The sequence below is a fragment of the Daucus carota genome, chromosome 4, assembly GCF_001625215.2.
Source record: "Daucus carota subsp. sativus chromosome 4, DH1 v3.0, whole genome shotgun sequence".
NCBI lineage: Eukaryota > Viridiplantae > Streptophyta > Magnoliopsida > Apiales > Apiaceae > Daucus > Daucus carota.
This window is the reverse complement of record NC_030384.2, coordinates 35,499,787-35,571,875: the sequence shown is the minus strand read 5'-3', so window position 1 is coordinate 35,571,875 and position 72,089 is coordinate 35,499,787. Positions and strand designations below refer to the sequence as shown.

Here is a 72,089-nt window from a genome sequence, read left to right as displayed (position 1 = left end):
AACTATTCACGTACCAATTCTGATCATATATCTTCTGTTCTGGGATGGGAGGATATGCTGGCTAGTGATTTTAATAGGCCAGTCTCAAATCTCAATGGGATCAGATGCATGTGCCGGGAGAGCAAGGCAGACTGAAAATATAGTACTACACTTTTTCGCTCTATTTTCTTTTCTGTTCGGGAACCAGGATTTCATTTGAAATTCTGGATTTGATCAAATGAGTTGTGTGAGAATTTAGATTTGGATTTCATTTGAAATCCACACATTCAATGTTAGTGAGTATAAATCTAAGAATTCGAAATGACAACTCAAATCCTGTCATTTGAAATGAAATGCATGTTTCTAAACCGCACTTATAGAATTTCAATTTCTGTTTACGTATCATAACTGTAATAGGCATAAAACTTGTCTTAGCTTATGTGTTAATGGGAGCTAAAATCTTCTTCCAAACTTTTTATGGAGCAAACATATTCATGCCAAACATTTATGGTAAAGCTTCATGCAGTTCCTTTTATTTTTGTGAGCAGAAAAAGGGAGAAACTTCATCGCTGGCAAAGAAATGGAAGATAGGGGTAAAAACAAGTAATTTGCAGTCGCGAGGATGCTTGCAAATAGATCATTACTTTGGAAGAACATGTCAATAATAACCGCAGTCATTTACTGATAGACTTTATTGTTTTTTCTGTTCTATGTGGTGAATTCTGATGGTGGTGATGATTTCTGAATTCTGTAATTGACATGGAAGGTACAAGGAGCTCAAAACTTATGCGACACTTGCACAAGAGATTCTTGTAGGCCGTTTGCTGTTCCTGGTTACATGGTGAGGCAGCTCTTTGGTTGCTAATATTGCACCACATTTTCACCTTGTGTAGTTATCTCAGTTCTACTGATTGAAACATTTGGTGGTGTTATAATTTGGGAAAGCGATTGTATGCAATACGAGCTCGCTGTTGTTTGATTAGGCCAGATGGTTTCTTGGTTGTTGTTGTTGCTTCTTTGGGCGAGGATGTTATGGGCCTATTTGTTTCAAGGAAGTAGAAGCAGCTTCTGACTTCTGTTTTTTTTCACTAGTTTTTGTAAATAAGTAAAATTATTTTTAAGAAGCTGAGAATACTAGTTTTTCTCTCACAGCTTCTACTTCTTTTCCAAACACGTTATTAACTTATTTACTTCTTACTTTTAACCCACTTCTTTACTTGAAGTAAGAAGTCACTTTTTTTAAGTTTGCCAAAATGGCTTTTTTAAATTTTAATAGAACAGAGGTGACAAGTCACAACTCCACGGGAAATAGCATCCTACAGTCCTGCTATATATAGCAGCATCTAACCTAGTGAGGAAGGAAAAACTAATCATATCTGGCATAATTAGAAAAAGGTACTTTATTTTAAGTCACCAAATATTTTGAGGAGAATAAGATTGCCGTGAAGGTATGTTATTTAAACTATTCTATACAAATAAAAATCGAGCATCAAAATACCTTTTTAGAGTAGTCTTTGTATTCCTAAATTATTCAAACTAATCTAAATAAATATGCCACTGTGCTTTAAAATGACATTTACTTATTTTTATTATATGAATATAAATTATAATAATTAAAATGACAAGCAAACTCATATTCGAATAAGCGAATTCATTTTTAACCTTATATGTAGGGATGGACGCGGGGCACTTCGGATGGGGAGTACTATCCCTGCCCTTGATCCCCGAATTTAATACCCATCCCCAACCACGCCCCGAACCTCGAACGGGGATTCTTTTCCTCCCCCATCCCCGTCCCGAACTGGGAATGGGGATCCCCGCGGAGATTCGGTGAATTTTATTTTTTAAATAAAAAAAATAATTTTATAATATATAAAATGCTTTTTAATAAAAAAACTGCTAACTCCTAATATACTAATAAAATGATATTATCTCCTATTTTCAACATCAAATCATATTAAAATTGATTAATAATATAAATAAAAGACAATTTTAAAATTTTAAAATATATTATATTACAATATAAATATAATCGACCAATAAAAATAAAGATTATTTTTTAATTATAATAAAATTATAAAAGATATATATTTTTAATAATTTATATAGTATAATATATATAAATATATTATTATTTTTATAAATATACAATCGGGGTCGGGGATCGGGGCGGGGAGACACGAATCCCCGACCTCGCCCCGATCCCCGAATTTTTTACATAACTTTCCCCGTTCCCCGCCCCCGAAAAAATCCCCAAATCACCGACCCGAACGAGACGGAGATCGGATCGGGGTCGAGCGGGGCGAGATGAATGCCCATCCCTACTTATATGTCATTGTGCAAATCAGTGATTATGATGATTTTGTTCTTGATTTTGAATTTGATGTTATTACAATTTTAAGTGATTGTTGAATTCAGGTATTGATATCTGGTAAGGAGGATCCAGATGCTGCGTTATTGCCCGCTATGGTGGCCGTGATGCGGCTATCTAAGCAGGTAATTGGATTACCCGAGGGTGATGAAGATGATATGAAATCATCAGGAGCCGTTGCTGTGAATTGCTGTGTGCGTTTATTGGTGCCCACATTCATAAGGAGCCGTTGTTGTGAATTGCTGTGTGCGTTTATTGCTGTGTGCGTTGCTGTGAATTGCTGTGTGCTGAAATCATCAGGAGCCGTTGCTGTGAAGATGATATGATATGAAGATTAGTCGTATTCTCATTTTTTAAATTGTCTCCGGACTAAGTATCCATAAGTCTAACTCCAGGAGTTTATTCGTTCCCACATGCCCATATCCATAATTACTTTGTTAGTGAAGTACAATTGATCATTATACTATGAGTCATCTAACTAAAGTTTTTTGGATAGCTGAAGTCCCAACCTATGTCATCGATCCAGATGAAAAGGTTGTGGAATTGGAAGGAGAGGCCATCAATGTTCTTAAAGCTCTTAATATGTTGTTGGACACTTGAGAAATTTTTTGGTGGATCACAGTGTTCTTCCTTTATTTGAGAAGAATGTAAGTTTACCTTTGTACACTTGTATAGCTTTATAATGTGTTTATGCTTTGAATTACATTTTGCTACTTGACTTGTGAAAACACTAAATTGTGCCTCTATATAAACTTATTCAACAGACTGATATTGCTGACAAGATGATGCTGAACCCGACTACTCAAGCAGGATCTGATGGTAGTGAATACTCTGATCTTTCGGTAAAGCACGATGCACTTTTTGCTGATCTCGAAAGGAATCAGGACCCTGTATCCTATTTGTCTGGGTGGCCATATAATGGACAAGCGGCCGGACCTCCAAGAATATCTTCTTTGGAGGTTGGACCTATCAATCCTCAGGTTTGTTATACCGCATTTGTCCATTTACCATCTATGAGGGGCCCTATCAGGGATTTGGTCTATTGGGGCTGTAGGGGCTGCGCTTTAGAAAAAAACTTTGATCGAAGAAAAATATATTCAACACTAATGTCTTTATGTTTAATGAAGTTCATTAACTCAAGAACCATTGCGCTTCAGTTTCCCCTACTTACAGTATTCTCTCTTTAGAGATTACTGAATAAGGGAGGATTAAGTGGTACCAGGAAGCGCGAGATAGATGCTTTAGCCTTTTCTCTTTTTGTTTCTTTGTAATAAATTGAAATTTTAAACTTGAGTTAACCTGTTTAGTTTTAAATTTTGAACCTGTTCAATTGTGCAATGATGGCTGGCAAAAACTGTGGTGCTGATTAATCTTGATAAATTCCTAGCAGAACTTTGCCATTCTTTCGGTCTGCTTCACGGCAAACCAAAACAAAGGAATAGGTTATCTCCTATTTTCCAACTGGTACCAAACAAAGGAATCCCCTCGAATTCTACCATTGATAAATCGATAAACATCTTTACACATGCAGAATCCATCTATCTTACAATATCTCCAGTGACCCCCTTGATCGGTAATTTCCACTGTTGATCCATGGTCTCTCCATACCCTCTTTCTCTTTGTTCTGCAAACCCCGACCACCTACGAGGCATTTACAGAAGATCTCTCAAATGCTGAAGGCTACAACCTTTACTCCTCCTTATCTCTATCCCTCTCTACTGCCACCTCACCACATTAATTAAGGATTTAATTACCCTTTATTACCCTAGTACATATGTCACTTTAGTAGAGGGTTTGTATTGAGGCATTGCATATTGATTGCATCAAAAAGAGAATACACAAGCTAAACTATTAGGATGTTTACACACAGTCAAGACCAAAAATTAGTTTGTCTGAAAGTGGAACCAAATCACCCGAGCATCCATTAGCCATTACTAATAGATATCCTGGGAAATCAATTTACTGATTCGAGGGTCTCTTTTTTTAGTTTTAAAAGCCCTTCAGATTTTTATCAAAGACTAAACTATTACATTGTTGAATCTGTTTACAGTTAGTGTTGATTTATATTGTCTGGGAGATTTCCAGTCTGTGCTCTGTTCTCATATGTGTTTCGGACATTCTGGAATATCATCTGTATATTACCCTGAAGTGTGGTGTTTCTGACTGTGACATGTTTCCTCATAAATAGGTAGCACAAACAACGCAAGTTCCTCTCATGTATGCCCATGGCATTATTGGAGTAGATGGATCAAATATCGCATACATCCGGCGGTATAGTGGTGCTATTGTGACTGTGCAAGAAATCCCAGGTTTACCAGATGAAATAACCATTCAGATTAAGGGGACAACATCAGAGGTTGAGGTTGCTCAGCAACTTATTCAGGTAAGAGGATCATTTCCTAGATGGCTTTATATTTTTTGACATGCTATCAAATTATATTTAGTTTTCCTATGGACCATTTAAGTCATAGAATTTCAGCTAAAATGTGTTTTATTTATGTTATCGGTGTTAACTATGTCCAAAATCATATATATATATATTATATATGACTGGTTCTCTTTTGAGCGCGACCCTATATATGTATATTATTACATTCTTTTAGGTTTTACTAGGTCCCGGTCATGTGATCTTAGTTGACCATAATATACTCAATATCCTGGTTGTCATCAAATTAAATAATTAAAATTATTGTTATTTGCAAATTGCATCCCTACATTTGGGGTCAAAATCACTTTATATTTTTTCATGAAAATCCTGTCCTGTGCTTGCTTTCTCATACTACAGTTAGATCAATGAATTAGACAAGACAATACACAGTTTTCTTGTATTATGATTTCTCCAAGTACATGCTAATGCTAGAACCCATACATGGTATAACTAGGAAGGGAAATAAGTGTTTATAAGATCCTGGCTAATATTTCTTTTTCATTCTGTAGGAATGTGTTAGCAAGCAGGACGAAGATCTCCTCAGGAGCTAACGCAATCAGAACTAGGGGACATGGTAGCTCCAGGATGTAAATGCTGGGATAAGATTTCCTTTTACATATGTTGTTTATATTTACATTTCCTGTTTTCTTTTTGCCCCCTTAGAGTCCTTGCTGGTTGTTCTGTTGTACAATTTAAGTAGATTGTTGGTTTAAGTTTGAGACAGATGATTTATACAATTAAGCTTTTCAAATCTTATTTCTACATTATCTATAAATTAAGCAGGATCTCGAGGAGGCAACATGGCATGCTTAGAGATATTCCTAATTTTTGAGATATATAGGACTTGATTTAAATAGCGTTACAATGAAATCTTATCAAATTTGTGCCCTTCTAAATTGCTAGCTGATGGGCAGTAAGTGTCCTCAACTATATATATGCCTAGCAAAACTTCAAGAGCGGGGTGAAGGGATGAGAAATGAGGGCAGGAAGAGTGGGAGGCTGGGGTTTCAAGAGATTAGGGTTTAGATAGGGGAAGTTGGTAGAAGAGGTATTAGAATCCTATTATATTCTATTAACATATTTAATTAATAATTTTAAATTAATTGTTGTAGCCGTGGATATTTGGGTAAGTTCCATTTTTTAAAGAACTTCAAATTTAAGGACTTATTTTTTTAATATTTAATTAAAAAGGATATTTGGGTAAGTTTTTTTCAAAATTTAAGAACATTTTTAAAAAACAAATACTCCCTCTTTCCCCCTAGTTGTATACGCGGGGGAGCGGCACACACTTTAATGCTTCTTTAAAATATAGTTCTATAGCTTATTTTTTTAATTTTTTTTATGTATAAAAATTTAACTATCAAATTTTTATTCACTACAACAAAACAGGGTATTTACGACAGAAAGTAAGCCTAGCATCCGTCTGAAGTTCCGAATTTACGACGGAATACTTCCGTCGTTTTTGCTCAATTAGTAAGTTCGGAAAAATGTCACAATTTGATACATGCGTCGGAAGTATTATTAAGCGTCGTAAGTTGTACTTGATGGGACCCACAATTTCACTAAAATAATAGTTAAACTTACGGCGCGCATTAAATCCGTCGTAAGTTCTGAATATTCAAGGAAAAAAACCTTAAAAATAAGTAATAGAATCATATTTTATAGAAGCATTGAAGTGCGTGTCAAATAAGGAACGTAATATAAAACAACGCTAAAGAGATTTTTCTTTGATATGATTACTGAAACGGTCGAATTTATATTTTCGCGCGACCAAAAACTGTCGAAAATATAAATTCTACGAGGAACGATCGAAAGATACTGAAATCATTTAAAAGTTTTCAAATTCGAAAGTGCAGCAAATTTCCCGTCCCGAATTATTTTTGACCAGAAATTATTTTCGACTAAAATCATGGTCGGAAAAACTGGAGTGCATGGTTGGTCAAAAATAAATTTATTTTTGACCGTTTCTGGTCTCTTTTACTATTTTCAATCGAATTTATTTTCGGACGTTTATGGTCGAAAATAGCTTCCCGGTCAAAAAATCGATCGAAATCAGCCGCTTTTCTTGTGGTGTACTCATAATAGTCTAAAGTGACTGTAGAGCAGAATTAAATTTACACAAAATAGTTTTACAAAAGAATCATATTTAAAAAAAAATATTTAGTTCGAGCGTTAAGGAGAGGTGTGTTCAACTCTAATTAACACTAATCTATGGATTTTAATGGATTGTATTTTATTTAGATTTCAAGCATTTTCTTGATAAAATATGATAGAACTGATTTAGAGTGTTTGGGATTCAAGTACAATGTTTCAAAATCTCACAGGATGATCTCTTGAAATATAGTAGGACTTCGAAAACCATAAAATACACAATATAGACCTACAAGATTCATTATTTTAAGATAGGAAAATGCTAGGTACTCCGAAATTTCTTCCAAAATTTTCTTCACAAATCCTAGTTGGCAATATCTGATTGGTTACACTCAAACTAATAATAATCGGATCGGAGCTCCTATATACACATAAACCACCTAATTAAAATCATCCATGTGTCTGCCACGTTATTTGTGAAAATTTTTTGAGATGAAAATTTTTTGAGATAGAATTTGGGGTAGATAATATATCACTCTTTATGATATCCAAAAAATTCATTGATATCATCATATTTAAATAGATTTTAAATAATTTTAATTATATATCATAGATTTGCAAATATAATTTAAAATCCTTATTAAATATCAATAGATTTTACTCCCTCCATCACCCTCAATTGTTTACATTGTGGGACGGGGGCTCGGCACGCATTCTAATGCTATCATAAAATATAGTTTGATAAATTATTTTGAACTTTTTTGTTCTGAATAAAAATTTACTTTCTAAACTTTTATACAAAAAAGATAAATTTTAAAAAAAAGTTATAAAAACTATGTTTTGTATGCGTCTTAAAATACGTGTCGAGCCATTAAAAAATTTGTAAAGAAATGAGAGGCACAGAAGGAGTATAGAGGGAGAATAAGATAAATTAAAATCTAAATTAAATAACCAAAGATTTTGATACGTTTTTTAAAATCTAAATTGAATAACCAAAGATTTTGATACGTTTTTTAAAATCTGAATTGAATAACCAAAGATTTTGATACGTTTTTTTAAATCTAAATTGAATATACCGAAACTACATAAATGAAAAGAAAATCTTTAAAATCCCAATTGAATATGCCCTGATTCTCCGACTAGATACAGAAATTTCGCCAAAAACCTCAAAAAATTCATTTAAAAGAATAGCGGTCAATATCAAGGAATACCTAAATGCCGCAATTGCCCCTGGACCAATTGCCCAGTTATAAATAACCCCTCACTCTCAACACGCAGCAGCAGCCATCTTGGGGCAAGCATTTTTTACATCGCCGTTTTCTTTTCGCTATCTTACCAACCCACCACCTTTCTTAATCTCTCCCAATCAGTGGCCTCCTCCCACCCCACCGTCACCACCACCGAACCACTCACCGAGCCAGAGCTTGTTACATCTCCACTTACACCCACCGAATCCCCAGCGGCCCAGCCTGAGCAGCCCAAGTGGCCTGGTTGGCCCGGATACATCGTGTACAGAATAATCGTGCCTGCGACGAAAGTTGGCTGCATCATTGGTAGAAAGGGAGAGGCCGTCAAGAAGCTCTGCGCAGAGACTCGTGCTCGTGTCAATGTTCTTCATGGCCCTGTGATCACTTCTGCTCATCGCATCGTGAGTATCTAATTTCTTAGATCTAGGGTTTTAGTTTCTTTTTGATTTATCTTGTTGTTTATTTTTGTTTATAAGCTTGTGATCTGATGAGAACATGTGATTTGTGTTGTTGAAACTGGTGATATATATGGTGCAAATTACTGATTTCTTAAATCTAGGGTTTTGAGATCTAGGGTTTTATTTTGTTGTCGATTTACTTGTTAGTTTATTTTTGTTTATAAGCATGTGATCTGATGAGAACCTGTGATTTGTGTTGTTGAAACTGGTGATATGGTGCAAATTACTGATTTCTTAGATCTAGGGTTTTGAGATCTAGGATTTTAGTTTCTTTTCGATTTATCTTGTTTATTTTTGCTTATAAGCTTGTGATCTGATGATGAGAACGTGTGATCTGTGTTGTTGAAACTGGTGATGTGGTGCAAATTAGTGATTACAATGATAGGGTTTTTATCATAAGGTGCTTCTCGTTTAATTGAAGTGATTGTTGAATTCAGGTGCTGGTTTCTAGTAAAGAAGAAGTAGATGCTGTGTTGTCACCGGCTATGGTTGCGGTTATGAGACTATCAAGACGAATAAATGAATTACCCGAGGGTGATGAAGATGACATTGAAACATCTCCTGTGTCTTGCTGTGTCCGTTTATTGGTTCCTTCTGGACAAGCATATAGTCTCATTGGTCGACAAGGGTTGACAGTCAAGTCGATGAAGGAGGCTAGTGGCGCCGCAATACAGGTTTTCTCAAGAGGTATATGTTTTGTTTGGAAATTATGTAGAGTATTCAATTCCCTTTAATTGCATAATGTATTATAAGTGATGTGTTGGATTTTATCTTTGGTGATCTTCTAATTAGGTATATGATTTTGGGAGAGATAATCGATATTGTTTTAGTTGGCGAAGATATCTTGAATTGCCATATATTGTGTTGCATAACTATTTATTTGCCTGAGATGTTTAATTTATTGTCTGATTACTTTGATACTTCTGTTTCCTCCGTCCATCATTTATATTAGTAGATGTAGATCCGTGTCTGACCTTTCGCGCCAATTTCTAAGGGCTTCCCTTTAGATTTGCTCACTCTTGCTATATTTGACTGCCATTAATTGGAACCAAAAACTTTAGGCAATGATATATTAATGGTCTGCTCATTTTTTAAGTTGTCTCCGGACTAAGTATCCATAAGCCTAACTCCAGGAATCAATTTGTTTCCACATGCCCATATCCATTATAACTTTGTTCCTGAAGTACAGTTCATCATTTTGCTATGAGTCATCTAACACTAAAGTTCGTGTATAGATGAAGTTCCAGCATGTAATATCGATTCAGATGGCTGGCCCGGATGCAACGTGTACAGATTGATCGTGCCGCTGATGAAAGTGGGCTCCATCATTGGAAAGAAAGGAGAGACCGTCAAGAAGCTGTGTGTTGAGACTGGTGCTCGTGTCAATGTTCTTCCTGGGCTTGTCACTTGTCCTCATCGCGTAGTGAGTGCTTCGTTAATTTTTTTCATCTAGGGTTTTCAGTTTGTTCTTGTTTATCTTTATGTGAACCGGTGATTTTGTTGTAGTTGAAACTTGTGATTTTGTGCAAATCAGTGATTATGATGATTTTGTTCTTGATTTTGATTTTGATGTTATTATAATTTTAAGTGATTGTTGAATTCAGGTGGTGATATCTGGTAAGGAGGATCCAGATGCTGCGTTATCGCCCGCTATGGTGGCCGTGATGCGGCTATCTAAGCAGGTAATTGGATTACCCGAGGGTGATGAAGATGATATCAAATCATCAGGAGCCGCTGCTGTGAATTGCTGTGTGCGTTTATTGGTGCCTTCGGGACAAGCCTTTAGCCTGATTGGCAGGCAAGGGGCGAGAATCAGGCCGATGCAGGAGGCGAGTGGCTCTGCAATTCGGGTACTTTCAAGTGGTATGTTTTGTTTTGGCGATTATGTGGGTAGTATTATGCATTTATGTGATGTTTGATATTCTTGGTGATTGACTAATACATGTTTATACCATGGAAATTTCGAGTCATGCTTAGCTTTTCGTAAGAAAGATCTTTTTCCTCAATTGATATTATGAAATGCAGCCTCACTAAGTTGAAGACAGAGTCGATTTTTTAGCAGGTTAATTAATGGGGTTAGATTGTGTTGCCTGATTATGTATTCGCCTAAGATGTTTCTATTGTCTTATCACTTTGATATGTCTGCTTCCTCCCTTTTAGGAGCTTGTTTGTGCATTCTGAGATGACTACTTACAAAGTTAGAGTTGTTAAATGTGGATGACATGCATGTGATAATTTGTTATAGGGATTCAAAATATTAGATCAGTCGTATTCTCATTTTTTAAATTGTCTCCGGACTAAGTATCCATAAGTCTAACTCCAGGAGTTTATTCGTTCCCACATGCCCATATCCATAATTACTTTGTTAGTGAAGTACAATTGATCATTATACTATGAGTCATCTAACTAAAGTTTTTTGGATAGCTGAAGTCCCAACCTATGTCATCGATCCAGATGAAAAGGTTGTGGAATTGGAAGGAGAGGCCATCAATGTTCTTAAAGCTCTTAAATATGTTGTTGGACACTTGAGAAATTTTTTGGTGGATCACAGTGTTCTTCCTTTATTTGAGAAGAATGTAAGTTTACCTTTGTACACTTGTATAGCTTTATAATGTGTTTATGCTTTGAATTACATTTTGCTACTTGACTTGTGAAAACACTAAATTGTGCCTCTATATAAACTTATTCAACAGACAGATAATGCTGACAAGATGATGCTGAACCCGACTACTCAAGCAGGATCTGATGGTAGTGAATACTCTGATCATTTCCTAGATGGCTTTATATTTTTTGACATGCTATCAAATTATATTTAGTTTTCCTATGGACCATTTAAGTCATAGAATTTCAGCTAAAATGTTTTTTATTTATGTTATCGGTGTTAACTATGTCCAAAATCATATATATATTATATATGATTGGTTCTCTTTTGAGCGCGACCCTATATATGTATATTATTACATTCTTTCAGGTTTTACTAGGTCCGGGTCATGTGATCTTAGTTGACCGTAATATACTCAATATCCTGGTTGTCATCAAATTAAATAATTAAAATTATTGTTATTTGCAAACTGCATCCCTACATTTGGGGTCAAAATCACTTTATATTTTTTCATGAAAATTCTGTCCTGTGCTTGCTTTCTCAGACTACAGTTAGATCAATGAATTAGACATGACAATACACAGTTTTCTTGTATTATGATTTCTCCAAGTACATGCTAATGCTAGAACCCATACATTGTATAACTAGGAAGGGAGATAAGTGTTTATAAGATCCTGGCTAATATTTCTTATTCATTCTGTAGGAATGTGTTAGCAAGCAGGACGAAGATCTCCTCAGGAGCTAACGTAATCAGAACTAGGGGACATGGTAGCTCCAGGATGTAAATGCTGGGATAAGATTTCCTTTTACATATGTTGTTTATATTTACATTTCCTGTTTTCTTTTTGCCCCCTTAGAGTCCTTGCTGGTTGTTCTGTTGTACAATTTAAGTAGATTGTTGGTTTAAGTTTGAGACAGATGATCTATACAATTAAGCTTTTCAAATCTTCTTTCTACATTATCTATAAATTAAGCAGGATCTCGAGGAGGCAACATGGCATGCTTAGAGATATTCCTAATTTTTGAGATATATAGGACTTGATTTAAATAGCGTTACAATGAAATCTTATCAAATTTGTGCCCTTCTAAATTGCTAGCTGATGGGCAGTAAGTGTCCTCAACTATATATATACCTAGCAAAACTTCAAGAGCGGGGTGAACGGATGAGAAATGAGGGCAGGAAGAGTGGGAGGCTGGAGTTTCAAGAGATTAGGGTTTAGAGATAGGGGAAGTTGGTAGAAGAGGTATTAGCATCCTATTATATTCTATTAACATATTTAATTAATAATTTTAAATTAATTGTTGTAGCAGTGGATATTTGGGTAAGTTCATTTTTTTAAAGAACTTCAAATTTAAGGACTTATTTTTTTTAATATTTAATTAAAAAGGATATTTGGGTAAGTTTTTTTCAAAATTTAAGAACATTTTTAAAAAACAAATACTCCCTCTTTCCCCCTAGTTGTATACGCGGGGGAGCCGCACACACTTTAATGCTCCTTTAAAATATAGTTCTATAGCTTATTTTTAATTTCTTTTATGTATAAAAATTTAACTATCAAACTTTTATTCACTACAACAAAACAGGGTATTTACGACGGAAAGTAAGCCTAGCATCCGTCTGAAGTTCTGAATTTACGACGAAATACTTCCGTCGTTTTTGCTCAATTAGTAAGTTCGGAAAAATGTCACAATTTGATACATGCGTCGGAAGTATTATTAAGCGTCGTAAGTTGTACTTGATGGGACCCACAATTTCACTAAAATAATAGTTAAACTTACGACGCGCATTAAATCCGTCGTAAGTTCCGAATATTCAAGGGAAAAAACCTTAAAAATAAGTAATAGAATCATATTTTATAGAAGCATTGAAGTGCGTGTCAAATAAGGAACGTAATATAAAACAACGCTAAAGAGATTTTTCTTTGATATGATTACCGAAACGGTCGAATTTATATTTTCGCGCGACCAAAAACTGTCGAAAATATATATTCTATGTGGAACGATCGAAAGATACTGAAATCATTTAAAAGTTTTCCAATTCGAAAGTGCAGCAAATTTCCCGTCCCGAATTATTTTTGACCAGAAATAATTTTCGACTAAAATCATGGTCGGAAAAACTGGAGTGCATGATTGGTCAAAAATAAATTTATTTTTGACCGTTTCTGGTCGCTTTTACTATTTTCAATCGAATTTATTTTCGGACGTTTATGGTCGAAAATAGCTTCCGGTCAAAAAAGCGATCGAAATCAGCCGCTTTTCTTGTGGTGTACTCATAATAGTCTAAAGTGACTGTAGAGCAGAATTAAATTTACACAAAATAGTTTTACAAAAGAATCATATTTAAAAAAAAATATTTAGTTCGAGCGTTAAGGAGAGGTGTGTTCAACTCTAATAACACTAATCTATGGATTTTAATGGATTGTATTTTATTTAGATTTCAAGCATTTTCTTGATAAAATATGATATAACTGATTTAGAGTGTTTGGGATTCAAGTACAATGTTTCAAAATCTCACAGGATGATCTCTTGAAATATAGTAGGACTTCGAAAACCATAAAATACACAATATAGACCTACAAGATTCATTATTTTAAGATAGGAAAATGCTAGGTACTCCGAAATTTCTTCCAAAATTTTCTTCACAAATCCTAGTTGGCAATATCTGATTGGTTACACTCAAACTAATCGGATCGGAGCTCCTATATACACATAAACCACCTAATTAAAATCATCCATGTGTCTGCCATGTTATTTGTGAAAAATTTTTGAGATAGAATTTGGGGTAGATAATATATCACTCTTTATGATATCCAAAAAATTCATTGATATCATCATATTTAAATAGATTTTAAATAATTTTAATTAAATATCATAGATTTGCAAATATAATTTAAAATCCTTATTAAATATCAATAGATTTTACTCCAACCATCACCCTCAATTGTTTACACTGGGGGACGGGGGCTCGGCACCCATTCTAATGCTATCATAAAATATAGTTTGATAAATTATTTTGAACTTTTTTGTTCCGAATAAAAATTTACTTTCTAAACTTTTATACAAAAAAGATAAATTTTAAAAAAAAGTTATGAAACTATGTTTTATATGCGTCTTAAAATACGTGTCGAGCCATTAAAAAAATTGTAAAGAAATGAGAGGCACAGAAGGAGTATAGAGGGAGAATAAGATAAATTAAAATCTAAATTAAATAACCAAAGATTTTGATACGTTTTTTAAAATCTAAATTAAATAACCAAAGATTTTGATACGTTTTTTAAAATCTGAATTGAATAACCAAAGGTTTTGATACGTTTTTTAAAATCTAAATTGAATATACCGAAACTTCATAAATGAAAAGAAAATCTTTAAAATCCCAATTGAATATGCCCCGATTCTCCGACCAGATACAGAAATTTCGCCAAAATTCTCAAAAAATTCATTTAAAAGAATAGCTTTTAATATCAAGGAATACCTAAATGCCGCAATTGCCCCTGGACCAATTGCCCAGTTATAAATAAGCCCTCACTCTCATATTCTCAACACGCAGCAGCAGCCATCTTGGGGCAAGCATTTTTTACATCTCCGCTTTCTTTTCGCTATCTTACCAACCCACCACCTTTCTTAATCTCTCCCAATCAGTGGCCTCCTCCCACCCCACCGTCACCACCACCGCACCACTCACCGAGCCAGAGCTTGTTACATCTCCACTTACACCCACCGAATCCCCAGCGGGCCAGCCTGAGCAGCCCAAGTGGCCTGGTTGGCCCGGATACATCGTGTACAGAATAATCGTGCCTGCGACGAAAGTTGGCTGCATCATTGGTAGAAAGGGAGAGGCCGTCAAGAAGCTCTGCGCAGAGACTCGTGCTCGTGTCAATGTTCTTCATGGCCCTGTGATCACTTCTGCTCATCGCATCGTGAGTATCTAATTTCTTAGATCTAGGGTTTTAGTTTCTTTTTGATTTATCTTGTTGTTTATTTTTGTTTATAAGCTTGTGATCTGCTGAGAACCTGTGATTTGTGTTGTTGAAACTGGTGATATATATGGTGCAAATTACTGATTTCTTAGATCTAGGGTTTTATTTTGTTGTCGATTTACTTGTTAGTTTATTTTTGTTTATAAGCATGTGATCTGATGAGAACCTGTGATTTGTGTTGTTGAAACTGGTGATATGGTGCAAATTACTGATTTCTTAGATCTAGGGTTTTGAGATCTAGGATTTTAGTTTCTTTTCGATTTATCTTGTTTATTTTTGCTTATAAGCTTGTGATATGATGATGAGAACGTGTGATCTGTGTTGTTGAAACTGGTGATGTGGTGCAAATTAGTGATTACAATGATAGGGTTTTTATCATAAGGTGCTTCTCGTTTAATTGAAGTGATTGTTGAATTCAGGTGCTAGTTTCCAGTAAAGAAGAAGTAGATGCTGTGTTGTCACCGGCTATGGTTGCGGTTATGAGACTTTCCAGACGAATAAATGAATTACCCGAGGGTGATGAAGATGACATTGAAACATCTCCTGTGTCTTGCTGTGTCCGTTTATTGGTTCCTTCTGGACAAGCATATAGTCTCATTGGTCGACAAGGGTTGATAGTCAAGTCGATGCAGGAGGCTAGTGGCGCCGCAATACAGGTTTTCTCAAGAGGTATATGTTTTGTTTGGAAATTATGTAGAGTATTCAATTCCCTTTAATTGCATAATGTATTATAAGTGATTTGTTGGATTTTATCTTTGGTGATCTTCTAATTAGGTATATGATTTTGGGAGAGATAATCGATATTGTTTTAGTTGGCGAAGATATCTTGAATTGCCATATATTGTGTTGCATAACTATTTATTTGCCTGAGATGTTTAATTTATTGTCTGATTACTTTGATACTTCTGTTTCCTCCGTCCATCATTTATATTAGTAGATGTAGATCCGTGTCTGACCTTTCGTGCCAATTTCTAAGGGCTTCCCTTTAGATTTGCTCACTCTTGCTATATTTGACTGCCATTAATTGGAACCAAAAACTTTAGGCAATGATATATTAATGGTCTGCTCATTTTTTAAGTTGTCTCCGGACTAAGTATCCATAAGCCTAACTCCAGGAATCAATTTGTTTCCACATGCCCATATCCATTATAACTTTGTTCCTGAAGTACAGTTCATCATTTTGCTATGAGTCATCTAACACTAAAGTTCGTGTATAGATGAAGTTCCAGCATGTAATATCGATTCAGATGGCTGGCCCGGATGCAACGTGTACAGATTGATCGTGCCGCTGATGAAAGTGGGCTCCATCATTGGAAAGAAACGAGAGACCGTCAAGAAGCTGTGTGTTGAGACTGGTGCTCGTGTCAATGTTCTTCCTGGGCTTGTGACTTGTCCTCATCGCGTAGTGAGTGCTTCGTTAATTTTTTTCATCTAGGGTTTTTAGTTTGTTCTTGTTTATCTTTATGTGAACCGGTGATTTTGTTGTAGTTGAAACTTGTGATTTTGTGCAAATCAGTGATTATGATGATTTTGTTCTTGATTTTGATTTTGATGTTATTATAATTTTAAGTGATTGTTGAATTCAGGTGGTGATATCTGGTAAGGAGGATCCAGATGCTGCGTTATCGCCCGCTATGGTGGCCGTGATGCGGCTATCTAAGCAGGTAATTGGATTACCCGAGGGTGATGAAGATGATATCAAATCATCAGGAGCCGCTGCTGTGAATTGCTGTGTGCGTTTATTGGTGCCTTCGGGACAAGCCTTTAGCCTGATTGGCAGGCAAGGGGCGAGAATCAGGCCGATGCAGGAGGCGAGTGGCTCTGCAATTCGGGTCCTTTCAAGTGGTATGTTTTGTTTTGGCGATTATGTGGGTAGTATTATGTGGGTAGTATTATGCATTTATGTGATGTTTGATATTCTTGGTGATTGACTAATACATGTTTATACCATGGAAATTTCGAGTCATGCTTAGCTTTTCGTAAGAAAGATCTTTTTCCTCAATTGATATAATGAAATGCAGCCTCACTAAGTTGAAGACAGAGTCAATTTTTTAGCAGGTTAATTAATGGGGTTAGATTGTGTTGCCTGATTATGTATTCGCCTAAGATGTTTCTATTGTCTTATCACTTTGATATGTCTGCTTCCTCCCTTTTAGGAGCTTGTTTGTGCATTCTGAGATGACTACTTACAAAGTTAGAGTTGTTAAATGTGGATGACATGCATGTGATAATTTGTTATAGGGATTCAAAATATTAGATTAGTCGTATTCTCATTTTTTAAATTGTCTCCGGACTAAGTATCCATAAGTCTAACTCCAGGAGTTTATTCGTTCCCACATGCCCATATCCATAATTACTTTGTTAGTGAAGTACAATTGATCATTATACTATGAGTCATCTAACTAAAGTTTTTTGGATAGCTGAAGTCCCAACCTATGTCATCGATCCAGATGAAAAGGTTGTGGAATTGGAAGGAGAAGCCATCAATGTTCTTAAAGCTCTTAAATATGTTGCTGGACACTTGAGAAATTTTTTGGTGGATCACAGTGTTCTTCCTTTATTTGAGAAGAATGTAAGTTTACCTTTGTACACTTGTATAGCTTTATAATGTGTTTATGCTTTGAATTACATTTTGCTACTTGACTTGTGAAAACACTAAATTGTGCCTCTATATAAACTTATTCGACAGACTGATAATGCTGACAAGATGACGCTGAACCCGACTACTCAAGCAGGATCTGATGGTAGTGAATTCTCTCTTTCGGTAAAGCGGGATGCACTGTTTGCTGATCTCGAAAGGAATCAGGACCCTGTATCCTATTTGTCTGGGTGGCCATATAACGGACAAGCGGCTGGACTTCCAGGAATATCTTCTTTGGAGGTTGGACCTACTAATACTCAGCTAGTTACCATATTCTTTTAGGTTTTACTAGGTCTTGTATTATGATTGCTCTGAGTACCATGCTAATGCTAAAAGCAACATATGGTAACTAGCTAGGAAGGAAGAGAAGTGTTTAAAAAATTATGGCTAAAATATTTTATATTTTATGTAGGAATGTATGGGCAGGCAGGACGAAGAACTTGTCGCCAGAAGCTATGGTAATGCAAAATCAATTTCGAGGTCATTCTACTCCCAGCCAGAGTATTATGGACTGCATTATCCATACCGGTGATCAGGATTATGAGGATACCGCAGCTACTGATGTGAAAGGGTCATCCTATGTTTGTTGTTTTTATGTACATTTCCTGTAATATTTTTCTTGTAGGAGTCCTGGTTGTTATATTGAAAAGATAATAGGTCTTAGACAGATGATTATACAATTAGTTTAGGAACCTGGATCGGTTGAGATGAAATGTAGAGATTTAGCTAGCGTACTCTCACCGCCGGTTACCATGTTTGTAATATTTATTCTGATAAATATATTTATTTGAATGTTGTACAAAATATTTTTTTATTAATTTTTAGATATAAATTTATTTTAAATAATATTTAAGTAATTAATCTTTTAGTACCTTATCTTAGCTGATATACAGAGATGGACTTTCATTTATCACACAATATAATCCACATATGACAGATTATGCTACACTGGTTAGTGGAGAGACTTGTTAATTTGTCAAAACCCAATAGATACCATTCATTAACGATTAACTTATACATATAGTTTGACCTATGACGTCAATTGAAATTGATTTGATAAAATCTCTGAGAGATCGTCATTGAGATAAAATGGAATGTTGAAAAACATACATACATATATAATATATTTATACGAGTCGCTACGATTGTTTAGATTATATCGATCTTTATATATAAATTTCACTCCCTTTTCTATGAGCAAAAATAAGTTTTATATATCTATTCATAAAATTACACTTTGCATCCCGTATGTTTCAAACTCGATACAGATTACACCATTTTTATGGATGAACGTTAAAATTGACTGTTAACATTAGTCAAAAGGAAATAATTGCCTTTTCATTCTACAATCCGGCAACTATTCAAAATCGTTCTAAAGCATTACTTCGTCGTCTTAGTAGACCCGGTACGATTCTTCGCGCACGATCACAGAGTGGTGGATCCACACATGTATTTGAATATATTATACTTTGTAATCAATAGAACTGATGAACCGAAACCCAACATTTGAGTCCGTCCAAGCCGTTCTCTCAACCACCCTCTTTGATGGCCTACAAAGGCACATCTCAGCCATGATCCAGATGAGATAGATAATATTTAGGGCTTATAGAAGACCTGTATATGATGAAGAAGGAACATAATTAGGGTTAAGATGCAAAGAGTTGATATATACATACACAATAATATAATCGTTAAAATGCATAAATCCTGTTATATCCTTGAAAATTTTAACGTTAACATCTCAATTGGATGCTAAAACGGACTAAGGGTGTAACTTGAATCGGCTTTGAAACACACGGGATGCAAAATAAAATTTTATAAAGTAGCCATTGATTTTTGGCCATAGAAAAGGGATGCAAAATACAAGTCACTCTTATATATAACAAGCATAGAGAGGATAAATTAGTTGTATATTATAGTATTACTGAATAAATACTAATTATAACATGTAATATAAGTTACATATAAATATTAGTGTTGGGGTTCTGTATATTCCTAACTTTTTTGTAGTTTTTGTAGACCAAATAGTTTATCATTGGATCACAACACTAATGTATGACTGAGATTTAGGGAATAAAATAATAATTTTTATATTTATTTCAACTATCGTATGAGAATTTGTAGAAAACGTATATCTTGCAACTGTAAAAAGGACTATCCCAGTATCGCGTATACATCATTATCACCTACATCTCTCCTAAAAAAACTTTAGTTACAAAAAAATCTCATCACGGTTAATAAGCTTGCAGCACCATCGTGGTTTGCATCAGTATTACATCTCTGAGCATAGCATCACCGCCCGACCGCCATCAGCGACTTCAATTATGTTTATATGTCAGTTGCAAAACATCCAACCCAACTATATCCATCATCGTCTTTTATTTTCATTGTATACATATGTGATACATCATATAATATCTAGAATTTGTTTAATTAGTGCTGATTTTGTAGAACTAAACTTGAGTGAAAATGGGTTTTAATTGAAGAACAGCCGAATGTCCACTTGTTCTTCGTGGATAATGTTTTTTTCCGGAATGCATGTCATCTATTTTAATCAATTGGAGGTGCAACACAATGAAGAAGAAGATCGAAAATCGGTGATGAATGAAGTGGGCAAACAAGGAACATAGAGTCCAGAACTAACTTAGACAAATGAAGATGCAGCACGACGGGGAAAAAGATCGAAAATCGATGATGAACGAAGTGGGAAACAAGAAACATAAAGTGCAGAACTAACACAAAGTATGGAGATAGATACAAAAAACACAGAAGCATTACTGCTACCTTGATTGTAGCTTGCGGTTGTAACTGTTAGAAAATGTAACTACTGCATTTTATATAGTCTATCTAATATTCAACCGTTAGATCACAAATAATGAATGTCTAAGATGTTGGTGTACAATACTACAAATAAAATGTGGTCTCCAAGAAATTTTTCTCATAAAATAAATATTAATAGTTTTATTCTCTATAATTAATTTTTGATACATCCATTTTTTGTATTTTAGTACTCATTTTGGATACTTCCCAATTAACCCGAATATTTTGTTACTCGATGGCTCATCGAGATAAATATAATTCTGACTTTTCAAACTTTTGAATAGTTTGAATCGAATGTAAACTTTAAATTCATAATCTCACACACACATGATTTACCTTATTGAGGTTGCGTACGGAGATAGATATACATCTTTGTCGGTACCAGCCGCCAAGAGATCTGTTTCTCTCACCCATATCTCTCAACTGCCGGGATTTTCTCAAAAAAAAAAATTTCTACCCATATATAGATGAGTCTATCAGGAGATATATCGATATAAAGATAACAATCATATCACTAGTATAATTAGTGTTAATAGTTATCTAAAATTCCATTTCATTTTATAATTAGAACTCATCTAATTAGTTAATATCATCTCCGTTTCGAAATATATGTTGCTTACTTTTTGGCACATATTTTTAAGTGTTTTGACAGCATAGCTAAAATCAGCCGTTAACTTTATAATAAAAAGAAAAATCAGCGGGGTATTTTCGAGAAAACACACATTTTGCTGTATGTATTTGTATGTGTGCACTGGGGAGTGGGGACAAAGCTCAACCGTATTCTCCCCCAAAATGCTGAGCAACTTTCAGAACCAAGCGGATAGACTTATCCATCACCTACCTCCAGCGCCGTCAAAATCGGCGGGTAACCCTGACCAATGGCGCCGGTGAGCTGTGCACATAAAAAGACAAAAATACCTCATTTTATGTTTTTTTTAATAAGTTAATGGCTTAAAATTAACGTCTTTAACGGCAACCAACAAATTAAAAATTGGAGTCAAATGTTGACCACATTTTTGCTATTTTTAAAATTCAGCCACATTTTTTAAAATTGGTGTATAGTTTAGCCACATTCATGTACTTTACTCTAATAATAATCATATATTATTATTATTATTTAAATAATAATTTTACCTATGAGATCAAATGATTAAGAAGTACGTGTCAAAAAATCAAACGACCTATATTTCAAAATAGAGGAACTAATAGAATTTCAAGTTTACTTTAAATAATTTTGGATTTAATTTATTTATTTCAATTAAGTCTCACTTAATTAATATCATATATAAATTCGAACAACATAATTAATTTAAATTAATTCTCCTTTAAGTATCTTGTTTGCGCGACCCTATAGATTATTATACATTGACAATAATTTTATTATTCAATAAGAGCACTCGATTTACCTTTTGTTGGGTCTAGTAGGGTGGTCCGCACCCGAGATTTATTTTTAAAGGTTCCTCATTTAAAACAAAAATAATCATAAATAATGAGCGGCATCTGGTAATAAATACATCATTGAAAGCAAAGTAATAATAACAAATTGGTGATTCGATTAAATCTTTCGTGACTTAAATTTCATGTAATATAATCCTTTTGACATTGATATTATAGATTAAACTCGAGACTTGATTTGTGCACTCTCTTAATAATTTAGGAAAATGCTACATACCCCAAAAAATCACCCCAAATTTTTTTCCCAAATGATATGGCATACACTGATTGGTTGCATTTCTCCAATAATAATGAGACCCCGGCCCCTTGTATATTCATCAATCACCCAATCAAAATCTTGTACTTGTATGCCACATCATTTGGTAAAACATTTTGGGGAAACTTTTTGGGGTCTCTAGCATTGCCCAATAATTTAATAATTATTTTCTTGATCAATAAATAAATCATTTAAATCAAATTGATGTTTGAGCACGACTATGCAAACTATATCAAAAAAAATGAGAAATGAGAAGGTGAATGTAAAAATAAAAAAAATCGTGTTTTATCTAGATAGTGGCAGATCAAGCAAGATTATTAACGTTAATATGTGTATTACTTGGGAAAAGTTCTTGTCCTAACTTGAATTGTTAATTAAATTGGTGTAGGCTCTAGCCGGTTTTGAAACCATTAGAGATATTATTGCTGCTTCACGCCTAGTAGAAAACATGAAGGGTTAATCATTGATGATCCGCTTACTGAATGTTATAAGAGGTTGGGTTGTTCAATAATTCCTATGGACAATGATTCGGAAGACTACAAGATGATTGTGAACTATCTGGAGAAAACTAATGAACCTGTCAAAGTCGGAGATACTGTACGATAGATATGTAGAGGTCTTACTTCCTATTTTATGTATGATAGGACTTAAGCCGCTGATCACTTCCTTTTGTTCTGTTTCAGAGTTACTCTGTCTCAGGCGAGAATATATTTGCTGTTGAAGCGAGTGCTTGCCATCCTTGGAAGAGATGAAGAAGCTTCCAAACAAAGTTTTGCTTTGGTGTGGTAACTACTGGTAAACCGCAGTCATTTACTGATAGACTTTATTGTTTTTCCTGTTCTATGTTGTGAATTCTGATGGTGGTGATGATTTCTGAATTCTGTATTTGACATGTAAGGTACAAGGAGCTCAAATCTTACCCGACACTTGCACAAGAGATTCTTGTAGGCCGTTTGCTGTTCCTGGTTACATGGTGAGGCAGCTCTTTGGTTGCTAATATTGCACCACATTTTCACCTTGTGTCGTTATCTCAGTTCTATTGATTGAAACATTTGGTGGTGTTATAATTTAGAAAATCAATTGTATGCAATACGGGTTCGCTGTTGTCTGATTAGGCCAGATGGTTTCTTGGTTGTTGCTGAAGTAGAAACAGCTTTTGACTTTTTTTCTTGATTCGTTTGTGTAAATAAGTAAAATTGTTTTTAAGAAGCTGAGAATGCTAGCTAGCTTCTCTCACAGATTCTACTTCTGTGTTATTTCTAACCCACTTCTTTACTTGAAGCAAGAAGTCACTATTTTTTAAGTTTGGCCAAATGGCCCTTTTAATAGAACAGAGATCACAAGTCACAACTCCTCGGAAAATAGCATCCTACTGTTATAGCAGCATCTAACCTAGGTGAGGAAGGAATAACTAATCAAATCTGGTACTTTTCGAACATGGATTTTTTTCCTCCCTGATCTCCGTCCCGAACTGGGAACGGGGATCCCCTCGGAGATTCGGGAAATTTTATTTTTAACTAAAAAAAATAATTATATAATATATAATATGCTTTTTAATAAAAAAAACTGCTAACACCTAATATACTAATAAAATGATATTATTTCCTATTTTCAACATCAAATCATATTAAAATTGATTAATAATATAAATAAAAGACAATTTTAAAATTTTAAAGTATATTATATTACAATATAAATATAATCGACCAATAAAAATAAAGATTATTTTCTAATTATAATAATATTATAAAATATATCTATTTTTAATAATTTATTTAGTATAATATATATTTATATTATTATTTTTATAAATATATAATCAGGATTGGGGCGGGGAAACACGAATCCCCGATCCCGCGCTGATCCTTGAATTTTTTTATAGAACTTTCGACGTTCTCCGCCCTCGAAAAAATCCCCGAATCCCCGACCCGAATAAGGCGGGGATCGGATCGGGGTCGAGCGGGGCAAGATGAATGCCCATCCCTACTTTTTTTTTTTGAAACAAACGTACTTGCATTCTCATTAAATAGAATCAATCAACAAATTATCACGAACAAACTCCGGAGCAGTATACAACCACTCATGGATGCCTGACATAGAATGTGTTGCCCGCGCTAACTTATGAGCAACCTCATTCGCAGACCTACTCACAAACTCAACTAGCACATTTTCAAAGTGCTTAAATAACTCGATACAATCAGACACAGTAGTATGGAAATAACCTCTGCCCTTTAACTCTTTACAAGCATCTGCAAGCAACTTTGCATCAGTTTCGAAAATGCAGTACATGTACCCCATCTGCTTTACCCAGGACAAAGCTTCTTTCAAGCTCACAGCCTCCGCTTTGCGAGGTTGCATGCTCACCGGCACCCTACGGTTCCTTGCTCCAATAAATCTACCATTTGCATCCCTTACGACACAACCAACTCCTATAAACCCCTCCCCTTCGAACACCGCAGCATCTGTATTTACCTTCACCCATCCCTGTGGTGGAGGACTCCATCTCCTGGCGCTTGAGTTCATCACCGGGCTGTTTGTAACTCTCTCCTGCTGACTCTGCCGCCATTCCGAAAGCATGTTCCTTGCTGTAGCTTGGACTCCATAGTCAGACACCATCACCTTATCCCAAACCCATTTATTTTGCCTGTACCACAAGTTCCAGCAGATCATGGCAACCAAAGCAAGATTCTCCTTTGTGCAAATATTGAATAACTGATATATTATCTCCACTGCACTTTGTTCGTGATTGATGTGAAGCATCTCCTGGACTCCCAATGTTGTCCACACTGTCCTAGCGAAAGAACAATCAAACAGAACATGAGTATCATCCTCATTCCGAACGAGACACCACGAGCACTTTGTATCTATTTGCACTCTTTTACTGGCTAAATTCACAGCAGTAGGCAAGCAATTTCGACACACACGCCACATAAAAGTTGTTATTTTGCTTTGGTGTGGTAACTACTGGTAAACCGCAGTCATTTACTGATAGACTTTATTGTTTTTCCTGTTCTATGTTGTGAATTCTGATGGTGGTGATGATTTCTGAATTCTGTATTTGACATGTAAGGTACAAGGAGCTCAAATCTTACCCGACACTTGCACAAGAGATTCTTGTAGGCCGTTTGCTGTTCCTGGTTACATGGTGAGGCAGCTCTTTGGTTGCTAATATTGCACCACATTTTCACCTTGTGTCGTTATCTCAGTTCTATTGATTGAAACATTTGGTGGTGTTATAATTTAGAAAATCAATTGTATGCAATACGGGTTCGCTGTTGTCTGATTAGGCCAGATGGTTTCTTGGTTGTTGCTGAAGTAGAAACAGCTTTTGACTTTTTTTCTTGATTCGTTTGTGTAAATAAGTAAAATTGTTTTTAAGAAGCTGAGAATGCTAGCTAGCTTCTCTCACAGATTCTACTTCTGTGTTATTTCTAACCCACTTCTTTACTTGAAGCAAGAAGTCACTATTTTTTAAGTTTGGCCAAATGGCCCTTTTAATAGAACAGAGATCACAAGTCACAACTCCTCGGAAAATAGCATCCTACTGTTATAGCAGCATCTAACCTAGGTGAGGAAGGAATAACTAATCAAATCTGGTACTTTTCGAACATGGATTTTTTTCCTCCCTGATCTCCGTCCCGAACTGGGAACGGGGATCCCCTCGGAGATTCGGGAAATTTTATTTTTAACTAAAAAAAATAATTATATAATATATAATATGCTTTTTAATAAAAAAAACTGCTAACACCTAATATACTAATAAAATGATATTATTTCCTATTTTCAACATCAAATCATATTAAAATTGATTAATAATATAAATAAAAGACAATTTTAAAATTTTAAAGTATATTATATTACAATATAAATATAATCGACCAATAAAAATAAAGATTATTTTCTAATTATAATAATATTATAAAATATATCTATTTTTAATAATTTATTTAGTATAATATATATTTATATTATTATTTTTATAAATATATAATCAGGATTGGGGCGGGGAAACACGAATCCCCGATCCCGCGCTGATCCTTGAATTTTTTTATAGAACTTTCGACGTTCTCCGCCCTCGAAAAAATCCCCGAATCCCCGACCCGAATAAGGCGGGGATCGGATCGGGGTCGAGCGGGGCAAGATGAATGCCCATCCCTACTTTTTTTTTTTTGAAACAAACGTACTTGCATTCTCATTAAATAGAATCAATCAACAAATTATCACGAACAAACTCCGGAGCAGTATACAACCACTCATGGATGCCTGACATAGAATGTGTTGCCCGCGCTAACTTATGAGCAACCTCATTCGCAGACCTACTCACAAACTCAACTAGCACATTTTCAAAGTGCTTAAATAACTCGATACAATCAGACACAGTAGTATGGAAATAACCTCTGCCCTTTAACTCTTTACAAGCATCTGCAAGCAACTTTGCATCAGTTTCGAAAATGCAGTACATGTACCCCATCTGCTTTACCCAGGACAAAGCTTCTTTCAAGCTCACAGCCTCCGCTTTGCGAGGTTGCATGCTCACCGGCACCCTACGGTTCCTTGCTCCAATAAATCTACCATTTGCATCCCTTACGACACAACCAACTCCTATAAACCCCTCCCCTTCGAACACCGCAGCATCTGTATTTACCTTCACCCATCCCTGTGGTGGAGGACTCCATCTCCTGGCGCTTGAGTTCATCACCGGGCTGTTTGTAACTCTCTCCTGCTGACTCTGCCGCCATTCCGAAAGCATGTTCCTTGCTGTAGCTTGGACTCCATAGTCAGACACCATCACCTTATCCCAAACCCATTTATTTTGCCTGTACCACAAGTTCCAGCAGATCATGGCAACCAAAGCAAGATTCTCCTTTGTGCAAATATTGAATAACTGATATATTATCTCCACTGCACTTTGTTCGTGATTGATGTGAAGCATCTCCTGGACTCCCAATGTTGTCCACACTGTCCTAGCGAAAGAACAATCAAACAGAACATGAGTATCATCCTCATTCCGAACGAGACACCACGAGCACTTTGTATCTATTTGCACTCTTTTACTGGCTAAATTCACAGCAGTAGGCAAGCAATTTCGACACACACGCCACATAAAAGTTGTTATTTTACTTGGCAGCTGCAGAGACCACATCTTCCTCCAAAACGCTGCATGATCCCATACCTGTTCCCCCTGCAATTTCCGATAACAACTTTTAACAGTAAAACATCCTGTATCTTCGAATAACCAAAACCATGAATCTTGAATACTACGACTTGGGATTGGTATACGCTTAATCAGCTCTCTATCTCTTTCATTACAGACATCATTAATAACATCCTCATCCCATTCTTTCCCATTATCAGTCATCAAATTCACCACCATAGTACTTTCTAGCTCCGCTGGCATATCCGTTGTCATCAAGCCATTGCCTTGGCCCATCCCTACTTATATATGTCATTGAGTAATGATTATTATGGTATTTATAATAGCTTGTGGGGTTCATATGATCTTAATAAGATATATTTTTTAAGTTTTATTATGATGTTTGTTTTGCCTTTTTTTAATATAAACATAATTTCAGAGAATTTTTTTTTTTTTTTTAACGTAGGAACCCGCAGCCACTACCCTTCGGGTGCGCACTGACGAGCTCACGCAATAGCCTGCAAACTACGTGAACCAAGGTAAACCGTGCGCACTGGGTAAACCCACGAGCTCACGCAATAGCCTGCAAACTACGTGAACCAAGGTAAACCGCACCTAAGCGCGACAGGCTCTGATCCAGGAGGCATAATCACAAATTCTGCTCCCTTCAGGAGTCGAACCTGTGACCAAGAGGAAACATGTCCTCTCTTTAACCAGCTGAACCAACCCTTGCGGGCTTTTTTTTTAAACCACGTGAACCAAGGTAAACCGCACTTAAGCGACAGGCTCTGGCTCAGGAGGCATAATCACAAATATCGCTCCCTTCGGGAGTCGAACCTGTGACCAAGAGGATACAAGTCCCCTCTTTAACCAGCTGAACCTTTTAACTTCATCCTATATAATTTTAAACCGATTTTTATTTTAAATGTCATCAACTTAGAAAAAGATTTTCTATAATTTAATCCAAATAATCTTTGACAGTTCTAAAAAAAATTGAAAATAGATTACAAAAATTCGGCAAGCACATACAATGATCTAGTGTGTTTTCGTATTAATCACACCCAATAATAAAAATAAATACGTAAGAATAAAAAGTGTGGATATAGTGTGTGGCACTAACAATTATTCCGATTTTAGTTAAGAGGAAGAGTTTGAATGAAGATTTTTTATTATTAATGAAACGATTTTTCTATATTGTGTCATGGACACACAATAGACACAAAATTTGATAAATTTCTATTGTTTTGATTGTCTACACTCTTTAATAATGCTGGATCTCTGTCTTTAGCACAACCACACCAATCAAAAACATCAAATTCATAGATTTTATTTTAGTACTTAGCATCTGTCCATGACACACTAGACAAATCCTATATGGGAGTTATTAGAAATTAACCGTCAACTAAAAATTAATTATTAATGCGGGCCCACAGACACTAATAATTATTCCACTTTTAATTAATTGGAAGATTTTGAATGAAGATTTTTGATTATTAATGAAACGGTTTTTTATGGTGTGTCATGGACCCACAATAAGCACAAAATTTGAAAAATTTCTTTTATTTTGATTGGCTACGACCTCTCCTTTAGCATAACCACACCAATCAAAAACATCAAATTCATAAATTTTATTTTAGTACTTAGCATGTGCCCATATCACACAACAGATAAATCCTTAATGAAATTGGAGTTAATAGAAATTAACCGTCCACTAAAAATAAATTGTTAATGCGGGCCCACATACACACATCAAAGAATGGGAATAAAATCATCAAAATTGATACCGTCATATTAATGGACTTAAATGCCGAAATTGCCCCCCTATAAATAGGCCTCACTCAATTATTTTGTACACACTGCAGCAGTCGTAGTGCAACCATTTTTTTACATCCCCTCTTTCTCTCGACTCTCTCTTGCAAAACCCACCACCTTTCTTAATCTCTCTCAATCAATTCAATGGCCTCCCACCAACCCACCGTCAGCACCGCAGCAACAACCACCGAGCCACAGCTCGACGCATGGGCTGCAATTACACCCACTCAAGCCCCAGCAGCCCAGCCTGATGAGCAGCCCAAGTGGCCTGGCTGGCCCGGATGCAACGTGTACAGATTGATCGTGCCGCTGATGAAAGTGGGCTCCATCATTGGCAAGAAAGGAGAGACCGTCAAGAAGCTCTGTGTCGAGACGGGTGCTCGTGTCAATGTTCTTCCTGGGCTTGTTACTTGTCCTCATCGCGTTGTGAGTGCTTCATTTCTTTCATCTAGGGTTTTTAGTTTGTTCTTGTTTATCTTTATGTGAACCGGTGATTTTTCTGTAGTTGAAACTTGTCATTTTGTGCAAATCAGTGATATGATGATATGCATCCGAATTTTATGATTTTGATTTTGATTTTGATGTTATTATAATTTTAAGTGATTGTTGAATTCAGGTGGTGATATCTGGTAAGGAGGATCCAGATGCTGCGTTATCGCCCGCTATGGTGGCCGTGATGCGGCTATCTAAGCAGGTAATTGGATTACCCGAGGGTGATGAAGATGATATTAAATCATCAGGAGCTGCTGCTGTGAATTGCTGTGTGCGTTTATTGGTGCCTTCGGGACAAGCCTTTAGCCTGATTGGGAGACAGGGGGCGAGAATCAGGCCGATGCAGGAGGCGAGTGGCGCTGCAATTCGGGTCCTCTCAAGTGGTATGATTTGTTTTGGCAATTATGTGGATGGTATTATGCATTTATGTGATGTTTGATATACTTGGTGATTGACTAATACATGTTTATACCATGAAAAGTTCGAGTCATGCTTAGCTTTTCATAAGAAAGATCTTTTTCCTCAATTGATATAATGAAATGCAGCCTCACTTTGTTGAAGACAGAGTCTATATTTTAGCAGGTTAATTAATGAGGTTAGATTGTGTTGCCTAATTATGTATTCCTCTCTGTTGTCTTATCACTTTGATATGTCTGCTTCCTCCCTTTTAGGAGCTTGTTTGTGCATTCTGAGATGACTACTTACAAAGTTAGAGTTGTTAAATGTGGATGACATGCATGTGATAATTTGTTAAAGGGATTCAAAATATTAGATTAGTCGTATTCTCATATTTTAAATTGTCTCCGGACTAAGTATCCATAAGTCTAACTCCAGGAGTTTATTCGTTCCCACATGCCCATATCCATAATAACTTTGTTAGTGAAGTACAATTGATCATTATACTATGAGTCATCTAATTAAAGTTTTGTGGATAGCTGAAGTCCCAACCTATGTCATCGATCCAGATGAGAAGGTTGTGGAACTGGAAGGAGAAGCTATCAATGTTCTTAAAGCTCTTGAATATGTTGTTGGACACTTAAGAAAGTTTTTGGTGGATCACAGTGTTCTTCCTTTATTTGAGAAGAATGTAAGTTTACCTTTGTATACCTGTATAGCTTTATTATAATGTGTTTATGCTTTGAAAATTACATTTTGCTACTTGACTTGTGAAACCACTAAATTGTGCCTCTATATAGCTTACTCGACAGACTGATAATTCTGACAAGATGACGCTGAACCCGACTACTCAAGCAGGATCTGATGGTAGTGAATTCTCTCTTTCGGTACAGCGGGATGCACCTTTTGTTGATCTCGAAAGGAATCAGGACACTGTACCCTGTTTGTCTGGGTGGCCATATAATGGACAAGCGGCTGGACCTGCAGGAATATCATCTTTGGAGGTTGGACCTATCAATACTCAGGTTTGTTATACCGCATTTGTCCATTTACCATGTATTAGAGGGGCCAAATCAGGGATTTGGTCTATTGGGGCTGTAGGGGCTGCTCTTTAGAAAAAACTTTGATCGAAGAAAAAATATATTTAACACTAATGTCTTTATGTTCAATGAAGTTCATTAACTCAAGAACCATTGCGCTTCAGTTTCTCCTACGAAAAGTATTCTCTGTTTAGAGATTACTGAATAAGGGAGGATTAATTGGTACCAGGAATTGCGAGATAGATGCTTTAGCCTTTTTTTCTTTTTGTTTCTTTGTAATAATATAAAATTTTAAACTTGAGCTAACCTGTTTAGTTTTAAATTTTGAACCTGTTCAATTGTGCAATGATGGCTCGCAAAAACTGTTGTGCTGATTAATCTTGATAAATTCCTAGCAGAACTTTGCCAATTCTTTCGGTCTGCTTCACGGCAAACCAAAACAAAGGAATAGGCATCTCCTATTTTCCCACTGGTACCAAACAGAGGAATCCCCTCGAATTCTACCATTGATAAATCGATAAACATCTTCACACATGCAGAATCCATCTATCTTACAATATCTCCAGTGACCCCCTTGATCCATGGTCTCTCCATACCCTCTTTCTCTTTGTTCTGCGAACCCCGACCACCTACGAGGCATTTACAGAAGATCTCTCAAATGCTGAAGGCTACAACCTTTACTCTTCCTTATCTCTATCCCTCTCTACTGCCACCTCACCGTACACTAATTAAGGATTTAATTACCCTTTATTACCCTCGTACATATGTCACTTTAGTAGAGGGTTTGTATATATTGAGGCATTGCATATTGATTGCATCAGAAAGGGAATAAACTAGCTAAACTATTAGGATGTGTACACACATTGAAGACCAAAAATTAGTTTGTCTGAAAGTGGAACCAAATCACCCGAGCATCCATTAGCCATTACTAATAGATATCCTGAGATATCTATTTACTGATTCGAGGGTCTCTTTTTTTAGTTTTAAAAACCTTTCAGATTTTTATCAAAGACTAAACTATTACATTGTTGAATCTGTTACTGTTGATTTATATTGTCTGGGAGATTTCCAGTCTGTGCTCTGTTCTCTTATGCGTTCCGGACATTCCGGAATATCATCTGTTACCCTGAAGTGTGTATTTCTGACTGTGACATGTTTCCTCATAAATAGGTAGCACAAACAACGCAAATTCCGCTCATGTATGCCCATGGCATTATTGGAGTAGATGGATCAAATATCGCACACATCCGGCGTTATAGTGGTGCTATCGTGACTGTTCAAGAAAGCCCAGGTTTACCAGATGAAATCACCATTCAGGTTAAGGGGACACCACCGGAGGTGGAGGTTGCTCAGCAACTTATTCAGGTAAGAGGATCATTTCCTAGATGTTTTTGACATGCTATCAAATTATATTTAGTTTTCCTATGGACCATTTAAGTTATAGAATTTCAGCTAAAATGTGTTTTATTTATATTATCGGTGTTAACTATGTCCAAAACCATATATATGTATACACATATATATTATATGTGACTGGTTCTCTTTGAGCGCGACCCTATACAATGTATATTATTACATTTTTTTAGGTTTTACTAGGTCCCTGTCATGTGATCTTTGTTGACCATAATATACTCAATATCCAGGTTTTTATACATAACAGTCTATTGTTATTGTGTCTAGTGAGATCAAACCAATATGATGTCAACAAATTATATAATTAATATTAGTGTTATTTTCAAATTTCATCCCTATACTTGGGGTCAAAATCACTTTAAATCTTTTCATAAAAATTCTGTCCTGTGCTTGCTTTCTCAGAATACAGTTAGATCAATGAATTAGACATGACAATACACAGTTTTTCTTGTATTATGATTTCTCCAAGTACCATGCTAATGCTAGAAGCCATACATGGTATAACTAGGAAGGGAGATAAGTGTTTAAAAGATCCTGGCTAATTTTATTTTTTTTTCATTATATAGGAATGTGTTAGCAAGCAGGACGAAGATCCTCAGGAGCTAACGTAATCAGAACCAGGGGACATGGTAGCTCCAGGATTACATTTCCTGTATTCTTTTTGCCCCCTAATTAGAGTCCTTGCTGGTTGTTCTGTTGTACAATTTAAGTAGATTGTTGGTTTAAGTTTGAGACAGATCAATGATTATACAATTAAACTTTTACAAATCTATTTTCTACATTATTTATATATTAAGCAGGATCTCGAGGAGGCGACATGGCATGCTTAGAGATATTCCTAATTTTTTAGATATATAGTACGTGATTTAAATAGCGTTACAATGAAATCTTATCAAATTCGTGCGCTTCTGCATACTAGACCCTGGCTGATGGGCAGTAAGTGTCCTGAACTATATGGCATATGCCTAGCAAAACTGATCACATCTAGATTCCTCAAGAATGTATACGAAACAAGTGAGGATTACTTCTCACTTTTCAGGCTTTAGTGTGTGCTGGCCTTCTTTCCGAGGCTTTAGTGCTACTTTTGCTCTTCTCCAACTTCACCTGATCATCAAATAACTTGCAACTGCTGCAGGTGTTTATGGTGGCAAATGTGTGCTTTTGCAAAGACTGTTTGCGTATTTGTTGGCACGTTTTTTGCTAGCCAAGCCGTTTATTTCCTTTCCTGAAAAATAACAACTGAGAAAAAAACTATGACTTTGGGCCAGTTTGGGGTGATGAACTAAATTTTGTAGGACATTCAGATAGAGCTTTTGCCAGCATTTTACATTCTCATAAATATCGTGTTTACCAAAATCAGGTCGTCGAAGGTTCAAATAGTTTCATATTTAGAAGAGCAAGGTCGTTTTGTAGTTATACCCAGTAAAAAGCGAGAATCGGATTTTATCCGTGAAGTCACGGAACAAGGATTAATAATCGGGGATTAATTGAATTGGTTGAGGATTAATCGGATATTTAATCAGTTCGTAGAACAGGGATTAATCGGATCACCGACTTCAAAAACAGAGGTTATACCTTAGGCACTGAAATCGGAAATATTTTTTATTCATAATTTAAATGTGTTATATTTATGAAGAATGCTTTTACAGTACGCTTATTTCCTAGAGGAATGCATTGTGCATTAAATGAAATAATTAAAACTTATTTATGTGGCCGGTCATGTATTTATATATTTCATATGCTTATATCAAAATAAGATGAAATTGAAAATTACAATTTTGGATATAATATATATATGTATAAGTTGTTAATGTCATCTTACGAGAATACAATGTAATTCTAGTAAACTCTCTTTATCCATGACATTATGTGCAGGAGCAGCAACCTGAGACAACTCGGCCCAGATGTTGTACTGAACTTTTTTCAGATCAAGGTTGATATTGCTAAGGGCATGAGCGGGGTGAAGGGATGAGAAATGAGGGCAGGAAGAGTGGGAGGCTCTGCTCAGTATCCTAGGTCATGACGGCTCGGGTTTCAAGAGATCAGGGTTTAGATAGGGGAAGTTGGTAGAACTTAGAAGAGGTACTAGCATCCTATTATATTCTACCAACATATTTAATTATCAATTTTAAATTAATTGTAAAAGCAGAGGATATTTGGGTAAGTTCATTTTTTTTAAAGAACTTCAAATTTAAGGACTTATTTTTTTTAAAATTTAATTAAAAAGAATATTCGAAAAAACTGGAGTGCATGGGCGGTCAAAAATAATTATTTTCGACTGGATTTATTTTTGACCTTTTCTGGTCACTTTTACTATTTTCAACCGAATTTATTTTCGGACGTTTATGGTCGAAAATAGCTTCCGGTCAAAAAAACGATCCAAAGTAGCCGCTTTTCTTGTAGTGTACTAATAATAGTCTAAAGTGACTGTAGAGCAGAATTAAATTTACTCAAAATAGTTTTACAAAAGAATCATATTTTAAAAAAAAAAAAATTGTTCGAGCGTTAAGTAAAGGTGTATTCAACTCTAATATTGATGCATTAACAGTAATATGTGGATTTTAATGGATTGTATTTTATTTTGATTTTATGCATTTTCTTGATAAAATATGTTAGAACTGATTTAGAGTGTTTAGGATTCAAGTACAATGTTTCAAAATCTCACAGGATGATCTCTTGAAATATAGTGCGACTTCGAAATTCATAAAATACACAATATAGACCTACAAGATTCATTATTTTATGATAGGAAAATGCTAGGTACTCCGAAATTTTTTCCAAAATTTTCGTCCCAAATCCTAGTTGGCAATATCTGATTCGTTACACTCACACTAATAATAATCGGAGTTCTTGTGTACACATAAACCACCTAATTAAAATCATTCATGTGTCTGTCACGTTATTTGTGAAAAATATTTTGAGATAGAATTTGGGGTAGATAATATAACACTGTTTATGATATCTAAAAAATTCATTGATATCATCATAATTTAATAGATTTTAACTAATTTTAATTAAAAATCATCAGATTTGCAAATATAATTTAAAATCCTTATTAAATATCAATAGATTTTACTCCCTCCATCCCCCTCAATCGTTTACATTGGGGGACGGAGGCTCGACACGCATTCTAATGCTCATAAAATATAGTTTGATAAATTAGTTTGAACTTTTTTTCTTCTGAATAAAAATTTACTATCTAAACTTTTATACAAAAAAGATAAATATTAAAAAAAAGTTATGAAATTATGTTTTATATGCGTCGAGCCATTAAAAAAAGTGTAAAGAAATAAAAGGCACAAAAGGAGTATAGAGGGAGTATAAGATAAATTAAAAATCTAAACTCAATAACCAAAGATATTGATAGGTTTTTTAAAATCTAAATTGAATAACCAAAGATTTTGACACGTTTTTTTAAATCTTAATTGAATAACCCAAGATTTTGATACGTTTTTTAAAATCTAAATTGAATATACCGAAACTTCATAAATGAAAAAAAAAACTTGAAAATCCCAATTGAATATGCCCCGATTCTCCGACTAGATACACAAATTTCGCGAAAAACTTCAAAAAATTCATTTACAAGAATAGCCGTCAATATTAAGGAATTCTCAAATGCCACAATTGCCCATGGACCTAGTGCCCAGTTATAAATAACCCCTCCCTCACATATTCTCAACACGCAGCAGCAATTTGAGTGCAAGCATTTTTTACATCGCGGCTTTCTTTTCGCTATCTTACCAACCTTTCTTAATCTCTCCGATTCAATGGCCTCCTACCACCCCACCGTCACCACCACCGCACCACTCACCGAGCCACATCTTTTTACATCTCCAATTACACCCCCTGAATCCCCAGCGGCCCAGCCTGAGCAGCCCAAGTGGCCTGGTCGGCCCGGATACATCGTGTTCAGATTGATCGTGCCTGCTACGAAAGTTTGCTGCATCATTTGTAGAAAGGGAGAGGCTGTCAAGAAGCTCTGCGCGGAGACTCGTGCTCGTGTCAATGTTCTTCATGGGCCAGTCACATCTGCTAATCGCATCGTGAGCACCTCATTTCTTAGATCTAGGGTTTTGAGATCTAGGGTTTTAGTTTCTTTTCGATTTATCCTGTTGTTTATTTTTGTTTATAAGCTTGTGATCTGATGAGAACCTGTGATTTGTGTTGTTGAAACTGGTGATATGGTGCAAATTTCTGATTTCTTAGATCTAGGGTTTTAGTCTCTTTTCGATTTATCTTGTTGTTTATCTTTGTTTATAAGTTGTGATCTGATGAGAACCTGTGATTTGTGTTGTTGAAACTGGTGATATGGTGCAAATTACTGATTTCTTAGATCCAGGGTTTTAGTTTCTTTTCGATTTATCTTATTGTTTATTTTTTCTTATAAGCTTGTGATCTGATTATGAGAACGTGTGATCTGTGTTGTTGAAACTGGTGACTGGTGCAAATTACTGATTACAATGATAGGGTTTTTATTATAAGGTGCTTCTCATTTAATTTAAGTGATTGTTGAATTCAGGTGTTGATATCTAGTAAAGAAGAAGTAGATGCTATGTTATGGCCCGCTATGGTTGCGGTTATAAGACTATCCAGACGAATAAATGAATTACCCGAGGGTGATGAAGATTATATTGAATCATCTGCTGTGTCTTGCTGTGTCCGTTTATTGGTGCCTTCTGGACATGCATATAGTCTGATTGGTCGACAAGGGTTGACAGTCAAGTCGATACAGGAGGCTAGTGGCGCCGCAATACAGGTTTTCTCAAGAGGTATATGTTTTGTTTGGAAATTTTGTAGAGTATTGATCAATTCCCTTTAATTGCATAATGTCTCATAAGTGATGTGTTGGATTTTATCTTTGGTGATCTTCTAATTAGGTATATAATTTTGGAAGAGACAATTGATATTGTTTTAGTAAGCGAAGATAACTTGAATTGCTATATATTGTGTTGCATAACTATGTATTTGCCTGGGATGTCTAATTTAATGTCTGATTACTTTGATACTTCTGCTTCCTCCGTCCATCATTTATATTAGTTTATAATATGTAAAACAATAAGATACAATTTATCTGTAAGATACTATACTGGATTTTCGTCAATTTCTAAGGGCTTCATCATTATGCTATGAGTCATCTAACACTAAAGTTCGTGTATAGATGAAGTTCCAGCATGTAATAATGATCCAGATGAGAAGGTTGTGGAATTGGAAGGAGAAGCTATCAATGTTCTTAAAGCTCTTGAATCTGTTGTTGGACACTTAAGAAAGTTTTTGGTGGATCACAGTGTTCTTCCTTTATTTGAGAAGAGTGTAAGTTTACCTTTGTAGACTTGTATAGATTTATAATGTGTTTATGCTTTGGAAATTACATTTTTCTACTTGACTTGTGAAACCACTAAATTGTGCCTCTATATATCCTTACTCGACAGACTGATAATGCTGACAAGATGACGCTGAACCCGACTACTCAAGCAGGATCTGATGGTAGTGAATTCTCTCTTTCGGTAAAGCGGGATGCACTATATGCTGATCTCGAAAGGAATCAGGACCCTGTATCCTCTTTGTCTGGGTGGCCATATAAGGGACAAGCGGCTCGACTTCCAGGAATATCTTCTTTGGAGGTTGGACCTATTAATACTCAGGTTTGTTATACCGCATTTGTCCATTTACCATGTATTAAAGGGGCCAAAATCAGGGATTTGGTCTATTGGCTGCTCTTTAGATAATAAATTGGCCAAATAAAAATGAAATCAATGAAGTTTAAGACATTTAAGACCAAAAATAGTTTGTCTAAACATGGAACCTTTTAATTTCTATCAAATTAAAGCTTTAATTATCACATTGCTGAATCTGCAGTTAGAGTTGATTTATATTGTTCGGGAGATTTCTAGTATTTGCTGTACTTTCTTATGTGTTTCAGAAGAGCATATCATCTATATATTACCCTAACTTGTGTTGTTTCTGACAGAAATGTTTCCTCAATACTAGGTAGCACAAACAACGCAAATTCCGCTCATGTATGCCCATGGCATTATTGGAGTGGATGGATCAAATATCGCATACATCCGGCGGTATAGTGGTGCTACTGTGACTGTGCAAGAAAGCTAAGGCTTACCCGATGAAATCACCATTCAGATTAAGGGGACACCATCAGAGGTTGAGGTTGCTCAGCTACTTGTTCAGGTAAGACATGACAATACACAGTTTTTCTTGTATTATTATTTCTCCAAGTACATGCTAATGCTAGAAACCATACATGGTATAACTAGGAAGGGAGATAAGTGTTTATAAGATCCTGGCTAATATATTTTTTTTTCTTTCTGTAGGAATGTGTTAGCAAGCAGGACGAAGATCTCCTCAGGAGCTAATGTAATCAGAATTAGGGGACATGGTAGCTCCAGGATGTAAATTCTGGGATAAGATTTCCTTCTACATATGTTGTTTATATTTACATTTCCTGTATTTTTTTTGCCCCTTAGAGTCCTTGCTGGTTGTTCTGTTGTACAATTTAAGTAGATTGTTGGTTTAAGTGTGAGACAGATCGATGATTATACAATTAAGCTTTTACACTACCATTTATATCGGATCGATTTTTAGTTTTTCGGTTCGGTTGTTTTCGGACCGGTTTTCCCCGGTTTTCCCGGTCTCGGTTTTAACTCAGTTTTTTGCTCAATCCTAATATTTATAATAGCTTGTGTGGTTTATATAATCTTAACAAGATATATTTTTCAAGTTTTATTAATATGTTTGTTTTGCCTTTTTTTAATATAAACATAATTTTAGATAATTTTATTTTCATCTTATATAATTTTAAACTGATTTTTATTTTAAATGTTCTAAATGTCAACAACTTAGAAAAAGATTTTCTATAATTTAATCCAAAAAACTTTGATAGTTATCTAAAAAAATTTGAAATAGATTACAAAAATTCAACAAGTATATAAAATGATCTAGTGTGTTTTCGTATTAATCATACCCACTAATAAAAATTAATACGTAAGAATAAAAACTGCGGATGGAGGAGGATTTTTCTTGTGCGTGACACTAACAATTATTCCACTTTTAGCTAAGTGGAAGATTTTTGATTATTAATGAAGCGGTTTTCTATATCGTGTGTCATGGACACATAATAAGCACAAAATTTGATAAATTTCTATTATTTTGATTGGCTACGACCTCTCCTTTAACACAAATACACCACTTAAATATATCAAATTCATAAATTTTATTTTAGTACTTAGCATGTGCCTACACACGCTAGACAAATCTTTAATGAAAATAGAGTTAATAGAAATTAACCGTCAACTAAAATTAATTGTTAATGCGGGTCCACAGACACACATCAAAGAATGGGAATAAAATCATTAAAATTGATCAGAAAACCGTCTATGTAGAGATTTAACTAGGGTACTCTCACCGCCGGTTACTATGTTTGTAATATTTATTCTGATTAATATTTTAATTTGAATGTTTAACAGCATGTTTGTTTTATTTTAATTTTTAGATATAAACTTATTTTAATTAATCTTTTAGTACCTTATCTTAGCTGATATACAAATGGACTTTCATTTATCACACAATATAATCCACATATGACAGATGATGCTACATTGATTAGTGGACGGACTTGTTTTATCAAAACCCAATAGATGCCATTCATTAACCATAAACTTAGACATATAGTTTGACCTATGACATGAGTTGAAACTGATTCGACAAAACCTCTGAAAGCGTCATTGAGATAAAATGGAATGTTAGAAAAACATACATATGTATAAAAATATATTTATACGAGTTGCTACTATGGTTAGATTATATCGATCTTTATATATAGATTTCACATTCTTTTTTGTGACAAAAAATAAGTTGTATATATCTACTTTATAAAATTACACTTTGCATCCCGTATGTTTCAAACTCGATACAAGCTACACCATTTTTATGGATGAACATTAAAATTGACCGTTAACATAGGAAAAATTGTTTTTTCAATCCAGAAGCTGTTTAAAATTGTTCTAAAATCCCAATCCCCAATTCAAACCCAAATGATTGTCGAGAACCCTAATTACTCTTACATAGCGTAATCAGTTACTCGCAATTCATAGCTTCTAAATTATTAATTCGTTTTTGTAGACCTGGTATGATTCTTTGTGCACGCAAAGCGTTGGTATCACACATGCATTTAAAAAAATTACGTACACTTGTAATCAACACAACAGATGAATCAATGCCCAACATTTGAGTCAGTCCAAGCCGTTCTCTCAAGCACCCTCTTTGATGGCCTACAAAGACACATCTCAGCCATGACCTAGATGAGATTAAAGATATTTAGAGTTTGTAGAAGACCTGTGTATGATGAAGAAGAAACATAATTAGGGTTAAGATGCATAGAGCTGATATATACACAATAATATAATTATTGAAATGCATATATCCTGTTATATCCTTGAAAATTTTAATGTTAACGTCTTAATTAGTTGCTAAAACGAACTGAGGGTGTAGCTTGTATCAGGTTTGAAACACAGGGATGCAAAATGCAATTTTGTATAGTAGATATACAGAATTGATTTTTGGCCATAGAAAAGGGATGCAAATAGCATCCTACAGTCCTACAATAGCAGCATCTAACCCAGGTGAGGAAGGAATAACTAATCATATCTTGTATGATTATAAAAAGATACTTTATTTTAAGTCACCAAATATTTTTGAGGAGAACAGGATTGGCGTGAATGTATGTTATTTAAACTATTCTATACAAATAAAAATCGAGCATCAAAATAACTTTTAATTAGAGTAGTCTTTGTATTCCTAAATTATTCAAACTAATTTAAATAAATATGCCACTGTGCTTTAAAATGACATTTACTTATTTTTATTATATGAATATAAATTATAATAATTAAAAAACAAGTAAACTCATATTCGAATAAGCGAATTCATTTTTAACCTTATATGTAGGGATGGGCGCGGGGCACTTCGGGTCGGGGAGGGCTATCCCCGCCCCCGATCCCCCGAATTTAATACCCATCCCCGATCGGGCCCCGAACCCCGAATGAAGATTCTTTTCCTCTCTGATCTCTGCCCCGAACCGGGAACGGGGATCCCCGCGGAGATTCGGGGAATTTTATTTTTTAATTAAAAAAAATAATTTTATAATATAAAATATGCTTTCTAATAAATAAAAACTGTTAACTCCTAATATACTAATAAAATGATATTATCTCCTATTTTCAACATCAAATCATATTAAAATTGATTAATAATATAAATAAAAGAAAATTTTAAAATTTTCAAATATATTATATTACAATATAAATATAATCGACCAATAAAAATAAAGATTATTTTTTAATTATAATAATATTATAAAAGATATCTATTTTTAATAATTTATTTAGCATAATACATATAAATATATTATTATTTTTATAAATATACAATCGACATCGGGATCGGGGTGGGGAGACACAAACCCCCGACCCCGGCCTGATCCCCGAATTTTTTATAGAACTTTCCCCATTCCCCGCCCCAGAAAAAATCCCCGAATCCCCGACCCGAACGAGGCGGGATCGGATCGGGGTCGAGCGGGACGAGATGAATGCCCATCTCTAATTATATGTCATTGAGTAATGATTATTATGATAGTTATAATAGCTTGTGGGGTTCATATAATCTTTTAATAAGATATATTTTTCAAGTTTTATTAAGATGTTTATTTTGCCTTTTTTCTAATATAAACATAATTTTAGAGAATTTTTAACTTTATGCTATATAATTTTAAACTGATTTTTATTTTAAATGTTTTAAATGTCATCAACTTAGAAAAAGATTTATTATAATTTAATCCAAATTATCTTTGACAATTATCTCAAAAAATTTGAAATAGATTACAAAAATCCAGCAATTACATAATATGATCTAGTGTATTTTGGTATTAATCATACCCAATAATAATAATAAATACGTAAGAATAAAAACTGTGGATGCTGAAGAATTTTTGTAGTGTGTGTGACACTAACAATTATTCCACTTTTAGTTAATTGGAAGATTTTGAATGAAGATTTTTTTATTATTAATGAAACGGTTTTTTATGGTGGGTCATGGACACATAAGCACAAAATTTGATAAATTTCTCTTATTTTGATTGGCTAAACTCTTTAATAATGCTCCACCTCACAACCTCACCAATCAAAAACATCCGATTCATAGATTTTTAGTGTATAGCATGTGTCCACAACACACTAGACAAATCCTTAATGAAAATAGAGTTAATAGAAATTAACCGCCAACTAAAAATAAATTGTTAATACGGACCCACATGCACCCATTAGAGAATGAGAATAAAATCATTAAAATTGATAAGAAAACCATCATATTAATGGACTTAAATGCCAAAATTGCCCCCCTATAAATAGGCCTCACTCACTTATTTTGTACACACACTCAGCAGTCTTAGTGCAACCAATTTTTACATCCCCTCTTTCTCTTCGCCGTGTCTTGCAAAACCCACCACCTTTCTTAATCTCTCTCAATCAATTCAATGGCCTCCTACCAACCCACCGTCAGCACCGCCGCAACAACCACCAAGCCACAGCTCGACGCATCGGCTGCAATTACACCCAGTCAAGCCCCAGAAGCCCAGCCTAATGAGCAGCCCAAGTGGCCTGGCTGGCCCGGATGCAACGTCTACAGATTGATCGTGCCGCTGATGAAAGTGGGCTCCATCATTGGAAAGAAAGGAGAGACCGTCAAGAAGCTGTGTGTTGAGACTGGTGCTCGTGTCAATGTTCTTCCTGGGCTTGTCACTTGTCCTCATCGCGTTGTGAGTGCTTCATTTCTTTCATCTAGGGTTTTTAGTTTGTTCTTGTTTATCTTTAGGTGGAGCGGTGATTTTGTTGTAGTTGGAACTTGTGATTTTGTGCAAATCAGTGATTATGATGATTTTGTTCTTGATTTCGATTTTGATGTTATTATAATTTAAAGTGATTGTTGAATTCAGGTGGTGATATCTGGTAAGGAGGATCCAGATGCTGCGTTATCGCCCGCTATGGTGGCCGTGATGCGGCTATCTAAGCAGGTAATTGGATTACCCGAGGGTGATGAAGATGATATCAAATCATCAGGAGCAGCTGGTGTGAATTGCTGTGTACGTTTATTGGTGTCTTCGGGGCAAGGCTTTAGCCTGATTGGTAGACAGGGGGCGAGAATCAGGCCGATGCAGGAGGCGAGTGGCGCTGCAATTCGAGTCCTCTCAAGTGGTGTGTTTTGTTTTGGCAATTATGTGGATAGCTAGTGTTATGCATTTATGTGATGTTTGATATTTTTGGTGATTGACTAATACATGTTTATACCATGGAAAGTTCGAGTCATGCTTAGCTTTTCATAAGAAAGATCTTTTTCCTCAATTGATATAATGAAATGCAGCCTCACTAAGTTGAAGACAGATTCGATATTTTAGCAGGTTAATTAATGGGGTTAGATTGTGTTGCCTGATTATGTATTCGCTCAAGATGTTTCTATTGTCTTATCACTTTGATATGTCTGCTTCCTCCCTTTTAGGAGCTTGTTTGTTATAGGGATTCAAAATATTAGATTAGTCGTATTCTCATTTTTTAAATTGTCTCCGGACTAAGTATCCATAAGTCTGACTCCAGGAGTTTATTCGTTCCCACATGCCCATATCCATAAAACTTTGTTAGTGAAGTACAATTGATCATTATACTATGAGTCATCTAACTAAAGTTTTTTGGATAGCTGAAGTCCCAACCTATGTCATCGATCCAGATGAGAAGGTTGTGGAATTGGAAGGAGAAGCTATCAATGTTCTTAAAGCTCTTAAATCTGTTGTTGGACACTTAAGAAAGTTTTTGGTGGATCACAGTGTTCTTCCTTTATTTGAGAAGAATGTAAGTTTACCTTTGTATACTTGTATAGCTTTATAATGTGTTTATGCTTGGAAAATTAAATTTTGCTACTTGACTTGTGAAACCACTAAATTGTGCCTCTATATATCCTTACTCGACAGACTGATAATGCTGACAAGATGATGCTGAACCCGACTACTCAAGCAGGACTTGATGGTAGTGAATACTCTCTTTCGGTAAAGCGGGATGCATCTTTTGTTGATATCGAAAGGAATCAGGACACTGTGCCCTGTTTGTCTGGGTGGCCATATAATGGACAAGCGGCTGGACCTCCAGGAATATCATCTTTGGAGGTTGGACCTATCAATACTCAGGTTTGTTATACCTCATTTGTCCATTTACCATGTATTAGAGGGGCCAAATCAGGGATTTGGTCTATTGGGGCTGTTGGGGCTGCTCTTTAGAAAAAACTTTGATCGAAGAAAAATATATTCAACACTAATGTCTTTATGTTCAATGAAGTTCATCAACTCAAGAACCATTGCGCTTCAGTTTCTCCTACTTACAGTACTCTCTCTTTAGAGATTACTGAATAAGGGAGGATTAAGTGGTACCAGGAAGTGCGAGATAGATGCTTTAGCCTTTTTCTTTCTTTTTGTTTCTTTGTAATAATTTAAAATTTTAAACTTGAGTTAACCTGTTTAGTTTTAAATTTTGAACCTGTTCAATTGTGCAATGATGGCTGGCAAAAACTGTGGTGCTGATTAATCTTGATAAATTCCTAGCAGAACTTTGCCATTCTTTCGGTCTGCTTCACGGCAAACCAAAACAAAGGAATAGGTCATCTCCTATTTTCCCACTGGTACCAAATAAAGGAATCCCCTCGAATTCTACCATTGATAAATCGATAAACATCTTCACACATGCAGAATCCATCTATCTTACAATATCTCCAATGACCCCCTTGATCGGTAATTTCCACTGTTGATCCATGGTCTTTCCATACCCTCTTTCTCTTTGTTCTGCGAACCCCGACCACCTACGAGGCATTTACAGAAGATCTCTCAAATGCTGAAGGCTACAACCTTTACTCTTCCTTATCTCTATCCCTCTCTACTGCCACCTCACCGTATACTAATTAAGGATTTAATTACCCTTTATATTACCCTCGTACATATGTCACTTTAGTAGAGGGTTTGTATTGAGGCATTGCATATTGATTGCATCAAAAAGAGAATACACTAGCTAAACTATTCGAATGTGTACACACATTCAAGACCAAAAATTAGTTTGTCTGAAAGTGGAACCAAATCACCGGAGCATCCATTAGCCATTACTAATAGATATCCTGAGATATCTTCTTTTTTTAGTTTAAAAGCCCTTCAGATTTTTATCAAAGACTAAACTATTACATTGTTGAATCTGTTAGTGTTGATTTATATTGTCTGGGAGATTTCCAGTCTGTGCTCTGTTCTCTTGTGTGTTTCGGACATTCTCGAATATTATCTGTATATTACCCTGAAGTGTGTTGTTTCTGATGGTGACATGATTCCTCATAAATAGGTAGCACACATAACGCAAATTCCCCTCATGTATGCCCATGGCATTATTGGAGTAGATGGATCAAATATCGCATACATCCGGCGGTATAGTGGTGCTATTGTGACTGTGCAAGAAAGCCCAGGTTTACCAGATGAAATCACCATTCAGATTAAGGGGACACCACCAGAGGTTGAGGTTGCTCAGCAACTTATTCAGGTAAGAGGATCATTTCCTAGCTAGATGGCATTATATTTTTTGACATGCTATCAAATTATATTTTGTTTTCTTATGGACCATTCAAGTTATAGAATTTCAGCTAAAATGTGTTTTATTTATGTTATCGGCGTTAACATATATATTATATATGTATATTATTACATTCTCTTAGGTTTTACTAGGTCCCAGTCATGTGATCTTAGTTGACCATAATATACTCAATATCCTGGTTTTTATACATAACAGTCTATTGTTATTGTGTCTAGTGAGATCAAACCACTATGATGTCATCAAATTATATAATTAAAATTACAGTTATTTGTAAATTTCATCCCTATACTTGGGGTCAATTCAAATCACTTTAAATCTTTTCATAAAAATTCGGTCCTGTGCTTGCTTTCTCAGACTACAGTTAGATCAATGAATTGGACATGACGAAACACAGTTTTTCTTGTATTATGATTTCTCCAAGTACCATGCTAATGCTAGAAGCCATACATATAGGAAGGGAGAGAAGTGTTTATAAGATCCTTGCTAATTTTATTTTTTTTCATTCTGTAGGAATGTGTTAGCAAGCAGGACGAAGATCTCCTTAGGAGCTAATGTAATCAGTGGGGACATGGTAGCTCCAGGATGTAAATGCTGGGAAAAGATTTCCTTCTACATGATATGTTGTTTATATTTACATTTCCTGTATTCTTTTTGCCCCCTTAGAGTCCTTGCTGGTTGTTCTGTTGTACAATTTAAGTAGATTGTTGGTTTAAGTTTGAGACAGATCAATGATTATACAATTAAGCTTTTACAAATCTATTTTCTACATTATATATAAATTAAGCAGGATCTCGAGGAGGCGACATGGCATGCTTAGAGATATTCCTAATTTTTGAGATATATAGTAGGTGATTTAAATAGCGTTACAGTGAAATCTAAATCAAATTCACGCGCTTCTGCAATGCTAGCTGATGGGCAGTAAGTGTCCTGAACTATATGCCTAGCAAAACTGATCACATCTAGATTCCTCAAGAATGTATACGAAATTACTTCTCACTTTTCAGGCTTTAGTGTGTGCTGGCCTTCTTTCCGAGGCTTTAGTGCTACTTTTGCTCTTCTCCAACTTCACCTGATCATCAAATAACTTGCAACTGCTGCAGGTGTTTATGGTGGCAAATGTGTGCTTTTGCAAAGACTGTTTGCGTATTTGTTGGCACGTTTTTTGCTAGCCAAGCCGTTTATTTCCTTTCCTGAAAAATAACAACTGAGAAAAAAACTATGACTTTGGGCCAGTTTGGGGTGATGAACTAAATTTTGTAGGACATGCAGATAGAGCTTTTGCCAGCATTTTACATCCTCATATATATCGTGTTTACCAAAAGGTTGTCGAAGGTTCAAATAGTTTCATATTTAGAAGAGCAAGGTCGTTCTGTAGTTATACCAGGTAAAAAGCGAGAATCGGACTTAATTTATCGGTGAAGTCACGGAACGAGGATTAATAATCGGGGATTAATTGAATTGGTTGGGGATTAATCGTATATTTAATCAGTTCGGTGAGCTGAGCTACATAACATGGATTAATCGGTGATTAATCATGATTAATCACCGACTTCAAGAACAGAGGTTATACCTTAGGCACTGAAATCGGAAATATTTTTTATTGATAATTTAAATGTGTTATTTCTCAAGAATGCTTTTAGAGTACGCTTATTTCCTAGAGGAATGCGTTGTGCATTAAACAAAAAAAATGAAATAATTAAAACTTATTGATGTGGCCGGTCATGTATTTATATATTTTATAAGATGAAATTGAAAATTACAATTTTGGCTATTATATATATGTATAAGTTGTTAATGTCATCTTACGAATACAATGTAATTCTAGTAAACTCTCTTTATCCATGACGTTATGTGCAGGAGCAGCAACCTGCAAATACAACTCGGCCCAGATGTTGTACTGAACTTTTTGCAGATCAAGGTTGATATTGCTAATGGCATGAGCGGGGTAAAGGGATGAGAAATGAGGGAAGGAAGAGTGGGAGGCTCGGGTTTCAAGAGATTAGGGTTTAGACAGGGGAAGTTGGTACAAGAGGTATTAGCATCCTATTATATTCTACTAACATATTTAATTATCATTTTTAAATTAAACTTAGTAGGAGAGGATATTTGGGTAAACCCTTTTTTTATGAAGAACTTCAAATTTAAGGACTTATTTTTTAAAAAATTTAATTAAAAAGGATATTTGAGTAAGTTTTATTTTTCAAAATTTAAGAACTTTTTAAAAAAATAAATACTCCATCTTTCCCCCTAGTTGTATAAGCGGCATACACTTTAATGCTCCTTTAAAATATAGTTTTATAGCTTATTTTTTAATTTTTTTTGTATAAAAATTTAACTATTAAATTTTTATTCAGGAAAAAAAATCTTTAAAATAAGTAATAAAATCATATTTTATAGAGGCATTGAAGTGCGTGTTAAATAGTGATACATATTTAATTAAATCGGACGGAGGGAGTAGATATTTTCACTACACAATATTTTCGACCAGGGACTTGTATCCTCTTGGTCACAGGTTCGACTTCCGAAGGGAAGCAGAATTTGTGATTATTTCTTCTGGATCAGAGCCTGTCGCTTAAGTGTGGTTTACCTGGTTCACGTAGTTTGAAGGTCATTACGTGAGCTCGTGGGTTTACCTAGCGTGCACCCGCAGGTAGTGGCTGCGGGTTCATACGTAAAAAAAATAAAAAATGATTATTTTTGACCAGTCGAAAATGACTATTTTTGATCATTAACAATAACACTCGAAAATAGTCATTTTTGACCTGGAAATAGATGGTCCAATATAAGCGAGTCAAAATTAAAATTCCGGTCGAAAATATGTATTGTGACCGAAATTTTCGACCGCCTAATTTTGACAAAAAACACTCGAAAGTAGCTTGCCATAAAATTTCATCCCATTTTGAAACTTTAGCAAAAAATTTGAAATTTTCACTTTGCCTCACAATTTTTGAAATTTTGGTCCAGATTATGAATTTGACCGCAATTTCAGAATTTCTGCAGATGGAATTATATTTTCGTCATTAAAATATTTTTGACCAAAATTATTTTTGATCAAATTAATGGGATGGAGAAATTGGGAGAAATAAATTTGACCGCTCCTTGTCAAAAATAGCGGTCGAAAATACCCGCTTTTTTTTTAACGTAGGAACTCACAGCCGCTACACTTTGGGTGCGCACTGGGTAAACCCACGAGCTCACTTAATAGCCTGCAAACCACGTGAACCAAGGTAAACCGCACTTAATCGACAGGCTCTGGTCCAAGAGGCATAATCACAAGTTTCCCTCTTTTCTTGTAGTGTTTATAATGTCTGTAGATATAAATGTTAAGAAGATGTATTATATTCGATATTTGGAAAAAAATAAGGACTTATATAGAAAAAAATAGAGTTTTATATGATTTTATCCATGAATAAATTCTTATTTTTTAAAAATAATGTTAGCTAAATGGCCACAAAACCGAGTCAATGGCAATTCTAGATTTGTATAAAAAAAATTATTTTAATTTACATATTCAAGAGTAATTCTCAAAAAACAGTATTATTTAAAATTTCTAAACATCCACCATAAAAGATATAAGACCTAATCTGAGCCAATATATGATTGCTGAAATCCTGGATCGTCTTTTTTTTACAAATTTTGATTTTGAGCCCGATTTTAATATTTTATAAAATGAATATAAGACACACATATATCATATTTTTGGGTCACATATATATAAGCCCAAATACAAGATAATTTAGATTGTCTAAAAGCCTCTACTATGCTCAATTCAAAAGTCTCATCTATATCCATCCTGGATCTATCCTAATTTAAAAGTTCAAATTAAATTTTACTTTAATGATTTTTTTTATATTTGTGCCCGCGGTCTAACATTTTAGAATGGAGAAATATTGTGTACTTATGACGCAAATATTTGTTTAATTATTTATTATATATTATAAATCTCAGTCTGCAGTTAATATAAAACAAAGCTGAATTTTTGATTACTGAAACGGTCGAATTTATATTTTCGCGTGACAAAAAAGGTCGAAAATATAAAATCTACGAGGAACGATCGAAAGATACTGAAATCTTTTAAAAGTTTTTAAATTTGAAAGTGCAGCAAATTTCCCGTCCCGTATTATTTTTGACCGGAAATTATTTTCGACTAAAATCATGGTGGGAAAAACTGGAGTGCATGGGCGGTCAAAAATAAAGTTATTTTCGACCGGCTTTATTTTTGACCTTTTCTGGTCGCTTTTACTATTTTCAACTGAATTTTTTATCGGACGTTTATGGTCAAAAATAGCTTCCGGTCAAAAAAGCGGTCGAAATGAGCCGCTTTTCTTGTAGTGTACTCATAATAGTCTAAAGTGGCTGTAGAGCAGAATTAAATTTACTCAAAATATATAGTTTTACAAAAGAATCATATTTAAAAAAAATATTTTGTTCGAGCGTTAACGAGAGGTGTATTTAACTCTAATTTTGATGGATTAACACTAATCTATGAATTTTAATGGATTGTATTTTATTTTGATTTTATGCATTTTCTTGATAAAATCTGATTGAACTGATTTAGAGTGTTTAGGATTTAAGTACAATATTTCAAAAACTCACAGGATGATCTCTTGAAATATAGTAGGACTTCGAAAATCATAAAATACACAATATAGACCTACAAGATTCATTATTTTATGATAGGAAAATGCTAGGCACTCCGAAATTTCTTCCCAAATCCTGGTTGGCGATATCTGATTGTTTACACTCACACTAGTAATAATCGGAGCTCCTGTACACATAAACCACCTAATTAAAATCATCCATAAACCACCTAATTAAAATCATCCATATCTCTGCCGCGTTATTTGTGGAAAAAAAATAGAGATAGAATTTGGGGTAGATAATATTACACTCTTTATGATATCCAAAAAAGTCATTGATATCATCATAATTTAATAGATTTTAAATAATTTTAATTAAATATCATCAGATTTGCAAATACAATTTAAAATCCTTATTAAATATCAATAGATTTTACTCACTCCATCCCCCCAAATTGTTGACATTGGGGGACGGGGCTAGGCACACATTCTAATGCTATCATAAAATATAGTTTGATAAATTATTTTGAACTTTTTTCTTTTGAATAAAAATTTACTATCTAAACTTTTATACAAAAAGATAAATTTTAAAAAAAAAAGTTATGAAAATATGTTTTATATGCGTCTTAAAATACGTTTCGAGCCATTAAAAAAGGTGTAAAGAAATAAGAGGCACAAAGGGAGTATAGAGGGAGTATTAGATAAATTGAAATCTAAATTGATCAATAACCAAAGATTTTTATACGTTTTTTAAAATCTACATTGAATAACCAAAGATTTTGATAGGTTTTTTAAAATCTAAATTGAATATACCGAAACTTCATAAATGAAAATAGAAAAATCTTTAAAATCTCAATTGAATATGCCTCGATTCTCCGACTAGATACACAAATTTCGTAAAAAACCTTAAAAAATTCATTTACAAGAATAGCTGTCAATATCAAGGAATACCTAATGCCGCAATTACCCCTGGACCAATTGCCCAGTTATAAATAGCCCCTCACTCACATAATCTCAACAGGCAACAGCAGCCATCTTAGTGCAAGATTTTTTACATCGCCCCTTTCTTTTCGCTCTCTTACAAACCCACTTACACCCCCTGAATCCCCAGCGGTCAAGCCTGAGCAGCCCGAGTGGCCCTGTACAGATTGATCGTGCCTGCGATGAAAGTCGGCTGCATCATTGGTAGAAAGGGAGAGGACGTCAGGAAGCTGTGTGCAGAGACTCGTGCTCGTGTCGCTGTTCTTCATGGGCCTGTCACTTCTGTTCATCGCATCGTGAGTATCTCATTTCTTAGATCTAGGGTTTTGAGATCTAGAGTTTTAGTTTCTTTTCGATTTACTTGTTAGTTTATTTTTGCCTATAAGCTTGTGATCTGATGAGAACCTGTGATTTGTGCGTTGTTGAAACTGGTGATATGGTGCAAATTACTGATTTCTTAGATCTAGGGTTTTGAGATCTAGGGTTTTAGTTTCTTTTGAATTTATCTTGTTGTTTATAATTTTGTTTATAAGCTTGTGATCTGATGAGAACCTGTGATTTGTGTTGTTGAAACTGGTGATATGGTGCAAATTACTGATTTCTTAGATCTAGGGTTTTAGTTTCTTTTCGATTTATCTTGTTGTTTATTTTTGCTTATAAGCTTGTGATCTGAGGATGAGAACGTGTGATCTGTGTTGTTGAAACTGGTGATGTGTTGCAAAGTAGTGATTACGATGATAGGGTTTTTATTATATAAGGTGCTTCTCATTTAATTTAAGTGATTGTTGAATTCAGGTGTTGATATCTAGTAAAGAAGAAGTAGATGCTGTGTTATCGCCGGCTATGGTTGCGGTTATGAGACTATCCAGACGAATAAATGAATTACCCGAGGGTGATGAAGATGATATTGAATCATCTACAGTGTCTTTCTGTGTCCATTTATTGGTGTCTTCTGGACAAGCATATAGTCTGATTTGTCGACAAGGGTTGACAGTCAAGTCGATGCAGGAGGCTAGTGGCGCCGCAATACAGGTTTTCTCAAGAGGTATATGTTTTGTTTGGAAATTATGTTGAGTATTAATTCCCTTTAATTGCATAATGTATCATAAGTGATGTGTTGGATTTTATCTTTGGTGATCTTCTAATTAGGTATACGATTTTGGAAGAGATAATCGATATTGTTTTAGTTGGCGAAGATATCTTGAATTGCAATATTTTGTGTTGCATAACTATGTATTTGCCTGAGATGGATACTTCTGCTTCCTCCGTCCATCATTTATATTAGTAGATGTAGATCCTTGTCTGACCTTTGGTGCCAATTTCTAAGGGCTTCCCTTTAGATTTGCCCACTCTTGCTATATTTGACTGCCATTAATTGGAACCAATAACTTTAGGCAATGATTTGTGACGGGGATTCAAAATATTGTATTAATGGTCTGCTCATTTTTTAAGTTGTCTCCGGACTAAGTATCCATAAGCCTAACTCCACGAATCAATTTGTTTCCACATGCCCATATCCATTATAACTTTGTTCCTGAAGTATAGTTCATCATTATGCTATGAGTCATCTAACACTAAAGTTCGTGTATAGATGAAGTTCCAGCATGTAATATCGATTCAGATGAGAAGGTTGTGGAGTTGAAAGGAGAAGCTATCAATGTTCTTAAAGCTCTTGAATCTGTTGTTGGACACTTGAGAAAGTTTTTGGTGGATCACAGTGTTCTTCCTTTATTTGAGAAGAATGTATGTTTACCTTTGTATACTTGTATAGCTTTATAATGTGTTTATGCTTTGAAAATTAAATTTTGCTACTTGACTTGTGAAACCACTAAATTGTGCCTCTATATATCCTTACTCGACAGACTGATAATGCTGACAAGATGACGCTGAACCCGACTACTCAAGCAGGATCTGATGGTAGTGAATTCTCTCTTCCGGTAAAGTGGGATGCACTGTATGCTGATCTCGAAAGGAATCAGGACCCTGTATCCTATTTGTCTGGGTGGCCATATAACGGACAAGCGGCTGGACTTCCAGGAATATCTTCTTTGGAGGTTGGACCTATTAATACTCAGGTTTGTTAATTCGCATTTGTACATTTACCATGTATTAGAGGGGCCAAATCTGGGATTTGCTTTTTCAGAGTTACTCTGTCTCAGTTGAGAATATATTTGCTGTTGAAGCGAGTGCTTGCCCATCCTTGGAAGAGATGAAGAAGCTTCCAAACAAAGTTTTGCTCAGGAGAGATAAGTGTTTATAAGATCCTGGCTAATTTTTTATTTTTTTTCATTCTGTAGGAATGTGTTAGCAAGCAGGACGAAGATCTCCTCAGGAGCTAATGTAATCAGAATTAGGGGACATGGTAGCTCCAGGATGTAAATGCTGGGATAAGATCTCCTTCTACATATATATGTTGTTTATATTTACATTTCCTGTATTCTTTTTGCCCACTTAGAGTCGTTGCTGGTTGTTCTGTTGTACAATTTAAGTAGATTGTTGGTTTAAGTTTGAGACAGATCAATGATTATATACAATTCCTTACTTCACACTAATAATCGGAGCTCCTGTATACACATAAACCATCTAATTAAAATCATCCATGTGGCCACGAATTATTTGTGAAAATTTTTTGAGATAGAATTTGGTGTAGATAATATTACACTCTTTATGATATCCAAAAAATTCATTCATATCATCATATTTTAATAGATCTTAAATAATTTTAATTAAATATTATCAGATTTGCAATTATAATTTAAAATTCTTATTAAATATCAATAGATTTTACTCCCTCCATCCCCCAATTTTTTACATTGGGGACGGGGGCTCGGCACGCATTCTAATACTATCATAAAATATTATCTGATAAATTATTTTGAACTTTTTTCTTCTGAATAAAAATTTACTATCTAAACTTTTATACAAAAAGATAAATTTTAAAAAAAGTTAACAAAAAATATTTTATATGCATCTTAAAATACATGTCGAGCCATTAAAAAAGGTGTAAAGCAATAAGAGGCGCAAAGGGAGTATTGAGGGAGTATTAGATAAATTAAAATATAAATTGAATAACCAAAGATTTTGATACGTGTTTTAAAATTTACATTGAATAACTAAAGATTTTGATACGTTTTTTAAAATCTAAATTGAATATACCGAAACGAGTTAAGTTTTATGGAGTACACAAAAACATTGGAGTATTGGAGTACAAAATTGGATAAAATATAATTTAGTCATCTAAATATAATTTTTTTTGTTCTACAATATTTGTAAACATTCTACAACCTGCCGATTATGTTCCACAATATAAACATTGTAATCAAAACGTAGAACAATTACTTTTATAAATCAGAGGCACCATGTTCTGCAACATAACTAATAAGCAGAACAAGAATCTTAATACTTGTTAAAGTTGAAAGATATTATTGATTAATTGATAATTATGATTAAGACAACTTATAAATGATAAATTATATACAAATTTCAATAATCAAAAATATTATTTTTGATTAAACTAAAAAATTATGACTTGTACTCCAATACTCCAATGTTTTTGTGTACTCCATAGAACTTAACTCAGTTCTATGGAGTACAAAAAATATTGGAGTATTGGAGTACAAAATTGATACAATATAATCTAGTCACTTTAATCTTATTTTTTTTGTTCTACAATATTTGTAAACATGCGACAACCTGCAGATTATGTTCTACAACATAAATATTGTAATCAAAAGATAAAACAGTGACTTTTATAAATCGTAGGACATTATGTTCTGCAATATAACTTATAAGCAGAACAACAATCTTAATGCTTGTTAAAGTTGAAAGATATTAATGATTAATTGACAATTATGTTTAATACTACATATAAATGATAAATTATATATAAATTTGGGTAATCATAGATATTATTTATGATTAAACTAAAAAAATATTATTTGTACTCCAATACTCCAATGTTTTAATGTACTCCATAGAACTTAGCTCTATATATATATATATATATATATATATATATATATATATATATATATAGGGTAGCAATCCATGGCATACCCTCTTATATGGAGTTACGTAGCACACCATTATAAATATATACATAATATATATTCTATTATATTTTTTATGAAATATAATTGCAAATTTTGATTATTAAACCGAAAACGAAGTTATACAATTTTTTTATTCTAAAGATCATCTAAAATTATGCAATATCTCAACATGATTCTATAACAGAATAATAATCATCCAGAATTATTCTGTTGTAGAATCAGTTTTGAAAATATACTTTTTTTAATCAAATTTTAAGTGTCAAATTACTTAAAATAGATTTATTTTATAGTACCCTATATTAGAATCATGTTTTATATGTATTCCAATTTATAATTAAATTGATGATTTATAGTGGCGCACTATGTAACTCCATATAAGGAGTCACTCTTTTGAATGTTGGCCTATATATATATATATATATATATATATATATATATATATATATATATATATATATATATATATTATATTCTTTTAAGTTTTACTAGGTCTTGTATTATGATTGCTCTAAGTACCATGCTAATGCTAAAAGCAACATATGGTAACTAGGAAGGAAGAGAAGTGTTTATAAAATTATGGCTAAAATATTTTATATTCTGCAGGAATGTATGGGCAGGCAGAACGAAGAACTTGTCTCCAGAAGCTATGGTAATGCAAAATAAGTTTCGAGGCCATTCTACTCCCAGCCAGAGTATTATAGACTGCATTATCCACACGGGTCATCAGGATGATGAAGATACGGCAGCTCTGGTTGTGACGGGGTCATTCTATATCTGTTGTTTTCATGTATATTTTATGTAATATTTTTGTTTGTAAGAGTCCTGATTGTTCTATTGAAAAGATTGTCGGTAGGTCTTAGACAGATGATTATACAATTAGTTTGGGAACTTGGATGGGTTGAGAAGAAATGTAGAGATTTGACTAGCGTACTCTCACCGTCGGTTACATATGTTTGTAATATTTATTTTGATTAATATTTTAATTTGAATGTTGTACAACATATTTGTTTTTTTTTTAATTTTTGGATATAAACTTTTTCTAAATAATAATTAATTAATCTTTTAGTACCTTATCTTAGCTGATATACAGACGAACTTTCATTTATCACACAATATAATCCACATATGACAAATTATGCTACATTGATTAGTGGAGGGACTTGTTTTATCAAAACCCAATAGATGTCATTCATTAATCATAAACTTATACACATCAGTCGAAATTGGTTTGATGAAATCTCTGAGAGATTGTCGTTGAGATAAAATGGAAAGTTGAAAAACATACATATGTATAAAAACATATTTATGCGAGTGGCTACAATGGTTAGATATCGATCTTTATCTATACATTTCACACCCTTTTTTATGAGCAAAAATAAGTTCTATATATCTACTTAATAAAATTACACTTTACATCTCGTATGTCTCAAACTCGATAGAACCTACCCCATTTTTATGGATGAACGTTAAAATTGACTGCTAACATTAGTCAATAGGGAGAAAATTGTTCTTTTATTCTACAATCCAGCAGCTGTTCTAAATCGTTCTAAAACCTCAATACCCAATTCAAACACAGCTGATTGTCTAGAATCCTAATTACTCTTACTTAGCCTAATCAGTTACTTGCAATTCATGGCTTCTAAAGCATTAATTCGTCTTAGTAGACCTGGTATGATTCTTCGCGCAAGATCGTAAAAAAATTACACTTATAATCAACACAACTAATGAATCGATGCCCAACATTTGAGTCGGTCCAAGACGTTCTCTCAACCACCGTCTTTGATGGCGTACAAAGACACATCTCATCCATGACGACCTAGATGAGATAGAAGATATTTAGGGTTTGTAGAGAAGACCTGTATATGATGAAAAAGAAACATAATTATATTAAGATGCAAAGAGCTGATATATACACAATAATATAATCGTTGAAATGCATAAATCCCGTTATATCCTTGAAAATTTTAACGTTAATGTCTTAATTTGATGCTAAAACGGACTGAGGGTGTAGCTTGTATCGGGTTTGAATTAAACACACGGAATGCAAAATGCAATTTTGTAAAGTAGAAATACAGAATTGATTTTTGGCCATAGAATAGGGATGCAAAATACTATTCACTCTCATATTATATACTTATATATAATAAGCGTAAGGGAGAAAATTTGGTCGCATGGTCCTGTGGTCCAAAAGCTTATCATCCGTTGGATCGTATATTGAACAAATAAGCACCGTTACATTAGAACAAAATTAAATTCTGTTCTATAAGGAAACTGACATCTACTTGCATGTTTATAATTCTTTTTTAGAATTCAAAACAAATTCTGTCTTTCATGTGTTTTTGGTTTTTTTTTAATTCAAAATAAATATTTCCTACAAATTTTAATTGTGGAATCGTATAAATCACACCGTCACAAGATTATTTTTATCCATCGGATCGTATATTGAACAAATAAGCACCGTTGGATTAGAACAAAATTAACTTTTGTTCCATAAGACAACTGATATCTACTTGCATGTTTATAAATCCTTTTCTGAATCCAAAACAAATTCAGTATTTCACGTGTTTATGATTTTTTTTTATCTAAAATAAATATTTTCTACCAATTTTATTTGTAGAATCATATAAATCGCACAGTCACAAAATTATTTTTACCTAATATATTTCAAAATTAATAAGCCCGATTTATGTGAGGAACAAATACAAAAAAAAAATTTCTTAATCCAAAACAAATTCTACCATCTTATTGCACGTTTATGATTCATCTTCTTAATTCAAAACAAATTGTGTTCATCAATTTTAATCCCGAACCATAAAAATTTTTAAAAAAATATTTAAATGACATTATAATAATTCTAATATAAAATACATTTATAAATATAATCTAATAGGAGTTGGTTTAAAATTTGATAGAAAGAATTTAATACTTTGCATATATACAATTTTAATTTATTATTTATAAATTAATTTTTTCACACCATTTAAAAATATATTTAAAAAGTTTATAAATAATTAAAAAGCTCCCGTGCCTTGCACGGGCTATAAGCTAGTATAATTAACAAGCATAGAGATGATAAATTAGTTGTATATTATAGTACTACCGAATAAATACTAACTATTAGATCTTATTTTTTGATAAATAATTAAGATTATATGATTAGTAGTATTTTTGCCGACTCCGCAAAGCCATTTCTTTAATATTTAAAATTAACTAATTTATATAAATGAATATGAATAAAAAAATTAATTTAGTTTATTTCAGTTGCTTAAAAAAAATATTTTGTCCGTTCCTTTTGCAATATTCATTTTGAAATTCAAGTGTATATTTTTAAGTTGGGCTTATTATTGGGCTATTTGTGCTCTACAGGTTTATTCTTTAACAACAAATGGGCTTATTACAGTAATTGGTGGTTGAGGTTGCTATGCCTTTAGTTTTATTTTTCAGTTTAAAAAGAAAACACAAAAGCAGAGCTCGAAATTTGGGGATTGTTGCGAGCACAATATTCATCTTAACTTCATCTTCTCTCGCACTTGGTAATCCATCTTTTTTGCTGAGCTTTTATCTTACACTATCATGTTCTTCAATCAATTTGTGATTGTGTTTTCTCTAACTGCAGGGATTGTTATAATGAATATGGGGGAGAAATCATTAGATTTCTTTGTTTGAACTATGATGGGGATATCATTAGATGCAAAATGCAATTCCAATAAATACTAACGGCTAGATCTTTATTTTTGATAAATGATTAAAATTATATGATTAGTAAACGATATTTATATATAATATTTAAATATAAAATATAATTTATACTTTAGATGTTCTAAATAACAATGAACATGTCCCCTGCCTTTTTATGTTCTAAATAAAGCAGCATGACGAGTTGGTTTTGTAATTAGAATATAATTTTTTTCCTTTCATATTCTAATCAAATAAAAAGAGGTTTTGTAAATAAAATGTTACAAGTCTTATCGTAAAATTCATAACTATCTTTTATACTTTTATATTTTGTTTTAACTGGAATATAATTGTTACATTATTACTGTTATTTTTATACCCATGTATGAATCAAAGTATAAAGTATTAGTAAGTTAATTTATAAATAACATTAAATAATATTATATTATATTATATATTAATACAAATATATAATATAAAAAAATCTGATCATCATACCAATAATTAAAATAAATATTTTAAAAACATATTCATGCATTACAGAGGTTATAACTAGTACACATAATACTTCTTCTCTCCCATCCTCCTACAATTTACCGGCACTTCCACTTAAACATCACAATACATAATAATATACATATTTCTATATACAATTCATCAATATATATATTTTACTATAACACATCCCAGTTGTAAATACATCGATCATCAGTAGGTAGGTTGATCATTTGCTGCTATATTATTGATACTCTCAAGGTTTTGATGATGACACTAACAGCAAGCTAATAACATGAAACTGATATGTGTTAGCATGCTATCAAAGGTTGTTTATGCGAACTAACAATGTTTCAGGATGTTAGCATGATTGTAGCTGTCAGCAAGCTTACAGGATGATTTACAAGCTATCAGCAGGCTAACAGCGTGAACAGAGAAACAATCGGATAAAGATCAAAGTCTATTTTCATGGAGAATTAATAGGAAATGAATTGTAAGGATTCTAATATCTTTACTGGGATGATTTCAAACGTGAATTATCTTTTACTCAGTAAACATGTGTCATCCAAACGTTCATCATTCAAATCAAATTTAAACGTGAGGTTGTTACCAAGATCGTTGGAAATTTGTTGGATTGTGACCGTTAGTATGATATATAAATACTTATGTGTGGTTTCGGTTTTAAAAAGAAGGAGACACACCAAGCTTTCTAAAATACAACTCTTTACATTGCTAAATCTTTTCTTGAGCTCTAGTACTTATATTCGTATATATATCTATATTGAGAGTTCATAGTTTCGGTTGTATTACACTTATTCATTGTATTGTTCAAGGTGTAATATTTTGTTGCTGTGTATCCAGCTTGTGAAACAAAGGAACAAGGGGACTAGTTAGCTAGAAGAGTATACTTGGGAAGTATAGGTCTTGGAGAGCTTATGGTTCGTGGTTCAGGGGTTTCAGCAGGCTGATAACAGGAACAAGGGATAAAGGGAGTTATATTATTGAATCTTGTAATCGTTGATATTATTGATTAATAATATAATCTCTTACCAGTTGGTAGGGGACCAGGACGTAGACCAATAGGGTTAGGGGTCGAACCTGGCTAAAATTCTTGGTGTTGCTAACATACTGCTTTATATTCTCTGCATTGTATTTATCTTATTAGCATGCTAACTGCTTACTCTGAAACTTAACAGCAGGCTGTCATTGACAGATTAATTATTTGGTAACTTATAAAAATCAACAAATTAATTTACTCTTTGAAAATTTATATACATGATCATCAATTTTTCTTATGATAGAGTTCGTATTCTATAACTGGACCAACGTGACTGATAAGTTGGACCCTTTTTCAAGTTGGTATTACAATACTCGGATCATAATGGTACTTTTTATCCAAACTCGGGTCAAAATCAGACCAATTCAGATCAGAAAACATTGAAACCAAAAACATTTATAGAATTTGATATGTTATTATAACATGTAATATATGTTACATATAAATATCAGAGTTGTGTTCTGTATAGTACTAACTTTTTTGTAGTCTTTGTAGACCACGTAATTTATCATTGGATCACAACACTAATGAATGGCTTATAAGGATTTGCAGGACCACATATTTTGCAATTGTAAAAAGGACTATCCCCTAAATCCCTATACATCATTATCATCTACATCTCTCCTAAAAATATTCAGTTACAAAAAATTCATCACTGTTTATCAGCTTGCAACATTATCGTGGTTTGCATGGTGTTACATCTCTCAGCATAGCATCACCACCAGACTGGCATCATCGACTTCAATTATGTTTAGATGTCAGTTGCAGAACATCCAACCCAACTATTTCAATGATCATTTTTTATTTTCATTGTATGCATATGTTATACATCATATGATGTGTAGAATTTGTTTAATTAATGTTAATTTTGTATAACTAAACTTGAGTGAAAATGGGTTTTAATTGAAGAACAAACAAATGTCCACTTGTTTTTTATAGATAATGTTTTTTCCCGAAATGCATGTCATCTATTTTAATCAATTGGAGGTGCAACCCAATGAAGAAGAAGATCGAGAATCCGTGATGAACGAACTGGGCAAACAAGGAACATAGAGTGCAGAACTAACTCAGACAAATGGAGGTGCAACACGATGGAGAAAAAGATCGAAAATCGGTGATGAACGAAGTGCGTAAACAAGGAACATAAAGTGCAGAACTAACGCAGAGTATGGAGATAGATACAAAAAAAAAACAGAACCATTACTGCTACCTTGATTGTAACTTGCGGTTGTAACTGTTAGAAAATGTAACTACTGTATTTTATACAATAAATCTAATATTCAACCAATAAATGTAATTTTAAAAATAATAAAATGAGTTTAATAAAAATCGTGAGATCACAAATAATGAATGTCTAAGATGTTGGTCTATGATACTACAATAAATGTGGTCTACAAGGATATTTATTCATATATATTAATAGTTTTGTTCTCTATAATTTAATTTTGATATATCCATTTTTTTTAGTACCCATATTGGATACTTCCACATTAACCCGAATATTCGTTACTCGATGGCTCATCGAGATAAACATAATTCTGACTTTTAATTAGAACACTAATTAGAGTATTGCATTGACTTGTCATTTGAGACTCAGAGTTCTTTTTAGTTCCATTGTCATAAGAGCAAGTCCAACAATGTCCTTAATTGATGTCCTAAGTTAAAATATAAGGCAATTGGATGAAATGTGTGCTCCAACAATGTCCTAATGGTGTCTTAAACCACTAGGACATCCAACAAGTGCCTTATTTTTGAGGCACTTCTAAGCATGTCCTAAACTAATTTTCTCATTAAAATATTAACTTTCCACCATTTCAATGCATATCTCTCCTTTTACTTTTTTACTTCCCTCCAATTCTAATTCAAATAAATAATTAGTTTAATAATAAGGCACAATTATAAGGCATGTTGTTGGAGTTCATGTATCAAAAAGATGTCCTAAATTACTAGGACATTATTTTTTATTATGTTTATAGGGCACTTGCTAATACACTGTTGGACTTGCTCTAATGTCTCTAATTTTTGTATGACACTCCCACTCTTTCGACACGTGACCATAAATTTTGACATTTATAGTTTATTATGAAATTTAAAAAAAAGAATTGAATGTAAAATTTTAAATTCATAATCTCACACACACATGTCTGTAAATATATGCATCGAAGGGTTTTGACTTTTGAGCATCAAATACATTGGAAAAGGATGAAAAATAATTACAAAATCAAAATCCTCTACAAGATCCATGCAAAAACATAAGATTTAATTCAGAAATAGATGATTTATATATCTTATTGAAGCTACGCATATATGGAGATAGATATACATCTTTATCGGTATCTACATGAACACTCCAAAGGTCCAAGGATCGATAAGGGAGGGAGGTAACAGCCGCCAAAAGATCTAGATCTCTCACTCATATCTCTCTGCTAGGATTTTCTCAAAAACAAATTTCTTTCCATATATAGATGAGTCTATCAAGAGATATAAATAAAATAGCGACAGAAAGATAACACTCTTGTCACTAATTTAATTAGTGTAAATAGTTATCTAAAATTCCTAACACTAATCCAATAGTTATCTAAAATTCTTTTTCATTTTCTAATTAGAACTCATCTAATTAGTTAATACTATTTCCGTTTTGAAATATATGTCGCTTTATCTTTTGGCACGTATTTTTAAATTTTTTGACAGCATAGCTAAAATCATTAATTTTATAATTTTGTTCTGAATTATAATATTAGAAATATATTATTATCATTTTTTAAAATAATAATATTACCTATGCAATCAAACGACATTGAATTACGTGTCAAAAAGTCAAACGACCTATATTTCAAAACAGAGGAACTAATAGAATTTCAAATTTACTTTAAATAATTTCATATTTATTTATTTTTTTCAATTAAGCCTCACTTAATTAATATCATATATAAATTTGAATTACATAATTAATTTAAATTATTTCTCCTTTAAGTTTTTTTTATGTGTGACCCTTTAGGTTATTATTACATTACAATAATTTTATTATTCAATAAAAGCACTCGATTTACCTGGTTATCTGTTACTCCCTCTGTTTTTTTTTACGCTTTGACTTTGGACACTCATTTTAATTAATTGATTTGGCCGGGTAGTTAAAAATATTATTTTTAATTTTTTTCTAAATAAAAATATATAACAATATTTTTAATCACAAAAACATTCAATAAAAATAATAAATTTTACTATCCGCTCAACCTACCTAAAGACGTGTGTCAAAAGTTAAAACGTCAAATAAAAAAACAGAAGGAGTAATGACGTTTGGAGATGGAGATGCTCCACGTAGAAATTTTTTTGGAGACTCATATATACTCCTTCCATCCAACCAATTGTTCATGTTTGGTTTGAGTACAGAAATTTAGAAATATGTATAAATAGTGTAAAACAGAAAGAAAAATGGATGAAATAGTGGGAGCCATCGATTTTCAATGTATAAAAGGGAGATAGTAAAAGAAAAATAGTGAGACCAATTGACTATTTTTGATAAGTTTTGAAATGTGAAAAATTGGATGAGATATCACAAAAAGAAAAAGAAAATCGTAAAGAAATGGTTGGGATACAACGAGTGATAAACTTTTCTTGGAATACTTAACTTTTTTTAATCTTAGAATGATCTTTCTAAAACAATTAGAGATATCAACTTTTTTCTATTTTATTTCATATTAATATTCTTGGAACCCATTATTTGAAAACAAGCAACCAGACCCACTTTGTAAAGGATACTATTACATCGTACCAAATTCTATTTATATTTAATTATTTACTTAAAATCAGTGTTACAGAAATCGGAAATCGGACCTAATCGATTTAGCTACTGATTCAGGGATTAATCGGAAGGATTAATCGGAATGAAAATCGGATTTATTTTAATATTAATTTATTATTTAATATTTAGTTATTATTATATTAGCTATTTAGTAACTAATATATTAACTATATTCATAAACTCTATAATTATTCATATATAAAATAATATAGTATTTTAGTTTTAATAACTTATCATATACTTCGATTAAGAAATATATATAAGGATTAATCGAATTTCAAAAATCGAATCGGTGACCGACTTTGCGGGGGATTAATCGGAGATTAATCGGTTAAATCGGGGACTTTTAGAACACTGCTTAAAATCAAAAAATAGTATATAAACGTTGGGCATGTTTGTTTACTAGAAGCATAAGCTGCTTCTGACTTTTGCTTTTTTTTACCCGTTTGTGTAAAGAAGCGGAAACACTTTTAAGAAGCTGAGAATCTTAGCTTCTCTCTCACAACTTCTGCTTCTTTTCCAAACACTTTATTCACTTATTTACTTCTCACTTCTGCTCCACTTCTCTAATTAAGAATCTGAGAATCTTAGCTTCTCTCTCACAACTTCTGCTTTTTTTCCAAACACTTTATTCACTTATTTAGTTCTCATTTCTGCTCTACTTCTCTAATTTAAGCAAGAAGTCACTTTTTTTAAGTTCACTCAAACGGCCCAGTTATATACCCTATACGTAGAAACTCTTTTTGCAAACTTTTTATTTATCTATTATTCTGCGAATACAAAAGTCCAAGTAACTTGAAACCACCCGTTACTGACAAGACAAGAATAGCTTTAGCATAGCTTCTGGAATCGAACAAGGGGCGAGCAAAAGAGTTTTCTTATCAGAAAATTAAAAATGCCTACCTTAAATTTGTTCACTAATATTCCTGTCGACTCTGTAATTGCCTCCGATATTCTCAAGGATGCTACCAAAGTTGTTGCCAAAATCATTGGCAAGCCCGAGTCTGTATGTCCCTTCATTCTTTGCTACCTATCATAATTTTGTGCTTGTATATAAAATGCTTAATACTCATATGAACAACAAGTGTTTGATGAATTTCCGCTATAAATTACTGGACGTATTGTTGCATATTAAGTTTGCTTGTTCTCTGGTGTACATTATTTAGTGTAATTCTTAAATTATGCTTCTGCGGTATTCTGATTTACTGTATTTAACGGAACATCGTAAATGGCTTGTTAGTCGATTGCCTTTTGTGCATTACAATGCCGAATACTACTCCTTGAGTCCCCTTAATTGTATACATCGGGGTAGGGGTGTCAATTTCGGTAACAAGTCATGTTCGTGTCAGCAATCGGGTCAAGCAAAAATCAATTAAAATTGAATAAATTTGAAATTTGAATTTTTTAGAAATGAAATTCTAATCTCGGGTCATTTCGGGTCCATTTCGGGTCACTTTCGAGTTTTATTTCCGTAAATCGGGTTGCGGATTGGGTCGGGTTCGAGTCAGGGAAGGGACGGGGATACGGCATAAGAAAAGAAATATTTTAAAATTAAGTTATAGAAATATATTTTATAGGAGCATTAAAGTATTATGTCCAGCAGTAAAAAAAATGCATAGAAATGAGTAGAACGGAGTGAGTATCATATAAGCTGAGATTAAGAATGGTCCGTACAGCCTTATGATTTTCTTCAGTGTTGTCAGACAATTTAGATAGATTTCCTAGACAATATATTTTCTGTAGTTTCTCGTGGTTTGTAGGTAATGGTTACTTGCCAAATTACTCTCTGTTGTTTGTTATTCAGTATGTGATGATCGTGCTGAATGGAGGAGTGCCGATTTCGTTTGCTGGTACTGAAGAGCCAGCTGCATATGGAGAGGTGATCTCCATTGGGGGCCTCGGGCCAAGTGTCAATGGAAAACTCAGTTCAACTATAGCCGAGATACTTCAACTGAAGCTTTCTATTGATGCCTCTCGCTTTTACATTAAGTTCTATGATGTTCAGGTACTGTATATAGTCTTCTGGTGCCTTCTTATTAGAGTATTATCCTAGTTCGAGAATGTTGCAGCTGAAATTTCTACCGATAAGTTTCTAACCCTGGCGACATTGTTGGTTCCAGCGCTCGAACTTCGGTTTCAACGGCTCTACATTTTGACAGATAATCAGTGTGGCAGCAAATCAAAGATACTCAAAGGTTAAATCAAATAGCTCCACAATGGAAGACTAGAATCCAAGCCCATGCCGGAGCCCTTGACTGTAAGATTATGCTTTGTTTAGACAAGACACAATACATGATTTCGTGTTGTATCATTTTGATGTTAATCGCAACTCTACATGGATTTCATTGTCATTCAGAAATTGCAATGTAGTCTGAAGTATTTGAAATTAAACTTCATCAATATCACATAACTGTTCTCGATAAAAGTACAGGCGGATTACAGGAAGAAAACAAGGCAGATTCAACAACAAAGTGAAAAAACAGGGAAACATGATTCTATTGATGCACAAAGATAAGGAAATGTATCATTTTGATGTTAATCGCAATTTCAATGTAGTCTAAAGTATTCGAAATTAGGATCTGTCTTGAGATTGTTGTTAAAAATTGTGCGCTAAAAACTCCTGTTCACAAAAACTGTTCTTAAAATTACCAAACAATAGCAATGCCAAACGATAACTTAAACTTCCTACATGACAAGGATCAATATCACATAACTCAATATCATAGTCATTGTTTTTCGATAGAAGTACTAGATTAAAAGGCGGATTACAGAGATCAACAAAGGAAGAAAACAAGGCCGATTCGACGACAAGTGAAGAAACAGAGAAACATAATTTTATTGTTGCACAAAGATGGCGAAATGATCAAGCAAGCTGGCCACAATCAGCAATGACAACAGGCTTGGAAGTCCTTCCACTGGAAGACCCAACTTTCTCAATAGCCCTCACCACATCCATCCCTTCCACCACTTGCCCAAACACCACATGCTTCCCGTTGAGCCACTCCGTCTTCTCGGTACAAATAAAAAACTGCGATCCATTCGTCCCAGGTCCTGAGTTTGCCATTGACAAAATTCCAGGCCCCGTATGCTTCTTCACGAAATTCTCATCCGCAAACTTCGCCCCGTAGATGGACTCCCCGCCGGTGCCGTTGCCGGCGGTGAAATCGCCGCCCTGGCACATGAACTGCGGGATGACGCGGTGGAAACTGGAGCCTTTGTAGTGCAGAGGCTTGCCGCTGCGCCCGACGCCTTTCTCGCCGGTGCAGAGGGCGCGGAAATTCTCGGCGGTGCGGGGAGTGGTGTCGGCGTAGAGCTCCATCACGATGCGGCCGGAGGGCTTGCCGCCGACGGTCATGTCGAAGAAGACTTTAGGGTTTCCCATGGCTGAGCGGCTTGATACTGCACCTATTTTTTAGAGCTGTGTGTGTGTTTTTGTGACTTTGAGATGACTTGGAACGCTGGGGAGACTTGACTTATATAGACTTGGTCAGTAGCGTTGTATCTACGCGACGTTTTTTAATTAATTGTTTTTTTGTATTTCGTTTCTTTCTCTTTCGTTTTTTAATTAAGTCTTTTTCTTTTGCTTCATTATGGGCCGGTTCTTTTCAGCGGAAAATGGGTGTGTTTTATGATTATATAGTACATGTGGACCGATGGAGCACATTGGGCTGCAGGCCCAATCCACAGAGTTATAAAAAGACTTGCTTTTTGGTAGTAAATATTTTGTTTGGAATTTGATACCGGAGAAGATTTCTAATATTCGTCAAAAAGAAATGTTCCAAGAAATTGAGCTTCTCCCATACAAATCATTGAACGATTTGACGAGGTAGAGTATTTTTATTGACTTGGTAAGCATATAACAATGAATCTCCCTAGCAATCCATATAACACCTAGATAAGCTTGAGACGGTAGAGCGGCAGTGACAGCGACCAACGAGGCCAAATTCCAGCAGAGAGCATTTGTTTGAAATCCCAAAATCATGACCATCCCATGTTTTATGAGAACACTTGATTGAATTCACACTAAATATATCCATTCCTCGGGCATCCTCGTCAACACGCTTGCATTCAAAACATTTAAAGCCGCAAGACCAGAACATGCCCTATTCGCTACAAACACAAAATGCCCCTCCAACTCTCCGAGAATCATGCAAATTATTGGCAACATTTTGAAATATTGATATTGATGATATGTCTCATATATTTACTATCAAATTAATAATCTCAATTGATAAGTTTGCACTGAAACTAATTATGCAATGTATTTTCTTATTCTCAATATATTTTCGGATCGAATGCTATATATAAATAAAATGGATCATGCTCCACTAGAAACAGAGATAAAATATAAATTAGAAGTTAAATCATGATCATGTGATTAATTAATCTAAATGTTCGTTTGATTGATCATGGGAATTTAATTCCTATGATTTGAAATTACTATAGAAATTGTAATAGATGGAAAGTTAAATTAGTTGATTAATAATTTTTATGTTATTAGGGGAAGTGGAAATAACAAAGGGGGAGGCATGGGTAAGTAACTTAGTATTCACAATTTCATTAGAAGTTACACTTCTTTTCTTTTTGTCAAACAAACAATTTTAATTAGTTTACATATATTCTCGAAATTTGAACTACTTAGATTTGTTCCAGGAGTATTCAACTGAAATTCTTAAAAAATCTATTTTTATTAATAAAATCCAACTTAATTCAATTTGGATTTTAAAAATGTAATAGAATACTGAGATATTCAATTAGGATTTTGTATAATACTATAAAATATGATATTATTCATTAATCATGATTATGAACTAATGCTACCTAACCCATATCTGGTCCTAATTTTTTCCCAAATGATGTGATAAACATATGTATAATATTAATTAGATGATTTTGGTGTCTCGGGTGTCTCATTAAAATAATGTGAGTGAAACCAACCATAAATTACAACTAGGATTTGAGAAAAAAAAATAGAAATAACTTTTGAAATACCTAGCATTTTTCTTAAATTAGGCTTAAAATCTGATAATGTTCAATCGAGACTATTTAGAATTTATCAATATATGATAATATTCAAATATTAATGGAATTTTTAGACTTCATAAAATAATAGATTTTGTGGGATTGTTTAGTATATTTTATAATTTTTTTAATTTCATCATAATATGTGAGATTTTGAAATACTGTGATTAAATTCTAAAGACATATAAACTAAATTATTAAATATAATTAGAAGCAAAAACAATTTATTAAAAATTTATAAATTAAATATAATGTATTACTTTACTCTGATACATATGCTTATGAATTTAGGGATTGTAGCAGGGTTTATCAGAGCTAACAAGTGAAGGCAACGTTCATTACAGATATAGAAGTACAAGAGAAAAGTTGCATGATATTACATTATATATTATATATACACACCCTGATGATAAAAGTACATATAAATTATATGTAGTAATCTGAATCGCCATTTTGCTCTTTTTATCTGTGATATTTACATATTACTGCACCTAACATATGCATCACTGTTAAGTTAGCAGCTCATTGGATTGCGTTGGTTAACAGCTGCTATAGCAGTTTCAATCTTTATCTTCACTGTATCTATCTCCTTCTCATCTGCCTGCGACCATAAAATACTGGACTTGCTAAATGTGAAGAAAACAACATTCTAAATTAAAACACACATAGGCAAATGGAAGTCTATAACGCCGCACAATCACTAGTAAACAACATGCTAAAAAACATGCTAAATGGGGATGTTAAAACATGGACCAATGGAAGCTTAACACAGCTACATCTGCATGCAAAGTAGACTTGTGTTTTATTTTCCTGTGGGACAAGTGTTATCAATTTGTCTCAAAGACCCCACAAAACACATGCATATATATGAGCTTCGCATGATTTCAAATTATATGCACAAAATTAAATGCAAAATTTTATAAAAAATGAAAATCATTCTTCTTTAAATCAGGAGTGCAATTTCTATTATATGATAAATACGGAAATGAATGAATGAAAATTTATAAATATTTACTTGTAACATATTTCAAATTCCATTCCATTCATTGACATATAAAATATTTTAATTTATTAATTTATCGTGACTACAGTAGGGTTTGAATGATTAATAAGTACTACCCAATTAAGTATCAGCTTCAAATTGGGCAGCTGTTTGATAAAAATATTGACCCCACTAAACTAAAAGCACACACTCATTCCCTATCTACTTCAAAAACGTATTCCTGTCCACTTCAGATGTGTTGCGTTCATTGGTACACAGTATCTTAACGCAAGCATGCCGAACTTTCAGCGCTTTTGTAATTTCATAAACCACGTATATATAAATACTTTTTTGTTTCTTATACCGGGTAGCACGAACCTTCTAACGGGCCTATTTTGCTGCTTAGAGAATGAAAAGAAGAAAAAGAGAAAAGTCCGCTTTATTTCCTTAATTCGGCTTAGAAAGAACCATCATATCGTTATAAGCAGAAACATCAGTAGGATTTTATTTTCAAAGGTGTGACTAAATTGCTTTATAATGACATTTTCACACTAAAAATGACTTTCAAAGATCTGTCAACAGATACATTTACCTATTTTTTTGTTAATTTTCGTAAGATAATCAAAAATAACATTTAACAAAGTTTCTCTTCTTACGAAATTTAAAAAAGATCCTTTTAAAGTGATATCTCTGGAATCGGAAAAATGATAATTTAAAGATGATCACATTGATTTATTCGTATATATCGACCATTACATGGAATCAAGATTTTTTATTACTGTAAGAAGATTAATATTTTACAATATATTAATTTAATTTTTTACTATAATTCGAATAGCTAAATGACAAAGAGTTGTATCCCTAATTATAAGAATTTAAATAAATGCATGTAGCATAAATACTAATCCCTGTCCCGTCGAGTTGAATGTCAGAGAGGGTTGGGCACATATTTTTAATATTTTATAAAATATGGTTCATAAATTATTATTTTTTATATAAAAGTTTAATATTTAAAATTTTATTTAAAAATAAAAATTTGAAAATAAATTATAAAATTATATTTTATAAAGACCTTAGAATACCTGTCAAGTAATGCAAAAAATGTATAGAAATAAATGTAGAAAGGGAGTATAGTTTCATTTCTTCCCCGCGTAACTT

General features: G+C 33.9%; 7 protein-coding genes across 7 annotated transcripts in view; 5 read left to right on the top strand and 2 right to left on the bottom strand.

Annotated features, from left to right (window-relative positions):
• Window positions 1-29,375: 29,375 nt before the first annotated feature.
• LOC108217318 (RNA-binding KH domain-containing protein PEPPER-like) lies at window positions 29,376-34,584 on the top strand. Its single transcript, XM_017390153.2, has 7 exons — window positions 29,376-29,697; window positions 29,888-30,146; window positions 30,699-30,850; window positions 30,960-31,184; window positions 32,370-32,564; window positions 33,179-33,219; window positions 34,488-34,584. Exons 1-7 carry the CDS (start codon window positions 29,416-29,418, stop codon window positions 34,582-34,584), a joined length of 1,251 nt encoding a protein of 416 aa, XP_017245642.1. The 5' UTR covers window positions 29,376-29,415.
• A 1,741-nt stretch (window positions 34,585-36,325) lies between these two features.
• LOC108218267 (RNA-binding KH domain-containing protein PEPPER-like) lies at window positions 36,326-38,980 on the top strand. The gene is made up of 7 exons (XM_064092186.1): window positions 36,326-36,655; window positions 37,132-37,381; window positions 37,771-37,922; window positions 38,042-38,254; window positions 38,601-38,699; window positions 38,748-38,795; window positions 38,939-38,980. Exons 1-7 carry the CDS (start codon window positions 36,380-36,382, stop codon window positions 38,978-38,980), a joined length of 1,080 nt encoding a protein of 359 aa, XP_063948256.1. The 5' UTR covers window positions 36,326-36,379.
• A 4,172-nt stretch (window positions 38,981-43,152) lies between these two features.
• LOC108217316 (RNA-binding KH domain-containing protein PEPPER-like) lies at window positions 43,153-44,554 on the top strand. The gene is made up of 3 exons (XM_017390152.2): window positions 43,153-43,434; window positions 43,612-43,870; window positions 44,367-44,554. Exons 1-3 carry the CDS (start codon window positions 43,153-43,155, stop codon window positions 44,552-44,554), a joined length of 729 nt encoding a protein of 242 aa, XP_017245641.2.
• Window positions 44,555-51,899: 7,345 nt separating this feature from the next.
• LOC108218301 (RNA-binding KH domain-containing protein PEPPER-like) lies at window positions 51,900-54,387 on the top strand. The gene is made up of 5 exons (XM_017391201.2): window positions 51,900-52,142; window positions 52,642-52,891; window positions 53,438-53,589; window positions 53,709-53,921; window positions 54,144-54,387. Exons 1-5 carry the CDS (start codon window positions 52,029-52,031, stop codon window positions 54,183-54,185), a joined length of 771 nt encoding a protein of 256 aa, XP_017246690.1. The 5' UTR covers window positions 51,900-52,028; the 3' UTR covers window positions 54,186-54,387.
• An 11,326-nt stretch (window positions 54,388-65,713) lies between these two features.
• LOC108219355 (uncharacterized) lies at window positions 65,714-67,318 on the top strand. The gene is made up of 3 exons (XM_017392768.2): window positions 65,714-65,933; window positions 66,732-66,932; window positions 67,048-67,318. Exons 1-3 carry the CDS (start codon window positions 65,823-65,825, stop codon window positions 67,081-67,083), a joined length of 348 nt encoding a protein of 115 aa, XP_017248257.1. The 5' UTR covers window positions 65,714-65,822; the 3' UTR covers window positions 67,084-67,318.
• Window positions 67,319-67,632: 314 nt separating this feature from the next.
• Window positions 67,633-68,392, bottom strand: LOC108219354 (peptidyl-prolyl cis-trans isomerase 1). Its single transcript, XM_017392767.2, has one exon. It carries the CDS (start codon window positions 68,307-68,309, stop codon window positions 67,791-67,793), a length of 519 nt encoding a protein of 172 aa, XP_017248256.1. The 5' UTR covers window positions 68,310-68,392; the 3' UTR covers window positions 67,633-67,790.
• A 1,973-nt stretch (window positions 68,393-70,365) lies between these two features.
• Window positions 70,366-72,089, bottom strand: part of LOC108217315 (transcription factor bHLH35) — a 3,645-nt gene continuing 1,921 nt past the window's right edge. The window contains exon 5 of the mRNA XM_017390151.2: window positions 70,366-70,550. Coding sequence (XP_017245640.1) covers window positions 70,464-70,550 — 87 coding nt within the window. The 3' untranslated portion in view covers window positions 70,366-70,463. The remainder of the gene's footprint in view (window positions 70,551-72,089) is intronic.

Excerpts from the sequence above, each read along its gene's own strand:
- LOC108219355 (XM_017392768.2), top strand. The coding sequence starts at position 65,823 with ATGCCTACCTTAAATTTGTTCACTAATATTCCTGTCGACTCTGTAATT. Across the intron at positions 65,934-66,731 it reads TCATTGGCAAGCCCGAGTCT|TATGTGATGATCGTGCTGAA; the intron begins GTATGTCCCTTC and ends TTTGTTATTCAG. Across the intron at positions 66,933-67,047 it reads TTAAGTTCTATGATGTTCAG|CGCTCGAACTTCGGTTTCAA; the intron begins GTACTGTATATA and ends TGTTGGTTCCAG.
- LOC108218301 (XM_017391201.2), top strand. The coding sequence starts at position 52,029 with ATGAAAGTCGGCTGCATCATTGGTAGAAAGGGAGAGGACGTCAGGAAG. Across the intron at positions 52,143-52,641 it reads TCACTTCTGTTCATCGCATC|GTGTTGATATCTAGTAAAGA; the intron begins GTGAGTATCTCA and ends TGTTGAATTCAG. Across the intron at positions 52,892-53,437 it reads AATACAGGTTTTCTCAAGAG|ATGAAGTTCCAGCATGTAAT; the intron begins GTATATGTTTTG and ends GTTCGTGTATAG.
- LOC108219354 (XM_017392767.2), bottom strand. The coding sequence starts at position 68,309 with ATGGGAAACCCTAAAGTCTTCTTCGACATGACCGTCGGCGGCAAGCCC.
- LOC108217318 (XM_017390153.2), top strand. The coding sequence starts at position 29,416 with ATGGCCTCCCACCAACCCACCGTCAGCACCGCAGCAACAACCACCGAG. Across the intron at positions 29,698-29,887 it reads TTACTTGTCCTCATCGCGTT|GTGGTGATATCTGGTAAGGA; the intron begins GTGAGTGCTTCA and ends TGTTGAATTCAG. Across the intron at positions 32,565-33,178 it reads TTGCTCAGCAACTTATTCAG|GAATGTGTTAGCAAGCAGGA; the intron begins GTAAGAGGATCA and ends TTCATTATATAG.
- LOC108218267 (XM_064092186.1), top strand. The coding sequence starts at position 36,380 with ATGGCCTCCTACCACCCCACCGTCACCACCACCGCACCACTCACCGAG. Across the intron at positions 36,656-37,131 it reads TCACATCTGCTAATCGCATC|GTGTTGATATCTAGTAAAGA; the intron begins GTGAGCACCTCA and ends TGTTGAATTCAG. Across the intron at positions 38,796-38,938 it reads TTGCTCAGCTACTTGTTCAG|GAATGTGTTAGCAAGCAGGA; the intron begins GTAAGACATGAC and ends TTCTTTCTGTAG.
- LOC108217316 (XM_017390152.2), top strand. The coding sequence starts at position 43,153 with ATGGCCTCCTACCAACCCACCGTCAGCACCGCCGCAACAACCACCAAG. Across the intron at positions 43,435-43,611 it reads TCACTTGTCCTCATCGCGTT|GTGGTGATATCTGGTAAGGA; the intron begins GTGAGTGCTTCA and ends TGTTGAATTCAG. Across the intron at positions 43,871-44,366 it reads AATTCGAGTCCTCTCAAGTG|CTGAAGTCCCAACCTATGTC; the intron begins GTGTGTTTTGTT and ends TTTTTTGGATAG.